This window comes from Poromitra crassiceps (genome assembly GCF_964638095.1).
Source record: "Poromitra crassiceps genome assembly, chromosome: 3".
Lineage (NCBI taxonomy): Eukaryota > Metazoa > Chordata > Actinopteri > Beryciformes > Melamphaidae > Poromitra > Poromitra crassiceps.
In genome coordinates this window covers 66,531,523-66,592,950 of record NC_139625.1, presented here as the reverse complement: position 1 = coordinate 66,592,950, position 61,428 = coordinate 66,531,523, and the positions used below count along the sequence as shown (strand labels likewise).

General features: G+C 42.6%; 4 protein-coding genes and 1 pseudogene across 6 annotated transcripts; all 5 read left to right on the top strand.

The window, feature by feature from the left end:
• The first annotated feature begins 1,453 nt into the window (after positions 1 to 1,453).
• zmpste24 (zinc metallopeptidase, STE24 homolog) lies at positions 1,454 to 10,280 on the top strand. The gene is made up of 9 exons (XM_083632822.1): positions 1,454 to 1,829; positions 2,724 to 2,870; positions 3,770 to 3,973; positions 4,235 to 4,387; positions 4,546 to 4,687; positions 4,859 to 5,034; positions 7,005 to 7,109; positions 7,916 to 8,059; positions 8,719 to 10,280. The coding sequence occupies exons 1-9, from the start codon at positions 1,725 to 1,727 to the stop codon at positions 8,941 to 8,943; spliced, it is 1,401 nt and encodes a 466-aa protein (XP_083488948.1). The 5' UTR covers positions 1,454 to 1,724; the 3' UTR covers positions 8,944 to 10,280.
• Positions 10,281 to 10,928: 648 nt separating this feature from the next.
• LOC310773484 (ATPase inhibitor B, mitochondrial-like) lies at positions 10,929 to 12,692 on the top strand. Its single transcript, XM_083633371.1, has 3 exons — positions 10,929 to 11,062; positions 11,741 to 11,853; positions 12,375 to 12,692. Exons 1-3 carry the CDS (start codon positions 10,964 to 10,966, stop codon positions 12,514 to 12,516), a joined length of 354 nt encoding a protein of 117 aa, XP_083489497.1. The 5' UTR covers positions 10,929 to 10,963; the 3' UTR covers positions 12,517 to 12,692.
• A 1,879-nt stretch (positions 12,693 to 14,571) lies between these two features.
• On the top strand, positions 14,572 to 19,950 carry rpl13a (ribosomal protein L13a). Its single transcript, XM_083633640.1, has 7 exons — positions 14,572 to 14,611; positions 15,324 to 15,396; positions 16,691 to 16,756; positions 16,977 to 17,078; positions 17,920 to 18,005; positions 18,236 to 18,295; positions 19,696 to 19,950. Exons 1-7 carry the CDS (start codon positions 14,591 to 14,593, stop codon positions 19,903 to 19,905), a joined length of 618 nt encoding a protein of 205 aa, XP_083489766.1. The 5' UTR covers positions 14,572 to 14,590; the 3' UTR covers positions 19,906 to 19,950.
• A 5,845-nt stretch (positions 19,951 to 25,795) lies between these two features.
• On the top strand, positions 25,796 to 27,884 carry LOC310774045 (large ribosomal subunit protein uL13-like; annotated as a pseudogene). The gene is made up of 5 exons (XR_014554031.1): positions 25,796 to 25,851; positions 26,106 to 26,207; positions 26,819 to 26,891; positions 27,123 to 27,182; positions 27,636 to 27,884. The product of XR_014554031.1 is annotated as a large ribosomal subunit protein uL13-like (transcript).
• A 1,731-nt stretch (positions 27,885 to 29,615) lies between these two features.
• Positions 29,616 to 59,063, top strand: mocs1 (molybdenum cofactor synthesis 1). 2 transcript variants are annotated; one of them, XM_083634395.1, is made up of 11 exons: positions 29,616 to 29,873; positions 36,900 to 37,038; positions 37,333 to 37,500; positions 41,631 to 41,795; positions 43,509 to 43,570; positions 45,505 to 45,616; positions 47,348 to 47,460; positions 55,883 to 55,993; positions 56,164 to 56,284; positions 56,629 to 56,676; positions 57,216 to 59,063. In XM_083634395.1, exons 1-11 carry the CDS (start codon positions 29,655 to 29,657, stop codon positions 58,331 to 58,333), a joined length of 2,376 nt encoding a protein of 791 aa, XP_083490521.1. In that variant the 5' UTR covers positions 29,616 to 29,654; the 3' UTR covers positions 58,334 to 59,063. The 2 variants fall into 2 exon arrangements, with proteins under 2 accessions (XP_083490521.1, XP_083490522.1); XM_083634396.1 differs by having other exon boundaries at positions 56,629 to 56,691; positions 57,216 to 57,356.
• Positions 59,064 to 61,428: the final 2,365 nt, after the last annotated feature.

Genomic DNA, 61,428 nt, shown 5'->3' with positions numbered 1-61,428 from the left:
CATATTACATTACATTACATTACGTCATTTGGCAGACGCTTTTATCCAAAGCGACTTACAATATCACAGTACAACATTCAATATTCTCTGGAAAGTGTCAGATTTCTGATGTAGGTCATAAGTCAGTTTTTCTAGAGGTAAGAATATTGAGACCTGTGACAGCAATATGTTTACAGAGGGTACTTGAGGAGTAGACCATAATAGTAATATGCATTTTTTTGCTAAATAAAATAAAACATTTAACAGAGACTCTGTATCTTTGTCAAAGTTCGTAACTGGGTCATAATTCAAAAGATACAAGACTGAACTCATAGTAAATTGTTTTCCTATAATGTTTTGAATAATAGAGTGGACATCTCTCCAGTAACTTTGGATCTTGTCACAAGACCAAAATAAACGAGTAAGAGTTCCTGTATGAGCTTTACATTTAAAACACAAATTGGAAGTGTCTGGGAACATTTTCTGGAGGCGATCAGGGGTGAGATAGATTCTATTAAAGAATTTATAATTTTGTTCAGATACACTAAGAGGAGTACATTTAGGAAAGATCTTATTGCAGATTGCTGACCAGCTCTCTCTACTGAACGTGGTCCCAAGATCATGTTCCCAGACAGACTTCAAAGCGTCAAATGAGGATGAGCTGGCCATGATAGAAGAGCATATAGCCTATATATGAAATTTTGCCTTTAGAGCCATCAGCTGAAATAAGACACTTCTCAATCTCTTGACAATTCCAGACGTAATTTTTCTTCCCTCAGGAGAGACTGTGTAAAGTGACTTATTTGTAAAAATTTATAAAGATCCCTATTGGGTAAATCAAAACCATTTCTAATCTGTTCAAACGATTTTATATTGTTCTGTGAAAAAAGACCAGAAAAATCAAAGAGGCCCTTTGAGAGCCAAGTCAAGAGGCCAATATTTCCAATTTGTGGGGGAATGTCAGGGTTGAAAGCAATAGGGGACCAAAGAGAAATACATTTAGAAATATTTAAGTATTTTCTCACATCCCTCCAAACTAAAAGTGTAATCCGAACATTCTATAAATAGTTACCCTACAAAAGAAAAGATCTGCTGCGGAACAAAAGTCTGCTGCGGAACAAAAGTCATTGCACTTGTTTCATTAACGGCAGATTTTAGTTGGTACCCTTCACGGACAAGCCAGATACCTTTAATATTAGAGACACCCCACCCCACTGTCCGACCACGTGATACTAGACTACCTCACTCCAGGCTCCGCCAATTGTAAGACATTTGATTTTTCCGGTCTCCTAAATGGACGTGGTTCTCGGCTTGTGATTGGCTGTCTGTCAATTGTACGAAACTTCATTGGCTGACCAGTCTCCTAAGGGGGCGTGACAGTGGCGAAATCTCCGCGGCACAGATACAGGAAGTGACTGGAAGTTGGGGTGTCTATCCATATTAAAGGTCTCTGGACAGACTCACAGCTCACAGAGTTCGCATGAATGGAGATGGAGTGAAAGCCCTGGGAATGGAAACTGGAAGCAGATGTTTCTGAGTTAGCATTTTAGCTAACGTTAGTATCTTGTAGTTTTAGAGTGGAAACAATTTCCCCTTCATTCAACTTAAAGTCTTGTCTGTTTGTTTGTGAGCAGAGCAGGAGCTAGTAGCTGCTAACGTTAGCGTCAAACTATCTTAGCTAGCGTTAGCTTGCCAAGCTAGTCAACGCAGCTTGAATAACATAGACCAAGAACAGAGAAAAGACGATGGAAACTATATTTGACCTCCCAGTTGAAAAACAGATATTTTATGCTGTGCTGGGATTTTCATGGGCCGTCTATCTGTGGGAGGCATACCTTGCTTACAGACAGGTAAGTTCACAATCAAACTTTGTAAATTAACGTTACTGCTTTGAAATGGGTTATCTTGAAGGGAAATAAACGCTAAACGAAATTAATTAAATGATCTTCGACAGTTTGATTAATATGATGGACAGTGGTCCCAAAGTTAAAAAGATACTAGTCTTGACAACGCTAAGGAGATTTTAACCAAACGAACCAAAAGGCTATTACCGTATTAAAATGTGTCATTATTTATCACTATCACACATACATACATACATACATACATACACATTATGTATGTAAATGTATATATATGTGTGTGTGTGTGTGTGTGTGTGTGTGTGTGTGTGTGTGTACACTAGATGCCTATGACATCAGTGCCTATGACATCATCAGTCATGTCATAAGATGGTTTTGGTCAAGAATGATGTCACACTGATGACGGGACAAAAATTGAAACAAACAGTGCCCACTTGTATTTCCTAGGTTCAGCTAATTCATAGGCTTGGCAGCTCGATCGCTGTGTGGGCTCACTTGCTCTTATGACACCACTGATGATGTCACAACTTTGCATCACTGATGACATCACAATTTATCAAAGACTGTGACATCATCAGTGATGTCATAAGATAAATTGTGATGTCATCAGTGATGCAAAGTCACAATGCACAATTGCACAAGTGACATCACTGATGACATCACTTCCAGTTGAGTGACATCACTTCCGGGACAGAAATCGCAGACAGAGCCCACATGCAATGCAAGATGTATGTATGCATGCCATACGCCAGCATACCAATTTCCCTGTTCTTGGTTTTTGACTAAATATATGGTATGCTCAACTCCCTGTTCTAGTGCTTTATTTGTCTATTGTAAATTAATTAAGATGTAACATTGTGCTGATCTCTCTCCACTATGCAGAGAAGGATATACAGGTCAACTACACATGTGCCACAGGAGCTAGGGAAGATCATGGATACTGAAACATTTGAGAAGTCGCGTCTTTATCAGCTGGATAAGAGCAACTTCAGCTTTTGGTCTGGACTCTACTCTGAGACTGAAGGGACGGTAAGACAACGAGACACTTGAAACACATAGATCATTTAGAAGTTGATATACCTCTTTCACACCGGTGTAATAGCAACCCAGCATGTACAGTAGGTGGGTTGCTCATCAGTGTAAAAGTGTCCAGCCAGCTAAGCCAACCCTGTAACACAGCCATGATTACAGACCAGAGCTGAGAACCAAGTCAAACTGTGCTCCATTACCCTGATGAAGACTCTTTGAGTCGAAACGCGTTGGTATCCCTGTAGAATAAAGGATTTTTAATATAACTCAGAGTGCCTCGGATGTCTTCTCTTTTTGCTGCCTTCAACACCTGAGGAACTCCCTGCAACCATATTGGACAGCTACCTCTCTTTTTTATCTTGTATCAAACTGTGCTCTACTGGTTTGATGGTTCAGGACTTAGGCCATGATGATCACACTTACTTGGTCAGTACGCCTGCTCTGCATTGCCATGGCACAAGCCAACAGAGTTTGTATGCTTTGTAGGTGCCCAAAACAAGATTGAGGACACTCATCTGCTACTTTTTCCTATTTAGGTAGAACATGCCGACAAAGAGCACTGTCTTCGCCTCAGGTCTCCTGCTTGCCAGATGCAGAACAGATGTGAAATTCCCTCCAGAGAGGCATATGTGGAGGGAAATTATTTGTATTAAGCATTGTAGTTGTAACTTTGTCATGACTAACAAAATATTCCAGTCAAACTTTAATACATTTTAAAATGAGCAAACTTGCATTGATGCATGATTGACTAAGTGTGAGCGAGTGTCTGGAGCATTGTATCATCATCTGTAGTGTTGAATGGACATAGTCAAAACATCTTCCTTTGATAATTGTGTTGTACGGCAACAGCCCATAGAACATCATCATGTATATACTTAAACCTTTTCTTGTCTTTGTAGCTGATCCTGCTCCTGGGTGGAATCCCCTTTCTGTGGAGCGTGGCTGGTTCTGTGACGGCTCGCTTTGGATTTGGTCCAGAGTATGAGATCTTGCAGGCCCTCGTGTTTCTGACCCTTGCCACTCTGTTCAGTGCCTTTACTGGCCTTCCCTGGAGTATTTACAACACATTTGTAATTGAGGAGAAGCACGGCTTTAATCAGCAGGTACGCTTGTCGGAACAGCTGTCATTTACATCTTAATGTACTTTTATCTTCTTGTTTTGATTGTTTGTCTATATCTGTCTGTTTGTAATTCTGCAACCTCTGTAAATGTTTTTTTTTTAATTGTGAGTGTGCTCTCAAGGGCCTTACCCCTGTATAAATAATTCAAGGTTAAATAAAAATAATGTAAAAACCCAAGGACACTGTTACTGCGTTACACATACAGCAAATACATACACATTACTGACCCTCTCTCCCACATAGACGCTGGGGTTCTTCCTTAAGGATGCTGTAAAGAAGTTTGTTGTGACCCAGTGTATCCTGCTGCCTGTGACCTCACTGCTGCTCTGCATCATCAAGATTGGTGGAGACTACTTCTTCATCTATGCCTGGCTCTTCACCCTGTGCGTTTCTCTGGTTAGTGCTACACTTACCTTACCTTTTTGATGTAGCTGTTCCAGTGAACACAGAGATAATGCTGGAATAGTATTATGTTGGTCACTCTATTTATACTCAAGCTTGTTGTTTGCTACTACAAATTAGTTATAATACAATGTATTCTCCTGTCCCCTCAGGTGCTTGTAACCATCTATGCTGACTATATTGCTCCCCTGTTTGACAAATTCACTCCATTACCAGAGGGAGAGTTGAAGACAGAGATTGAGACTATGGCCAAGTCTATTAGCTTCCCCCTCACCAAGGTTTATGTAGTAGAAGGTAAAGTATTAACAATAAACCCAGCATGTTAATAAATAGAGGTACATGCCTATAACTGATCATTAACATTTCATCTTATAGGTTGACATGTTGCCATTATTAGTTCAATGCCTACAGGTCGGCTTTTATCTAATCCAATATATTATGTCTTAAAATGTGTCATTTCCCCAGGTTCCAAGCGTTCGTCACACAGCAACGCCTACTTCTATGGGTTCTTCAAGAACAAGCGCATTGTGCTGTTTGACACTCTGCTGGAGGACTACTCTCCTCTCAATAAATCTGGAGAGCCACAGCCTGAGCAGGAAGATGCCGACGATACAGCCAGCGAGTCCACATCCAAGCCCAAGGTGAAACAATTTATAGCACATTGTTCAGGGCAGTCCTTATGGCAGTGCCTTCTCAGTTTGTTGATTTGAGAAAATTAAATCACGGTCTTAAAAGTTGTAGAAAATGAACGGATTGCCTTAAAAATACATGATAGCAACCAAATTCGTCAATATGCCTCGGCTTTCTGGACCTTTGTCCTAGGATCTACACTCCACGTCTTAAGGAAAACCTGATGGATATTTTCTTTGATGTAGCAGCAAAAAAATTAATTATTTTACTATGATTTCTTGACTTGAGGAGATCATGAGTAAAATAATGGCTCATTTCCACCACATGCGCGCATGCTGACGATAGGAGATAGAATGCCATCTTTGCCCCGCATTCTGCGCAGAAACGCCTGGTTTGGCATGTGGCAGGCCTACCCCATGCATGTCCAGTACAATTATAACAGGCATGGAGGTAATAGCGCGGCAGGGAGAATACAAATGCGCCCAATTTGCATTGCGAGCAGCGTTAAACGAGCGCAAACTCTAAATTACCGCTTTTGCGACGATAGGGCCCTTTGAGTCATTGAAATGTCGTTGACTTTGGTGTACAAAAGAGTGTGCGAATCCTGATACAGCAAACACTAAAACAAATATTCAGGGATGACATTTAACTCATCTGCCTTTCTTGAGGACCTCTAGCCTATGAGGTGGAGGCGGGTTATAGCAAAAAAAATTATTCACATCATTTGCATTTTGAGCATTTGGCAGATGCTCCTGTTCTGAGTGACTTGTATTGAGCAGGGAAGGCTTCAGTGTTCTGCTCAAGGACACTTGAGCAGGATGCATGGCAGATGCAGGGATCCTAGGACCTTGTTAAGGACACTTCAGCAGGATGCATGGATCGTAGGACCCACTGGGTCATCCTGCATCCTTCCTCAGCATCTCATATCACAGGATAGCAAGTAGTTCATATGAGTAGAGCTGTAACCATTAATCAATTATTCTATTAAAATCAAATTAATCAACTATTTTTCTAATCGTTTAGACACATTTTTAAGGAAAAAGCAAAAACTAAAATTATCTCATTCCGGCTTCTTAAATGTGAATGTTTTCTGGTTTCTTTAGTCTTCTATGACAGTAAACTGATTATCTTTGAGTTGTGGACCCTTAGTCAGACTGTTGGTTGTCCTGTTTTGTTCCATGTTTGACCGCCGGAGTTTAACATTTCCACTTCTGCTACGTTCATTTCAGCCTGAACCCCTGCACACGCCCCCCCCCCCCCCACACACACACACACACACACTTCTCTTTTAGTGATATAATATGTATTTCTCTTTCAGTTAAATTCAGTCTGCTTAATTAATATTGGCTGTCGGCTGAACAGTATTACTAAGATTACATACATCTGCATACAAACATCAATGATTACACTGTAGCATCGATATGTACAAGTCCATTCACCCAGCTGTGTGGACTATAGGCTACCGGAGATTTAAAAAAATATATATATATTTATTATTGCTCTTTAATAAAGCAAAAGTATTTATTATCCAATTAATCAATGGAATAATCTGTAGAATACTCGATTACTAAAATAATCGATAGCTGCAGCCCTATGCCTGACTGATATAACCTGATGTTGCCAGATGTTTGTTTCCACATAACCATCTGGGAACGAGTCGCTGGGAAACAGTTTCAAAGGGCAGGTACTTTCAAAAGATACCTGGCAGGTGATTGGATGAACCATCTGTCTATCACGGGCTCCCTCTCGTTGGCGTCACACCAAAGCCCGATCATAGCTGCCTTATAGGATGCTGATTGGTGCGAACCACTGGTGGTTTGGATTGAACCAAATAAATTGCAGTGTGGCCAGATGGATTTGTCGTGTGATCATGATCTCGCGCAAATCCAGCTGCCTTGTAAGGTTATGACTGAACTGATGTACTATACTTGTTTAGTTTGTGTTTTCTTCACCACTGATGTTCTCTCATGAATCTGTCCAGAACAAGAAGCAAGGCTGCAACAACCCAGAGATCCTGGCAGTTCTGGGTCATGAGCTCGGCCACTGGAAGCTTGGCCACACAGTCAAGAATATAGTCATCAGTCAGGTGGATTTTATGAATTTTCTCACTGTAGCCTCTTAATGCCTCCGTCGGCGATAGCCAGGCTGGAGGCATTATGGATTTGGGTTGTCTGTCCAATGTTCGTTAGCGCGATATCTGAGGAACGCCTTCATGGAATTTTATCAAATTTGCCTCAAACGTCGACTTGGACTCAAGGATGAACTGATTACATTTTGGTGGTCAAAGTTCAAGGTCACTGTGACCTCACGAACGCCATTCCCAAGTTCGTTAACGTGATATCTCAGGAATGCCTTCACGGAATTTCATCAAATTAGCTTCAAACGTCCACTTGGACTCAAGGATGAACTGATTACATTTTGGTGGTTAAAGGTCAAAGTTCAACATCACTGTGGCCTCATGAACCCCATTTCCAAGCTCGTTAACGCCATATCTCAGGAATGCCTGGACAGAATTTCTTCTAATTTGCCTCAAACGTCCACTTGGACTCAAGGATGAACTGCTTAGATTTTGGTGGTCATCTCAGTAACACCTTGATGAAATTTCTTCACATTTGGCTCAAACGTCAAAGTCTCGACAGACATGGATGTCGACTGCTCACTTGTTGACGGAGGCATATATCCACGGTGCGGTCGTTCTAGTTTTCTGTCTGTCCATTGTCTTGCTGATGATTTTTCTCATTTAACAATTGCACCAATTATTACCCATAATCAAATTGCAGCCAGCCACAAAGCATTAGTCAAAAGCAGTTATAACGCACACACTATATGTGTATACAAATGTGAGGTAATATTATGCTAATGAGGTGTGCATTTTCTCTGTTTTCTCTACAGATGAATTCCTTCCTGTGCTTCTTCCTCTTTGCTGTTCTGATTGGACGGAAGGAGCTGTTCCAAGCGTTTGGCTTCTATGACAGCCAGCCCACATTAATAGGCTTGATGATCATCTTCCAGTTCATCTTCTCCCCTTACAATGAGGTGACTATGGGATTCCATAGATATACATAGTAACCATATTTAGAGGATAATACAAGTCTTATTGAGTTGTTTGCCTATATTTTTCATTTTACTATTATTTCAGGCCTAGACTGTTGTTCAATGCATACAGTATGTTGTCCGGTGTGCAATTCAGTGTCACATAACCTTTAAAACCTGATGAAGGGCTAGTACCGAAACGTTGTTTCCCTATATATCTTCTAATAAAGAGTTTACCAGTAAGGTCAGTGTCATGCGGGATTTTCTCTACTTTTAGTTCATTTTCCATCCTACGCACCTGATTTAAAGTTTTTTTAGGTGTGCAACAGCTCTTTCACAGACATTATTGAGTTGTTTGCCTATATTTTTCATTTTACTATTATTTCAGGCCTAGACTGTTGTTCAATGCATACAGTATGTTGTCCGGTGTGCAATTCAGTGTCACATAACCTTCATTCCTTCCTTCCTCATCTAATCCCTATCAGTGTAAAACTCCAACAAATAGTCCATGTACACTGACAGCCAAAGTCATGAGCTAGCATCCATGATATTTGTGAAAATCCTTTCCTTTTTCCTTTCAAGCCATAACTGACAGTGAGTTCCTGTAACCTTGTTAAACATTTGTTAATTGTGTTCTTATTCTTCATACTTTCTCTTTGCAGCTCTTGTCCTTCTGTCTGACAGTCCTGAGTCGCAGGTTTGAGTTCCAGGCAGATGCCTTTGCACGAGGCATGGGCAAAGCCTCTGAGCTCTACTCCGCCCTCATCAAGCTCAACAAGGACAACTTGGGCTTCCCTGTGGCTGACTGGTTGTTCTCCATGTGGCACTACTCCCACCCTCCCCTCCTGGAGCGCCTCAGAGCACTGGGCAGCGTCAAGCAGGACTGACGGGGCCGGAAGGGGGAGTGGCGCCCGCTGCCTCCTCCCAAGGGCCTCCGCAGACCGCTCCTGGCCCTGTGACGCACACCATGGACCGCTCCTGGCCCTGTGACGCACACTCTGGTCTTTTTTCTACCTATCTGTTCCCCCTTCTTGTTTTATTATCTTCTTTTACTTGATCCTTCAGATGGCCATGCTTTCCATACGGTTCCCTTTTGCTTAGAACTTTGCTTCAAACAAAAAACCAAAACAGATCAGCACAAAGGCAGCCTCAAAATTCCTCCTGAGCCTGAAGTGAAGTCTCTGCTCTTTCTAATGCAAATACAGAGACGCCAAATATGCACTTGCTGAGAGCAGTACATCTGGTCAGTGTGTGTGTGTGTGTGTAAAGAAATGCTGTGGTCAGGGCACATTTTGCAAAGATTTAAAATGATAGTTATGTTTTTCGTGATGCTTTTATTTCTTAACTGGTTTTATTTGATTATGATTACTTCTTATATTTGATTCTAGAAAGGAAACATACCCATAACAATTTGTCACTTATAAAACCTAAATTATTATGCATACCTGAGTATACATGTTCTTGTGATGATCACAATTATGTGATTTCTTTTTTTAGGAACAGTGTGTAAGTGATTAATTTAAGCTATAGTATACTGTGGGTTTTATTGGTGGTCAAAACAAGACGTGCAAAGTAGTCGGCCCTTTTCTTATGCACTTGTGACAATGCTTTTGCAGGTACACAGGCTGGAATTTGTTGAGTTGGCCCAGAAGTGCAGCTTTTGCTTATTTGGCAGTGCCTCTCTAGGCAATATAGTAAATGTTGAATTCAAATCCAAGTCTGGCAGATGGAACAAAGTAGATGCTTGTGGTGTCAACATTTGAGTGCCTCTAACTATCTCTGACTTTGGCCAGATAGTGGACACTGTTCTTATGAAAACAGTGCAGAAATTATCATTTAAAATGAGATTAGATTTTGGATTTTCATTTTTTTACATGGGTTGGGGATGTCTTGTTTAACTTTTTCTAATGCACTTGCTTGTGAATAAGTGTCCAACCATACCTGTACATATGTAACTTTGATGAATAGCATATAGTGGCATATGAAGTGAATTGTGGTGGAAAATTGAAATTTTAAGTTGACAATGTGTTATTTAGTTTCTTCTCTTGGTTTTGGGCCTGTGTTAGCTCAAAGTTGACTGGCAAGCAAAGTATTTATGTGGTACTTGAGGCAGGGGGAGAGGGTCTGCGAAGTTCCTTTCACCTCACAAGTCAGTGTTTGGTTTAGAACATTGTTTAGAAGAGGGGAGCATCCCATTCTTTGCAGCATTGAATAAAAGACTTCAAAGCAGCTTTCTTACTATTTGGTAGTTTTATTTATGAAATCAGTGAAATGTTTGTTTTCATACATTTATTTGGGGAGAAGAATAGACAAACTATCTACATTGCAACACAGAGCATGGCTAAATAATATAAAATCGAAATGTAGGGTATAGAGGTTTAATTGTGTATTTCAATAATATAGCTACCTAGCCTACATGATTTGTATCTTTATGGCAGCCACAATGCAATATGTTATTTTCTTGTTCGGACTCATTCAAATAGCAAAATAATCTTCATGATCTTGAATTAGCCTGTCAGACCTCGAGACCTCAATAACTTTTTCAACATTATGGCAAATGTCCAAAATGTTCTCTATGCATCATGCACCACGTTCAACGTGGGGTCAGAAGTCTATACGTACTACGTAGAGCACGTTGTCCGTTTTTGAGACCATACCATTACGCAAATGTAGCCTACAGGATATTGACACTTATTTCATTGGGCTAATTACTTAATCTTCATCTCACATCAAATATTACATATAAAAACTCCGTTTGAAAACGCCATTGATAATACATTGTCATGTTTTGCTTGCTTGGTTCTTAATTAAACAAACGCGAAGCTCATCTGATTAGGGGAGGTCTCCCCTAATCGGATAATGGCGCGGTCCAGTGTGGTGTATTTTTGTGGACAAGGGCACCCTTCCATGTCAGTGTTGTTTTTCGATTTTGGGGTAAATATGGCGAGATTTTTGAGGCCTCACGTCAGGAGTTTTGTCACCTCACAGTTGAGAATGTCCGACCAGGTAACGTTAAAATAGATCGAAAATCCACGACACTTTACGGTTTCTCTAGTTGCCATTACTGTAAATTTAAACCATGGTGATTGTGCCTAATTGACAACCTGCTTTTAGGTCAGAGAAATGTGTAGTGAAGCTAAACTAACGTTAGTCGACGCAGCAGACAAATACATTCTTAATGAGGAATTAGCTGGGAAAAGTCACCTGCCAGGAAAATAATTTCAGCCCTACTATTGATAACAAATACGTGTAGGTTTCCCTCTCAGCAAGCGTTTGCATTGTTAGACAACTTCTAGTCTGTTCCAAACACCTGCTGGCACGTATGTAAACACAAAGACATCCTTTTTGCCTCTGTGAAATAAACTGATACTTGACCTTCAGAATAAACTTGACTTTTACAGGGTCCATTCCCTTTTTGCAATTGGCTCTATCTACTTTGACGTCAGATTGGCTGAACGTCACATGGCCAAGTCTTGATAACCAGGCCCAGTAAGAAAATGGACCAACGGGTTGATATGAAATTTGTAGTCTCCAGAATAAAGAATGTGATTCCCATGAGCAGGAGGATCTTATGTATTGCTTACAAACTTTTTTGTCCTCCTTTGTACTGACCCCCCCCCCCCCCCCCCCCCTGCCTCCCTTGCCTCCCTTGCCTCCCTTGCCTCCCTTGCCTCCCTGTCCCAGCTGGGGGAGCTGGGTAAAGGTGCAGGGAAAGGAGGTGGAGGTGGAGGCTCCATCAGAGAGGCAGGTGGAGCCATGGGAAAGAAGCAGGCTGCTGAGGAGGAGATGTACTTCAAGTATGTATTGTTGTTCTCTTTTGCACCAATGAATTGTGGATTCACAGCATTAACTGTCCAATCAGACAAACACTACAGTGTTTCTATGCAGGTTTGGAAAGTCTGGAAAAGCATTAAAAACGAATCTGATAATTTCCAGGTCTTGGAATAGTTTGGGAATTTGAAAAACATATCTGGAAAAGTATGGAAAATGTTGTGGTTCAGGTTTATGTTGTTGTAGACCCACTTTGAGTCCACAGTTGTTGATGTAAAGAATAATGTTCAGATAGAGGGATGCTCTTATTACCCAGCTGCTGTCAGTATGCATCATATCATACCAACCAAAATCAAGTCAAATCAACAACATATAGGGTCTGCGGAAATAGACCCTATGTGTGCTGGAACCCTGACTACAATGCCAACACTTGTGACACCATGGTTTCCTCCTGATCTTTCCATACAATCTTCTCCCTTCTCTCCTTGACCTTTTGCTCTTCCCTCTTTTTCTCATGGCCCATCCTCTCCTTTATCTTCAACTCCAGGCGTAAGGAGCAGGAGCAGCTGGCTGCACTCAAGCAGCACCACCAAGAGGAGATCGACCACCACAAGAAGGAGGTTGAGCGCCTGCAGCGCGAAATTGACCGCCACAAGGGAAAGATCAGAAAGCTGAAGCATGATGACTGAACAAAGCTTCCCAAAACGTTCCAGTGATTCTCATCGCCGTTGCCAAATATACCTTTTAGTAATCACTCCGATTGCTGCATGCACTACTGTCTCACCAGGCCAGCCATGGATGTGTGTACTGTAAATGCTTGAAAGTTATTAAAACATTTGTCATAAAATGATTAACGTTGTTGTTGCTCTTGCATGCTTAGTAACAGGCCCTACAGCTTTAGATTGTGTGTGGTAGGTGTACTGTATTTTGCAAGACTAATTTAGAGAAAAGAATGTTCATATGGTAAAAAATCAACTTCTCTTCTTGCACGATGCATAAATAAATGTGTCATGTCAGTGGCAATGATTGATGCTACCTGAAGTCTAGACTCAGTTCTCAGTCTCTGACTACCTGAAGTCATTACAGCAACATGAAGCTATAGGGCTGCTGCCGGATGATCATTCAATGTTATGGTTTATTGTCTTTCAGTGGGATTATATTGTGATGATATGGTGATTTGGGGATATCAAGATGCACAATTCTGCTGTCTGAACTGATGAGAACAAGCAAGTTGTATGTAGAAACTGACAAAATGATGTATGGTAGGAATATGGGAAAATTTCAGTTTAGTTTGACATCACACCAAACTACATTCAGTTCAAGATGGACATACATTTTATTAACTTCAACTTTATTATGTCCCTGAAGGGCAATAGTTTTGCAGCAAGAAACAATAGCCTACATACAAAGTACATAGACATACAGTACAATAAGGGGGAGGGAGGTGACCTGAATACAGTGGACTAGAAGGACAACAACTAGTCGTTGGTGACCAACCTTCACATAGTGCAAAGTCACAACAGCAATACTAAAGACATACAAAAGAGTACTGGAAAGTACTGGAAAATGTCCATAGTGCCAAGATAAAGTGCATACAGATCATCAAAGACACAAACCATCCCCACAACAGCCTGTTCTCCCTGTTACCCTCAGGGAGGAGATACAGGGTCCCAAAAGCACGCACAAATCGCTTGAGAGACAGTTTCTTCCCACAGGCCACGAGACTCCTTAACATACACAAATAGTGTAGTAGCTGTACTGTACCGCACTGTAGCTGCTACCATTATCTATGTCTAATGTTTAATTGTATGTTTAATTAGGTATTATGCTATTTGCACCTGTAAGTCAAATACGTCGAATTTAAAATGTTTAAGTAGCCTAGGTCTAAAGTATGCACATGACATGTGCACCTATGTGCAGTGAATATGCCACTGTCTCTTATCACTCTACTCCTGCCTTATTGCTTGTTGTGTCTCTTGTTGTTTTTGCACTCATATGCCCTGTTATATTTGTAGTAGGCTACTATGTTGTAAACGGAGTCCACAGCACAAGAATTTCACACGTGATACTTGTAGGCTACTACGAAGTGACAATAAAAATCTTGAATCTTGAATCTTGAATCATAGCCTACTCAACATTATATAGACACAATAACAAACATGATTAACATGATTTCACGTATGTGGGCCATATCGATATAGTGTGTGTGTGTGTGTGTGTGTGTGTGTCATTGTGATATTGATTTCAACCATATTGTCCAGCCCCCCAAAAAAATCCATGTAGGGGGGGGGGCTCTGACATGTCATAGCCTACACATAGAATATTAAATGAAGCATATGCAGCAGATTCCCATGTCCTTATAAATGTATCAGATAAAATTATAATTACAGTGTAGGCTACTCCCTCTAAACATACAACAGAAACTGACGAACACACTGTGGTGGGCTATATGCATATATAAAAACCATGGCAATGTTTTTATCCATCAACTTTTAATTAAATATATAGCCTATAGATAACACAATACAGGCAGGGTGAGAATGTGATAATTCACAATCCAGATACAGCAGGCTGGGTGTCTTTTTTGGGGGGGGGCGGGGGGTGCTGCTGAAGTATCCTTGAGCAACATTCTGGAGGCGCAGTCCAGTCAACGCTCTCCCCTTGTCTTTTTTTTCTCCACGTGCCCATCGGAGCTGTCGTCATTTCCGTCCAAACCCCTGCCTATTACACCGGGAAACCCCGTCTATCTTTCTTTTTGCTGTAATGGCGGACCGTTTCAATAAGGTGCGTTACACCGGGCGCTCACAATCTTCTTATTTTCTTCATAGTGAAAGCTAAACCTCATTTTTACTGCTAACCCGGTGACTATTATTATAGTACAACTTGGTGTCGTCGTTTTTTCTCTCTAAGTATCTCGTAAACGTATATTTTTAGTCCGGGATATCATCACGTTAGACAGCTAGCCTGAGCTTGGTAGACATGCCTTCATGGCAGCCTCCCTTGCGAGTCAACGTCTTTAGCTAGCTAGCGTTAGCTACAGGCCAAGTCATGTTTAAAGTTTTGTCTTCCTTTTTGATTTAACTAAGTTGTATGCGAAGATGATGCCAATATAGCCTCACCACGATCTGGCATCACAGTTGAATGCTATTCGCTCCACGTTAACACGTGTCGCCATGCCTCCCTGATAACGTAACTTATGCCGGACACTTGCCTCTGTACTGTCATAAAGCACAGAGGCTTAAGTGTGTATCGGTATAATGTAAGGTCAAATAAAATGGTTGTTCATTAGCAGTGATAGCAAGTATGAGTTTAAAGACAGAGAGCTACCAGTCAATTAACGCTAGCCCGTTTCAGAACTCTTCTATATTCAGCTGAATATACAAGCATTCTGAAAAGGGCTACCAGTCAATATATGAAGCTTATGTCAATGGAAAGCTAACGTTGGACTCATAATCATAATGTTAACGGTGCCTATGTTCTTCTCTGCTGCCTTCAGGTTCTGCTGCTTGATGGCAGGGGCCACCTACTTGGGAGGCTTGCTGCCATCGTGGCTAAACAGGTTCTGCTCGGTATGTATGCATTTATATCATATGGAAGCATAGAATGCAGAGGATGAATTTCCCCATGGGGATAAATAAAGAATAACTTAACTTGACTGTAAAATATGAAAGTCTTAATCATGCAAGATATAATGGCTGTGTATGACCTGTGGGGGGGGGGGGGGGGTTACAAAATGTTTGGGGCACTTTTTGATGTTGTGTGTTTACACTCCTGTCACTACGCTTGTTTAAAATATTTAAAAGATCAGTATTTGGAAGAAAACTCGTTTTATGCTAGGAGGCATCGCGTTGCAGAATCACACAAGTCTGAAGTGACTGCCCTGTGATGATTCACAAAGAAATATCCGCCTCGAGTTGCACTAACGTCAGTGCTTTGCTGAATGACCCATTTTCTGACAGTCACAGAATATTATGTGGACTTCACTTTGCAAACTCTGAATAGAGAACTGCAACTGTGTTCACTTTACCTCTAACGTTATGTTAGCTTGTAGCTAACGCTACATCCTGAACATCCATTCAGCAGATAAAGTTGGTCCACAAACTCAACGTAACGCCATCGGGCTGGTTTGTTTAATCATCCTTTGAAAACGGGTGTGATTTATCCAGACTCGATGAAGAAAACTTTTTGTAAATGAAAATATGCCCAAGTAATGAGATGCATTGCACCATTACTGAGTGTCGAGTTTCATTGACATGCACAATGTATTCTGGGTGTTGTAGTATGATTCCCTCTTAAGAGTGACATGGGGAAAACTACAGCTGTTTCTCTGGTCAAAGGGCTCTAATTAAAAATATATGTAATGGCTTATTTCTACCACACGTGGCCTAGGTTTAATAAATTATATTCACAGCGGTGAAATAAGCCTTCTCAGGAATTTAACTTGTAAGTAATAACAAAATAACTGTTGAATCTATTTCGCATCTTTTCACGTCATGTGTGTATTTTTTTGCACCAAATTATGGAGATTAGTATCGATAAGTATATCGATAACCAGCACCGGAACCGGTTTCGATAAAATCCAGACGATACCCCTCCCTAGTAGTACAGTGTTCTCAATAAAGCATGTCCAGTGCTCCTGCGAACATGAGTTTAGCTGTTTATATTGTGCAGTGTTTAAATCTGCAGTATTGCCTCAAACTGTCAATGATGATACATAACCTGCCTTGCTTGAGTTTAACGACCATGAGAAAACTCAACATGCACTACCATCTGAGACGGATTGCAGAACATCACAAGTATCAAGGTTTTGTTGTTGTCCACCCCAGGTCAAAATGCTGAGATTGTATAAATTTTTCTTCTCAGGCCACAAAGTCGTAGTGGTGAGATGTGAGGGCATCAATATCTCTGGAAACTTCTACCGCAACAAATGTGAGTCATCAATTTAGTGTACAGTGTCCTATGGCAGACATGCTTTGTGTCAGTGATGTTTATCCACAGTAAATCATTCGAGTTGAAGGACCATGAGAATACTTTACATGCACTACCATCTGAGACATGAGCATCATATGTTGAAGTAATGTTTTTGCCATGACCTGCTGTAGTGTTTAGTAGTAACATGCTTCAAATGGTCTTTGTATCATTTCAACAGTGAAGTACCTGGCTTTCCTGCGCAAGAGGATGAACACCAATCCGTCTCGTGGACCGTACCACTTCAGAGCTCCCAGCAGGATCTTCTGGAGGACCGTCAGAGGTGAGTTTGTAGAGTAATTGGACTCTAGAAATTGGATATCCTCCACTAACATTCAGTTGTAGCTGAAAGATATCACTTCCCTTAAAGAAATGCCTGTTTTATGGTACAGCTACTAGGTGGATTAAAAGGTGAAGCTTTTCCATTGACTGAGAAAATCACTATCACTCTTAATTCTAAGATTGTACCATTTAGGTTACTCAGTTGGTGTAGAACAAAATAAGGCTGCATGTTCACATTCACCATCACCATCACATTCACCATCAGATTGAACTTCATTGAGGAATGCTGTCTGTTTTGTAACATTATATAAGGCAGGGATACTCCACTTGCTTTGCTCGGGGGCCACTTATAAGTGCCTGGGCGGCAAGCTGGTGGCGATATTTGACAATTTAGCTGGAGTTCAGTCAAACTTTATTTAACGTCAAGTTTTTCATTGTGAATTAGATAATAGTCAGGGGGCCACTCTGCACCCTATCGCGGGCCACATCTGGCCCCCGGGCCGCAAGTTGAGTATCACTGATATATAAGGACTAACATTCTGAGTAAATGGGTTTTGGATGTCAAATTGGTCTCTGACTTTATTTGAATCATGAGTTTGAAAAAAATAAACAAGATGCCTGCCTTTCATTTGAGCGAGCACAAGTTGTTCCTTGCTTGACAATGATGAGCTCTTTATCCCGAAACTGATCATCTGTTGATGAGACAAACCTTACGGATCTGACTACTGAGTTGAGTCTGAACATACGGTTGTGCCTCAGCAAATGAACATTTGTGACAGTTGCAATATTTATGCTGTTGAATCAATGCTTGACCTTGAACTGACAATAACTCTGCAACCCAGGCATGCTCCCTCACAAAACAAAGAGAGGACAGGCTGCCCTGGATAGGCTGAAGGTGTTCGATGGTATCCCACCACCCTACGACAAGGTGAGTAGTAATCTCTCAACCCAAAAAGGACCAAGGGACATATTCATCATAATGCTAATTCTGTCCCTTAAATGTCCTCATAACCCCTTGTTGTCTGTGATGTAACAACTTAACTTACCTACCTTTTTTGAGTTTTGACGCTGAAAATAAACTCTATCTGAGACATGGTATCCTTTCCATAATGGGATCTGCTGTTTTCTTCTTGATCTTATTTTGGTTTCTGTTGACAGAGAAAGCGCATGGTTGTCCCAGCCGCCCTTAAGATTGTGCGTCTGAAGCCCACTCGCAAGGTGAGCCTATAGGAATTACAGCATGGAGGAAGCTTGGTTAAGTTTTGCTGTCAAACTAATGACTTGACTTGATACTTGCCTTTCACTGCACGAGGATAAACGTAACGTCTGCAGTGTCAAAATGCTTCACTTTTGTCACAACAGTTCTTCTTGACTGTGATGAGCTCTTTATCCTGAAGCTGATCATCTATTGATGAGACAAACCTTACGGATCTGACTACTGAGTTGAGTCAGGGACAAGTTGTGCCTTAAGATGAAGCTTTTAATTGAGTGAAGCCTCTCAAATAACTTACTGTAAATGTTAAATAGCCTTATCCAAAACATATCAACTTTTAATAGTCTAAAACCAGCCTGGACATATAGAGGCAAAGTGACCGCCTACTTCCTGCTTCAGCACTGTACCAGAGATTTTCATCCGCCATTTATTTTCCCATACATATTTTGTAAAATGCGTATAAAAATAGTTTTACTGGTTCAAACCAAACGGTACAGATATATCTAGAAACAGGAGAGATTGCATAACATTTCACTGGGACCAAAACGTAATTTTTTTTTTTTTTTTTTTTTTAATTTTGGTCAGAGTGAGATGTTATATGGTCTCTCCCGATTATATCGTTAGCTGAACCATTTGGTTTGACAAAGTAAAACTATTTTATAAGCATTTTAGGAAATGTCTATGGGAAAATAAATGGCGGATGAAAATCTCTGGTACAGTGCTGAAGCAGGAAGTGACGTTCCACTTTGCCTCTCTATAGACGGGTTTCTGTGCAACGTCATCACATAGATGCGCGCGCATCACCAGGGTAGAAAGCCGCTCCACACCTTAGACTGTATGCTCCACACACTCGTTTGAGTTGACTGCCGCCTCGCCTGGAAAGCAGACGAGAGCAGCCGAGCGCAGTCAGGTGAGGCGTCAACAAGTCACACTCCCGACGGAACACTCACTGCTGCTTTTCTTCTTGTACAGTTTTGTTTAACAGCGGTTTGTAAACAAATTAAAAGATGCATTAGCTCCACCCACACTCAACTGCTCAAATGACCCAGCCCTTCAGATTACTTATTTTATTGTTAATGTAGGCATTACAGGTGGTATTTATGTAAAATGTAGAGTGACAGCTTGGAATATATATAAAATTGAAGTTTCTACACTTCACTGTGGGTTTGTGATGCACCTGTGTTGAACCAATGGGCGATCAGCTCGATGCGTTTCTCATCATCCTCTGTCCCTGTGATGCGCGCGCACCCACTGTTTGTATACAAGAAACCTGTCTATTGGTACAACCATGTTTGTACCCTGACCAATCTAAGCTTGTTGCTGCATTGTGAAGCCCTTGTAAAGGATGGAACGTGCTTTATTGTTTTACTGAAACATTCTCACTTTGATTTCCTCTACTTCTCAGTTCGCCCTCCTTGGGCGCCTGGCACATGAGGTCGGCTGGAAGTATCAGGCTATCACAGCCACACTTGAGGAGAAGAGAAAAGAGAAGGCAAAGCTCCGCTACACCAAGAAGAAGACCCAGATCAAGCTGACCAAGCTGGCAGAAAAGAACGTGGAGGGCAAGATTGCCAAATACACAGACGTTCTGAAACAATACGGTGTTCTTGTTTGAGCTGGTTTCTCCTGGCCAATAAAGAAATGGAAATGTTTATAGAAAGTGTATTGGCCTTTTCATTCCTGATGCAGTTCCTGTTTCTCCTGGCCGATGAAGATAAAGAAATTATTATAGAAAGTGAATTGCTGGCTTTTTCATTCCTCTTCCCATGGTCATGGGAAACCTGGGAAAGTCATGGGATTCCAAAATCTTGTTTTCCAGGCCTAGAAAAGTTGTGGAAAATAGACAAATGTCCACAAATTCTCCTAAAGTTTAAGGATTTTATTAAATGTAATTTTCATGGATAACTTTCCATGTAACTAACATAACGGCCAACTTTGTTCTCTAGCTGTTGTAGTAAAGATGTCTGTTAATTCAGTTACTGTCTCACGCATTCTATTATGGATCCTTTAAAAGTCACAGAAGTTGAGAAATTTTCTCCATGAAAATGATTGGGACCTGCTGATGCTTGTGAATTGCATTTAATTAGAAATAAAGTTAAGTGTAATGGTATGCATGCATTAGCATGGCAAACAACCAGTGCTTTTGACAATGCAGACTGCAAACCAGATCTTGCCATGAAGATCATGTTTAATATTAGGTGACAGTAAGAACGCTTATAGTGCGTGTCTAAGCAGCTGCCGCCCATTGACTCACCCAAAACCATGTGCCCAGCCGCTTCTGTAAAAAATAAGTTGCTTTAAAGAGTGCACCACAAACTCATGCACTGTAATAATAAAAAATATATATACAAGCAGCAACACAACCTGTACAATAATCATGCTGATTTAAACGTGTGAGCAAAATTTTAGAGAGGTAAGCCTTTTGTGTGTAGCCATAGAAAAAGTCAAAACAAAAGTGTTTCGTTTATATTTTTGCCTTGTATCAGTGCAGGACACGGAAGACAGTTGCTGGTCATGGTAACCTCGCGTCACCAGGCTCTTCCAGAGGAGAGCAGCCATCGTCTTTGGAGCAGCTTGTGAAAAACTGCTCTTTCCGCCCTAGATACCGGAACATGTAAACCGGATGCATGTTCCACATTTATATCGTTCCCCGTGTAGTACAGGCGGCGATGCCATTTTGCATCAACATTTTGTTTTATGTACTACACATTAAAAAACGTTAAAAAGTTACATAGTAACTATGTACTATTAAACAGTTACATAGTAACTATGTAACTTTATGTGTCACCTCGTGTTATAAGAGTCTAGACTCTAGCTAACAGCTAGATCTAACGTGAGCTACACGGAAGATTTATTTGGCGCACATCATCCGGTAAACGGGTTCCGGTTCCTGCCATTGCGCACCATACCCAAACGGCTTCAGTCCAGTCATGTCTGGGCACCTTTCATCCCGCTTTTTGTCATGGGGCGTAAACCACGGAACCAGAATGAACACCGGAAAGCAGTGCGCCAAAAAACGTCTTTGTTGCCGTTAGCTTGACGTCTCTTGCCTCGATTAATTGTCTGATTCAAAGCTTCTGTATTGGCTTAAAAGATGTGAGATTGTGAATCCGCAATGTTTCTAAAATAACTTCTTCAAAAACTTCGTTCGGTACGTCCATCTTTTGTTTTGTTGTTTGCCGTTCTGATACTTGGGTCAAATTGTCAAGTTAACGTGAAAGTTGACGAGCTAGAAACGCTGCCCATCCGGTCTAGGGCGGGCTCTAGGCCGGAACCAGGTAGGGTGACAAAATCAATTGTGGGCGGGAGCCAGGCTCTTTCTAGTCATGTCCCAGCTGGTCGCACACACCAATCGTAATCCAGCACTGCAGTCTCATGACAAAGGCAGTCTATAAATAGACGCCTCCTCCAGACTTCTTTCTTTCTCGGTTGTTGCTGCCTTGGTAAAGCACTGCCAATGACACATCATAGGATAGTGTTTTTTTCCTTTATATAATCTTAATTAACGTATTATGTCACACATAAACTGAGAGACCATGTGAATGCGTCACTTGCTGTTGTAGTGACAAAGTGACATTGGCGGACCGTTCAATAAGGTGCGTGACAGAATCGCTATTTTATTCTTTTGTTTGCTACGTTATCGCTTACCTGGGGATTTGGTGTATCGTTAGTCGTTTCGCTTGGTGTAACGTTATCTCCTAACCCTGTATTTTAAGCAAGAGATATCAGAATGTTGGGCAGCTAGCCTGCTTTGTAGACATGCCTTCATCATGGCAGCCTCCCTCGCAAGTTAGCTCTAGCTAGCATTAGCTACAGGGCCGCCCAAGTGTGTACAATGTTTAGCTTACGGGCATGCAGAACTGCATTGAGATACCGAAGTGCACTATAGTATATGCGAAGAAGGTGGCAAGGTACATTGATCATAAAGTGGCGCCACACACTACACCGGTAACATTAATCGTTTCACGTCACCACGTGTCAACATTCTGCTCTGCCCACGTGCTGGCTGCATTGTTCATTAGCAGTGATGATAACCATATGAGTTTAAGTCAATGAGAACTAGCGTTACCAGTCAATATTAAGTCAACGTTAGCTACTATGTATGCCGATGGAAAGCTAGTTGGAGTATTGAAAATATATCCAGTGTCTCTTTGTCTCTCCTGCTGCCCTCTTCAGGTTCTGCTGCTTCCCACTGCTTGATGGCAGAGGCCATCTACTCAGGTGGCTTGCTTGGCCCGGTATGTAGTCTATACCCTCTGAATCCAAGTACCCCCCTTTACCCGACACAACATGTTGCTTAGAAAGCTGCAGATATGGCAGGGTTGCCAACTTTGGGTATCTGGCTGGAGTGAGATTTTGATATATGCCGGACCCCAGCCCCCCTAGGGGTGTCCGGGGGCATGCCCCCCAGGACAAAATTGTGTACATTTTAAAGTACTGTAAAAATGATAAATCTGGTGCACTTTGAGAGCAAAATGCAGAGGCTAGAGAATAAGAAACACTGACTACTTTAACTAAAATAATAAAGTGCATTAGTTAAAATAAAACACCACCTGAAGACCTTGGGGGGTGGGGGATAGGTGATGCTGTGTAACAGCTTTTGAGAATTGGAGATTTGTGCAATTTTGACAGTGTTGACGATTGGATGACCAGCACTATTTTCTGAAAATGTACCTGGACATCCCATAAAACATCCCATAAAATTTTATGTATCGACATTCTGGGTCTAGACTATAGAGTTTAACAAAGCTGTGATTATTCTAGAGCTCACAATAGGTCATTTTATACAGTATAAGGTCAAGTAAAAAACATTGTATTATCAGTTAATTGCCTTTACGAGTGTTTGTAATACATATTCTGAACTTGTTAACTCTTGCCTGGGACAAATGCCCCATATTATAAAAAGAGAGAAAATAATCCTCAAACTCAAAAAATGCACAGCGTCTGGGTAATGTATATTGTAGGTAAAAGCACTCTAGAGACCCAGCTTCAATTCCCGGCAGTGGTACTTCTGGCTTGGTCAGACATTTCAACAGACACAATTGGCTGTGTCTGCGGGTGGGAAGCTGGTGGGGTATGTGTCCTGGTCGCTGCACTAGAACCCACTCTGGTCGGTCAGGGGCCCTGTTAAGGTGGAGTGAGTAGCGGGGGGGGACTTGATCAAAAGATATAATTAATGCCACTCATATGCTCCAAATGCATGCAGGATATGCGAGGCAGCCATCATGCTCACACAAATGTGGTGTTAAAGCAAGTACATTTCTTGCCTAAAAGTTAAAATATATCCATACTCTACAGATTACACACATCATAAATACCCCCCTCATCCTTTTGTCAAAATGTTGACTTTGTCCATTTTTCTCCTCAGTCCACAAAGTGGTGAGATGTGAGGGCATCAACATCTCTGGAAACTTCTACTGCAACAAACGTGAGTCTCTCGTCACATTTAAGCTCTGTTCCCCTGTGCCCTCACGTTCTGTTCACTGTGCCCTATGGCAGGTGTGCTTTGTGTCAGTGATGTTTATCCACAGTAAATCATTCGAGTTGAACGACCATGAGAATACTTTACATGCACTACCATCTGAGACATGAGCATCATATGTTGAAGTAATGTTTTTGCCATGACCTGCTGTAGTGTTTAGTAGTAACATGCTTCAAATGGTCTTTGTATCATTTCAACAGTGAAGTACCTGGCTTTCCTGCGCAAAAGGATGAACCACCAATCCATCTCGTGGACCGTACCACTTCAGAGCTCCCAGCAGGATCTTCTGGAGGACCGTCAGAGGTGAGATTGTAGAATAATTTGGACTCACTAGAAATTGGATATTCTCCACTAACATTCAGTTGTAGCTGAAAGATATCGCTTCCCTGAAAGAAATTGCTATTTTCAGTTAGTTGGGTTATTTACCCGACTGAACGACAACAAAGTTCCGCCCTTCCTGGGCGAACGTGGTTTGTTATTGGAGGGATCATTAAAGCACGGGGCAGCATTATACTACAGTATGTGCAGACGTTTCTTTTCTTTGAGTCTTTTTTTTTTTTCTGGCTCCAACACCAGTGAAGAATTCTCAGGATGTGCGTATTCCACTTTTTCCTATTCATGTAAACATTCACCATCAGATTGAACTTCATTGAGGAATGCTGTCTGTTCTGTAACATTGTATATAAGGACTAAAATTCTGAGAAAATGGGTTTTGGATGTCTAATTGGTCTCTGGCTTTATTTGAATTATGAGTTTGAAGATCAAGATGCCTGCCTTTCATTTGACCGAGCACAAGTTGTTCCTTGCTTGACAGTGATGAGCTCTTTATCCCAAAACTGATCATCTGTTGATGAGACAAACCTTACGGATCTGACTACTGAGTTGAGTCTGAACATACGGTTGTGCCTCGGCAAATGAACATTTGTGACAGTTGCAATAGCTACGCTTTTGAATCAATGCTTGAACTGACAAGAACTTTGTCTGTGCAACCCAGGCATGCTCCCTCACAAAACTGAGGACAGGATAGGCTGAAGGTGTTCAATGGTATCTCACCACCCTACAGCAAGGTGAGTAGCAATCTCTCAACCCAAAAAGGACCATGGGCCATATTCATCATAATGCTAATTCTGTTTGGCCCTTACATGTTCTCATAACCCCTTGCTGTCTGTGATGTAACAACTTAACTTACCTACCTTTTTTGAGTTTTGACGCTGAAAATAAACTCTTATCTGAGACATGGTATCCTTTCCATAATGGGATCTGCTGTTTTCTTCTTGATCTTATTTTGGTTTCTGTTGACAGAGAAAGCGCATGGTTGTCCCAGCCGCCCTTAAGATTGTGCGTCTGAAGCCCACTCGCAAGGTGAGCCTATAGGAATTACAGCATGGAGGAAGCTTGGTCAAGTTTTGCTGTCAAACTAATGACTTGACTTGATGCTTGCCTTTCACTGCACGAGGATAAACATAACAACCTCGCAGTGTCAAGTTTATTTGTATCGCCCTAATTCTCAGAAGACTTCACAGAGAATATGTCTAGCTGACACAACAGTAACAATTAGAGTAGTAATAACAACATGATTGAACAATCATATGAACAAGGGGGATGGAGTGTGGGGGAGGAGAGAACAGGGGGAGGGGGTGGGGAGGGAACAGGGGGATGTGGGGGAGGGGAGAGCTGGGTGGGGGGAGCGAGGGAGTGGTGGAAAGTGGGGGAGGAGAGAGCAGGAAAAGGTAGGAGGTGGGGAGGGAACGGGGAATGTGGGGGAGGAGAGAGCAGAGTAAGGGAGGTGGGGAGGGAGCAGAGGAAGACAGAGCAGAATGGGTAGAATATACTGTGGCTGGGCGATAGTCACAAGGGACAGTGGGAACAGGGGAGTGTGGGGGAGGCAAATGTGGTGTTATAGCAAGTACATTTCCTGCCTAAAAGTTAAAATGTATCCATACTCTACAGATTACACACATCATAAATACCCCCCCATCCTTTTGTCTAAATGTTGACTTTGTCCATTTATCTCCTCAGTCCACAAAGTGGTGAGATGTGAGGGCATCAACATCTCTGGAAACTTCTACTGCAACAAACGTGAGTCTCTCGTCACATTTAAGCTCTGTTCCCCTGTGCCCTCACGTTCTGTTCACTGTGCCCTATGGCAGGTGTGCTTTGTGTCAGTGATGTTTATCCACAGTAAATCATTCGAGTTGAACGACCATGAGAATACTTTACATGCACTACCATCTGAGACATGAGCATCATATGTTGAAATAATGTTTTTGCCATGACCTGCTGTAGTGTTTAGTAGTAACATGCTTCAAATGGTCTTTGTATCATTTCAACAGTGAAGTACCTGGCTTTCCTGCGCAAGAGGATGAACACCAATCCGTCTCGTGGACCGTACCACTTCAGAGCTCCCAGCAGGATCTTCTGGAGGACCGTGAGAGGTGAGATTGTAGAATAATTTGGACTCACTAGAAATTGGATATTCTCCACTAACTTTCAGTTGTAGCTGAAAGATATCACTTCCCTGAAAGAAATTGGAGAGAGCAGGGAAAGGGAGGAGGGGATGTCGGGGAGCAGGGAAAGGGAGGAGGTGGGGAGCAGGGAATGTGGGGGAGGAGAGCAGGGAAAGGGAGCAGGTGCAGGGGGAAGAGCAGAACAGATAGAATATCCTGTGGCTAGGTGATGGTCATGAATAGTCACAGGGGACAGTAAAATTTAGCCATCAGGTTGGTATTTTACTTATCTGGCGAAAAGAGCCACTGAATAAGCAAGAAATTGACATTTATTACCCAGTGTAAAAATGCTTCACTTTTGCCACAACAGCAGTTGCCTGCCTTTCATTTGACCGAGCACAAGTTGTTCCTTGCTTGACAGTGATGAGCTCTTTATCCCGAAGCTGATCATCTATTGATGAGACAAACCTTACGGATCTGACTACCGAGTTGAGTCTGAACATACGGTTGTGCCTCGGCAAATTAACATTTGACAGTTGCAATAGCTACGCTTTTGAATCAATGCTTGAACTGACAAGAACTTTGTCTGTGCAACCCAGGCATGCTCCCTCACAAAACTGAGGACGGGATAGGTTGAAGGTGTTCAATGGTATCTCACCACCCTACGACAAGGTGAGTAGTAATCTCTCAACCCAAAAAGGACCAAGAAACATATTCATCGTAATGCTAATTCTGTTTGGCCCTTACATGTCCTCGTAACCCCTGTCTGTGATGTAACAACTTAACTTACCTACCTTTTTTGAGTTTTGACGCTGAAAATAAACTCTTATCTGAGACATGGTATCCTTTCCATAATGGGACCTGCTGTTTTCTTCTTGATCTTATTTTGGTTTCTGTTGACAGAGAAAGCGCATGGTTGTCCCAGCCGCCCTTAAGATTGTGCGTCTGAAGCCCACTCGCAAGGTGAGCCTATAGGAATTACAGCATGGAGGAAGCTTGGTTAAGTTTTACTGTCAAACTAATGACTTGACTTGATACTTGCCTTTCACTGCACGAGGATAAACGTAACGTCTGCAGTGTCAAAATGCTTCACTTTTGTCACAACAGTTCTTGCTTGACAGTGATGAGCTCTTTATCCCAAAGCTGATCATCTATTGATGAGACAAACCTTACGGATCTGACTACTGAGTTGAGTCAGGGACAAGTTGTGCCTTAAGATGAAGCTTTTAATTTAGTGAAGTCTCAAAATAATTTACTGTAAATGTTAAATATACTTGTGCAAAACTCAATCCATTTGTTTAAAATCAGTACAAACATAGTTGTGACATTATCATGTAAGCTTGTTGCTGCATTGTAATGGATGGAACATGTGCAGTATTGTTTTACTGAAACATTCTAATTTCCTTTCCCTCTCAGTTCGCCTTCCTTCCTTCACCTGGCACATGAGGTCAGCTGGAAGTATCAGGCTATCTCAGCCACCTTTTTGAGGAGGAAAAAAGAATGCAAAGCTCTGCTACACCAAGAAAGAGACCCAGATCAAGCTGGCAGGAAAGATGGTGGAGGGCAACATTGCAAAATAGAGATGTTCTCAAACAATAAAGAGTCCTTGTCTGAGCAGGTTTCTCCTGGCCAATAAAGATACAAAATAAATATTTATAGAACATGTATTGACTTTTTCATTTCTGATGGCTGCAGAATTGCGCTTGATTTGAGATTTGTAATTTGCATGCATTGTTTGGAGGTGGGAATTGAGTAACTCACTATTATAGCTTACTTGGACCTCGATAACTATCACAATACTGTGATAAGTGATACATTGCAAGAAATTTAATCTACGATGCATCACAATATGAGGAAAAATACCTGTAAAAAGGCAAAAGAATTATGTATTCACAGAATTGACTTGAAACTATCCATTGCAGTTCATACTGCGCATAGTGCCTCTAACACAGATGCCAACTTGTCCATGATTCATGCAAGTTAAAATGTTAAAGGAAGGGTACAAAATAATGCTTAAAAACTAATTTACACTTGTGGTCCTCTTGTGAAGATTATCGTACTGAACACGAAGTTGGCCGTTTCCTAAACTTAACCACAGACCTTATTTCAGGCATTCCCCATACAAAAATCCCATTGACGTTGAGACGAGGGAACCGCAAGTGCTAACATCTGTTTAAAGCAGATTTTAGGACTCATTCCTGTGGTACTCTATTGGGGAAATCCTCCATAGTATAATACCAGTTCCAGTATTTGTAACAAATGAGGAGTCAATACCAAAGTAAGAGTTAAACCAATTCATTAAAACTAAGGTAAAATAAGTAGACAACACAACACATTGATTTTTATAGTCTGGCAGGGGTGGGCAACATTTTCTTCCTGAGGGCCATACTGATTTACATCAAGTAAGCAAAGGGCCACACATTGGAGATGATACCTGCCAACACTGCTGATTTCTGCGGGAGTCTCCCTATTTTTAATCCTTTCTCCCCTTGTGATTGGTTATTTCTTGTTAATCTCCTAATATAATAGTGATACAAATCCAGTGGCTGTAGCAGATTAGATTTATTAACATAATTCTGCCTTTTATTGAGTTTTTGGGGTCTTCCTTTTTCTTTGAGTCCAGTCTAGAGCACACATGGGCAAAATGTGGCCCCAGGGCCGCAAGAAATGACTAGAACAGTCATGTCTTACACATGAGATTACTTTTAGCCTTTTAGTCATAGAGATTATTGAAAGATATAGCCTATTCCATATTCCAGACTGAAATCTTATAACAGAAGTAGAGTATTGGCCAGAATGACATGAACATTTGGACACTTGTTCAGACTAGGAGGCCAAATCTGATTTGTGAACTTTAGTGACCTATTAATGATTCTATCCAGATTGGTTTTATGAGTCTGGATGCTCCAAGTCTGATTTGTGTCACTTGTCCCAAACCACATATGGAGGTCTGGACACACAGATCCGACTTGAAAATCAGATTTGTGGCAGTGCGGACACACTCCCAAATCAGATTTTGGAAACCAATCAAGATAATGATGATTAATGACTTTATCAGCAAATCAGATTTGCCTGTAATGTGAACATGGCCGTATTCAGCGGGTATCTTGCGTGTTGCGTTCAGGTGCACTCCCCCCCCCCCCCCCCCCCCCCCCCCCAATTCCATCACGGGGCGCCCGGCGGGCCGTATTCTGAACCTATGATCTGAACACACGAAAAAAAACAATGGCGTAACTACACTACCCAGCATGCATCAGCACTTGATTATTTCCACATGATTGGCTGGTGTGGTCACGCCCCCTTGGAAGCCCCTCCCACTGTTCAGGATGGTGATGACGTTTCACTGCAGAGAGGGCAGAGCATGGGGCAGAGCCTTGTGAAGTGAAGAGCCCATAGTATTCACATCTACTGGCGCTTCCAGGACATTTTGATACCATGTCTGCTCACGGCAGCATCTGCTGCCGCTTGTTAGACCGACATAACGGCACCAGGGGGGCTTTGTCACATGTCGGTAAACTCTTCCTACAATGCGCAAATAGAAAAATGCTACGACGCTATTCCAGTGCTACGCACAAGGAAAATCAACTAGAACTTGGAGACTCGACTTCAGCCGCTCCCAACTTCGCCATACCCCTGAAAACCAGGTCGAAGCAGGTAATGATTAATTAATTCAAGAGAGTAAACGTAGCTTATATGCCTGGTAAAACTTTTCCAATTAGCCTATGTTTTAGCTGTCGGCGAGTATCTAAACTATTAAAGGTTACTGTAGTTATAATGCAATAAACCGTGACAGGTTTGCTGACGGCTTGTGGCTGTGGCCAGTTTGTCCTGACCAGGGCCAGTCTGGCTACCTCTGTTGAGGTGAGCTCAGGCTGTCAGGAGAAACCAGGGAGAAGGAAATTCAGATTTAAAAAAAATGCGTGTTTCACAAATCCGATCGTGGCAGTTCTTTGTATGTACATCAAACACATATTTGCTCATGTTTTTGTATCTGTTGGAGAACTATTTCCAACACATTTTCTGAGATTTATGGGGCTGGGGAACTGTCTGTCCGCGCTGACCAGACTGGCTGCAGAAACACAGTCCATAGGGGTTGAAAAAGCAGAGAACACAACATTTACACTCCATGCACTGCATGGGAAGGGTATCCCGCTAGTTATAATAAAGATGTGTTAAACAAAACATGATTAAGGGTGCTTCTTTCTCACTGGCGCCCAGGTACCGTTCCTGACATAGGCAGCGGAACGCATCTGAACTTGGGGGGGCCGGGGGGCGTGTCGCCCCCCCCCCCCCCCCCCCCCCCCACACACGTCTGTGAACCACCATCATTGATTATTATTATTATCATCATATAAAGATTTTGGTCGTTTGAAGCCAGATTCATATAGGAATATCTAATTTTAAATTAACATTAGGATTAGACGGTTGTGATGTCAGTATTCAGTCTTAACAATCATATTATAGACCCCTTATACAGCTGTCAACATTGGAGCTGCACGCGCATCGTGTAGGCAAAAAACCGTGAGCCCAGCATTGACAGACACAGAGAACTGTGTAAAAGCCCCGCTGTCAGGACTGCTCTGTGCCCATCTGCGACACACAGTTAGATTTTAGTTTTAAAATGCAGTTCTCGGCTTACTACCACAGCTTATCGCCTAGTGATAAGCAATGTTATGCATCTTTACTTTACTTTTACTTTATTGTATTTAGCAGACGCTTTTATCCAAAGCGACGTACAGAACATGATAAGAACATAGAATAAAAGAACATAGTCAATATAAAAGTGCATAACAGTATACAAAACACGGTGTGCAAACTGCATTAAAATTCAACTATCAAGCCGCACATTCAGCAACATCCAAACAATAACAATGTATAAAAGTCAGCATCAAGCCATTCATTCCACATCATACAGCAATAACATTCAACCAAAACTAATATAATTTCCATTCACATCCTTCTTAATCAATTTGATAGTGAACATAAAAGAGATGGGTCTTTAGTCTTTTTTTGAAGATGGGGAACGATTCTGCGGAACGGATGGAGTGGGGCAAATCGTTCCACCACCGAGGGACCACAGAGGAGAACAGACCGCTCCGTGACATGGGACTAGTTGGAGGGGGTAGTACCAGGAGTCTTTCATTAGCGGAGCGAAGTGAGCGGGATGGGGTGTAGAGATGGATGAGTGAGCTCAGGTAGGCAGGTGCTGTATTTGTTGCAATTTTGTAGACGAGTGACAAGGCTTTAAATTTGATGCGGGCAGCTACGGGGAGCCAGTGGAGGGAAATGAGCAGGGGTGTGATGTGTGCTCTTTTGGGTTGGTTGAAAACAGTTCGAGCTGCCGTATTTTGGATCAACTGAAGGGGTTTGAATGTACTTGCGGGGAGGCCAGCCAGAAGGGTGTTACAGTAGTCAATCCGAGAAAAAACCAGTGCCTGAACCAGAAGTTGACAGGTGTGAGTAGATAGATAAGGTCTAATTTTCCTGATATTGTAGAGGGTGAATCTGCATGATCGAGCGATTGAGGCGACATGAGTTTTATGGGAGAGTTGGTTATCGATTATGACACCTAGGTTTCTGGCAGAGTGTACAGGTACAAGTTGAGTTGGTCCGAGGTTGATGTTGAGTTGCTGATGTATGGAGTGATTGGCTGGGATGATGATGAGTTCTGTCTTAGCAAGGTTGAGTTGGAGATGGCGTTTACTCATCCAAGTGGAGATGTCAGCAAGGCAATCAGAGATACGTGATGAGGCTGTGGGGTCATTGGGTGGAAAGGATAGGAAGAGCTGGGTGTCGTCAGCATAGGAGTGGTAATGGAAACCATGGGAATGGATGATGGAGCTGAGGAAGATAGTGTAAACTGCAAACAGAGGAGGGCCGAGGACTGAGCCTTGAGGTACTCCTGTGTATAGGTCATGGAGTTTGGACATATCTCCCCTCCAGGAGACTCTAAAGGATCTCCCGGAGAGATATGACTCAAACCAGGAGAGAGCCGCTCCTGAGATGCCAAGCTCTGTCAGTGTGGAGATGAGGAGTTGGTGGTTGACCGTGTCAAATGCTGCCGACAGGTCAAGCAGCAGTAGTGCAGTAGTGCATCGAAATTAACGTTGGTTAACGGGATATGTCTTACAGACCCATACGCACTGGCGCTGTCAATTGGCCAAGCCTAGTGGCCAGCAATACATATCGTGCATTCCTTTATAACTGGGGATAGCGTAGATAATTATTCTGTAACTTGCAAAGATATATTGTTATGTTGATAATGCACACAACTCATTAATGACATTATGTAACGTTACTTGGTCGTTACCGAGCGATGTGGCTGAGCAGCCTACAGCTTCAGGCAGCTTACCTGATTATGAAATGAATACTACAAAGTCGGGCATTTTGAATGATGTCCTCGTTCCAATCAGTTCAACTCAATAATGACATTATTTAACGTTACTTGGTTGTTAACTAACCAAGCGATGTGGCTGTTAGTAGGCAGCCTACAGCTACAGCTTACCTGATATGAAATGAGCGAGCACTGCAAAGTCGGGCATTTTTAACGATTTCCTCTTTCGGCTTGCAACCAAAGACACCTACGGTTAGCATTAAAAGCAGTATGAGTTGACGGGATTCGGTAAAACTTTAGTCCTTGCTTTGTTGATAGTGTAACAGACTGTTCAGTGTTGTGTTGTGTTCTATTGCGTGTGTGCGAGGCTGTGTATGTTCCCTCGAGTTGCCTAGAACAGGATATGTGGGGAGAAGCTTGTTATAATGTTATAGCCTGGCTCTATCGTTTATTATTTTATTAACCAAGTGTGAATAGGCGGACCCGAATACTCTGCTACAATAGCTTTCCGATTCTGGCATCGCACTGCACAATACGAAGACATGTCTTGCTCGAATAGTTTCACAGCCACTGGAAAACTACTTGACAGGGCTGCGCGGAGTCTGTCTTTCTGCCTCCGTCTTGCACATCGACGCTGCGTGATGTCAGTGTGACGTAGTCGTATAAGGGGTCTATATTTGCTCCTTTTCTCACTCACTCCTATGTCACCACCTGCTCTCCCTGCAGGGTTTGAGATTAAACTTTGTTTTTATCACCAGCCAATATGGCTGCTAGATTTTAAAGTTACGAGCCAATTAATTTCAACTAGCCAAAATGTTTTTCTTGAAATAAACCAGAATATGAGTGCCACTGGGTTAATATATGCATATGTATCAGTACAAATAAGTTATAGCCTAATGAATCTATAAATTACAGCAGGGCTATTCAACTAAATTGTTCAGGGGGCCACATTGTCAGAAACCTAAGGGACCGGGGGCCGGACCGTTCCCCGAGCCAGTACACTTGACACAATGCGCCGCCACATTTTCACAGCCGCGCTGGAACTATTATTAAGTAGGGGGTGCTGTAAGGAATGGAATCTCGGCAGCGTCTAAGAAAATTTTATGTTTTTTGGACCTTTATCCATATTTAGAAGAATATTTAATTTTAAATTAACATTAGGATTATACTGTTGTGATGTCATTATTCAGTATCTTCTCCTTTTCTATTATTAGTATTAGTATTAGTATTAAATACTGAGTATCTCATGAAAAACTGTTAATATTGCATCTTTTGTGTTTAGCTCCGTCTCACAGCATTGTAACATTGTAGTGCAGCAAGAAAGGAAAACTACTGTAAACATTTGAACCATATTTCTTGTTTAGAACCTATAGCTAGCAACATCGCCATCTCCTGAAAAACATTAATATTGCACCTTTCTTGTGGCTACATCACAGCATCTACTGAAAAACATTTATAGTGGATCTGACTTGTTTAGTTCACTTTAGATTCAATCACATCTGAAAAACAACCAGTTGAGTGTAATAAGTAAATGAGGTTTAATTGTAATATATATATATATATATATATATATATGTTGTTGTTTTTTTTGGGGGTGGGGGGGGGACTCAAATGTACCCGGGCCCGTGTGGCCCGGGCGGTTCCGCGACCTATGGTTCCTGAGCACACTTGTCCCCGTTCCGCGCCCGGGCACGCAACAGTGAACCGTGACAGGATCCACTTGAAAAGGGGGTCTGGGGTTACCCCGCTAGCCGGGCGCTTCTCGCTCATACTGAGCATTAGCGCCCGGCGAACGTCAATGCATTTCCCATCAAACAATCGTGCCGCTCTCACGTCTAGGTATAAAAACCAACCCTTACCTGAGCCAAAAACGTGAAGTGAAGACGCTATCCGATGGCCAACATCCTCTTCTTTTAAATACATATAGGTGCCTCTTCCAAATTGTTGCATAAAATCCACCTTTCTGTCTTTGAAAAACCGAAAATGTAGGTGCAATACCATTCCGGAAGTGTGGGGGGCATTAGTGAGTATACACGTTGTCCGGGTTGCTCCAGATGAGTGATTTTCGGTTTTTCACGGGTCGGCCCGTGCATGTGCACCCCTTCCTATCTAGGATGCATCCCTAGTCATCTTGTTCTGGAACCGGCCCTGAGAGTGGATAAAAAAATGAAATGCCCGAGTGGAGCATATAACAATAATACTAATAATGGCAATAATAATGGGGGTGGCCACAGCTGTCTGTATGTTCTCTGAGGGGAGGCCCACCCTCCCACACTTTGAAAACCACTGTGTTAGAGCAACTAGCCAGAGCCCTAATTGTGTTAAAGCAACTAGCCAGAGCCATTGTGTTAGAGGCGAGCAACTAGCCAGAGCCATTGTGTTAGAGCAACTAGCCAGATCCATTGTTTTAGAGCAACTAGCCAGAGCCATTGTACAACAGTAAAGTAACTCTGCTGACTACAGTACATGTTAGACAGGAGCTAGCATACATACTGCCCAGCAAAATGTGGAAAATTTTCTGTGTAATTTACTTCATTAATGTTAGAAATTAGCCCAACTAGAGAATGTTTAAGGTTGGCTATTCTTTCTTAGGTTCACTTTCTCCAATATTATGAGCCTTCTTACAGTATAGACACCACAAACGTGATTGCTAACGTTACTAAATCAACACATTGGCAGATGGGTTAATCAGAGCCGTATAATAGAAGAGTTCCGACATCTCCATTCACTCCAATGGACCAGTTTTTTTACTCTCAAGAGTTCCAGGAAGTAAGGTCCTGGATTAAGCAGCACTGTCGAGTTGCAGCAAAATAGACAGTTTGTGTTGTACTCTGAAAGGGTTTTTTCCCCCTTGAATCAAATTGTACATTATCAGCTTGATTTTAGCATGCAAAAGTAGCGCAAGACCCATTCCTGGCTGTTCATTGGCTAATGAGTCTCGCATTTTGGTCCTCCGCTGATGCCACTCTCTCTCTAGAGGACACTAGGGTTAATGTGTGTCTATTGGAATGAAAACATTTGTAAACCCTTGACCTAAAACATGAAAGATTAATGGAGAGATGACTTGATTCTTTTCTTCAAGGGTCTTTCTCAGATGTTTTATTATGCCTCCGCCGGCGATAGCCAGGCCGGAGGCATTATGGATTTGGGTTGTCCATATGGACGTCCGTCCGTCCGTCCGATGTTCGTTAACCCGATAATTGAGGAACGCCTTGACTTGGACTCAAGGATGAACTGATTAGATTTTGGTGGTCAAAGGACAAAGGTTAAGGTCACTGTGACCTCACGAACGCAATTTTCAAGATTGTTAATGCGATATCTCAAGAACACCTTCACGGGATTTGCCTAATCCAATTTGCCTAATCCACATCCACTTGGACTCAAGGATGAACTGATTACATTTTGGTGATCAAAGGTCAAGGTCACTGTGACCTCATGAACACCATTTTCAAGCTCGGTAACGTCATATCTCAGTAACACCTTGACCAAATGTCTTCACATTTGACTCAAACGTCAAAGTCTGGACATACATGCATGTCGACTGCTCACTTGATGGTGGAGGCATATATCCACAGTGCGGTCATTCTAGTTAAAGGAAGATGACCCTTTAGGCTAGTTATATGTACTGACCAGTGGATTAAAACCATTGTCATCAGATAGTTACTAGGTCTGGGCACAGAGTTAACTTCATATAGCATTAAACAGGGCTTCAGTAACTGGAACCTGTGATTAACTAACTGCGTCTAACCTACTGGTGAGGGATGTCCTTGCTTTTGTACTTACAACCTTTGACATAACAGCAGTCTATTATTGACATCCAAAGTTCACAAGCCATTTACAACACATGCAACTCCCTCAGTATGGTTGACTGAAGCCCTTTGATGTGTCACAAGTCACTAGCGTAAAATGTGGCCATATTATCACATGTTGCATTTGGCATCACATGCTGCATTTGAGCCAGCCAGCAGCACGCAGCATCGCCAGGTCTTCTTACCCAGAAAAAGCAATTACAGGAAATGTCATTTACAGTCAAACTTTAGTTTGACACACCTTAGTTTTAACTGTGTTCAGTGGCACAGATTCAGCCTCAAATCTAGGTAACAATGGCTGTCATTGTATTGTGCTAAGTGGTTTGAAATGAATGTATTTCTATTACATAAATTAACAGAAGAACACTGCTGTTTATGGATGCCACAAACAATTGCAAAAGTCTACTTGTCAGTCTGAGGTTTTGGTGATGCTACTATCGTCTTACTACCATCTATTTCTATTCTGTGGACCAGTTCCTAGAATGGCTGTGCAAGCTTTTTTTTTTTACATGTTTCTTGTTGGCTTTTGTTACGCAGGAGCTGGCGCCCTCCTCTGGGAGTCGGAGGCAGAAGTTGAATAACGACAACCTCCCCTTTTCAGCGTTCTTGACGGACAGCTTTGGCCGGAGGCACAGCTACCTGCGCATCTCCCTGACTGAGAAATGTAACCTGCGATGTAAGTAGGCCTATTCCTGCCATGCCAAGACCCTTCAAGGTGCTCAAGGGCACTTCAGTAGGGGGGATGCTTGCTGACATGGGACTTGAACCTGTGTGTCATCTGATTGAAGACTTTCCATATATTACGGGACCCTATGTCACCCTAAAAGAGAGAGAACAGCAGCATAATAAGGAAACTGATATTTTGAATGACATGTTATTTATGACTCAATTTCCCCTTGGGGATCAATAAAACTTTTTGATTCTAATATTTATCACGGTACCATTTGAACCCCCTCCCCTGCTCTCTCAGGTCAGTACTGCATGCCAGAGGAGGGGGTGAAGCTCACGGCGCGGCCCCAGCTGCTGTCCACCTCGGAAGTGCTGACGCTGGCCCGCCTCTTCGTCCAGGAGGGAGTGGACAAGATACGCCTCACCGGAGGAGAGCCCCTCATCAGACCTGATGTGCTGGACATCATTGGTAAGGAGCCGGTAAAGATGGAGAGAATGGGGATGCTGAGGACGTGGAGGAAGTGCCTTGGCATCAATGTACAAACATGGCGGTTGCTTTGCTCTATTTCCCAAGATTATATTTTCATCTTTCTATCACAGAAGCAGAATGTCGAAAGCTGTTTTGACTCTGTTTCGAGTCGGTGTGACACTTGTGACCAACTTGTGTTGTGCCAAATACAAATAGTTTCCTACAGTTCACAGCATGACTAAGTAGATGTAGTGACAGACAGCCTTTTCAGAGGAATGTTTCAACGTTTGGGATCCAAAGCTACAGTATCTATGGTTCATCAGGTTCATTCCACCCATTGACTCGAGCTTTTGTAAGTGACACGAGGAGAGGTACAGCCTGTTATGTGTGGTATGTATGGGCAGGGAAATGGATTTGCTACACCACGGCTGTGTGTTAGGTCCTGTCATGTGTTATCTATTAGGGATGCACCGATCCACATTTTTTCACAGGTACCGATTCCGATACCTGAATTTGGATATCTGCCGATACCGATATTATGCCGATACCAATATTTTTCTTGAATATACAGTATAGGCAAAGATTTGGCCAATTAAAGATTTTTTTTTTAAATATACCTTGCAAAAAGCAGACAAAATTAAGAAAATATACAAGGCAAAGAAGGATACTATTATACATGGGCAAATTACGGCCAGCGCTGGAATTGCAAAACGTTATTATTATTATTTTATTCCGATCCAATCCGATTCGTGAATTAGTGCCAATATCGGCACCCGATACCGATATTGGATCGGATCGGCCCCATCCCTATTATCTATTATATCTTCATTTATGGCCTGGTCTGTAGATCAACCGTGCCAATCTGGGCCACAGAGGATCACAATCTGAGGAATGTGTCTATTGTATCTGTCATGGCTGAATGAACTAGTATGCGATGGTAATGATGTGGTCAAAAGATGGTCAATGTGTCCTGTCACCATCTACGGCAAGTCGTTTTAAAGCCACAATCAGTAACTTTTTCACCTTAACACATTGACTGCCAGCCGTTTTTTTTTTGCTGTAGGTAGCTTTTGCCAAGCCGTTTTTTTGAGGATTCTGGCTCATTTTACAAGAGCCGAGGATTCTTTTCTGCTTGGAGTTTGTCAACACAAAGTTCACAAAAGTACTAATAGAATGTGTGCTTTCTCTGTCTAAAAGAGTTAGTTTGTAGAGTTAGTAGTTATGTAGATATTAGCCGTTGAGTACAGCATGGTTTTAGCGTGTGAGACAGGAAGCTGAGATAATCGCAGTTTTGTGAAATTCAATCAAACACGCAGAACAGTCACTTTAACCATTTATTTTTGGCATCAGTGAGAGATCAGACATCCAAACAATATAGTTCCGAACGCCCTCTCCTTCAACTCCTCCCTCCGTGGGCGTGTCTAGTGGCTTTCAGCCTGCGTTTGTCACAAGTGAGTGCTCTGCTGCTGGGAGCCTGGCAGGGAGTTTGAGCAGCCTGCCTCCCTGGCAGCGAGTGTGGATACTGTAGGTCTCACTCGTCTCTTGGGTTTGAGAGCCCCGATGAAGCCCCGTGCGACTCTAGGCTTTATGCTGCCCACCATGGACAGTAGCCACACAGTCCATTTCAGGAAACCCCCACCGCAGCAGCGCGAAACCGTCCCCGCCTACAGTATGAGAATGAGGCTCGTTCGTTTCTGACTGTAAAATCGCCAAGCCATTTCCTTGATTTCCTTCCTTGGAGGAAGCAGCCGCGGGAGGCGGCTGCTTTTGGTTGACTTTATATCTGTCGGGAGAGGACCGTCGCCACCTAGCTGGTCGGTAAAATAGATTATACACATTCAATACTTCCAATATCTCCATAGGAGACGCGGGGGGCATTGATCCACGTAGCACCGTCAAAAAAATATATATATTTTTTTTGACGACTCAACTCGTCGGTGGCAGTGAACAGCTGGATTGTGTTTGACGACTCAACTCGTTGTTGGCAATTAACGTGTTAATATAACCGCTTTTTAGTCATTGAGGATGGTAGAGTGACTTGTAACAGGGAGAATGTCACCTCTATTGGTCACACACCGCCCTCCAAAGGCCTCTCCTGGGACTAAGCAGTTTCCTGCCTGCGTCCCGGAGGCAAGATGTGCGCATGCGCTCTACAGCGGGAGCCTTGTGTTCCCGGAAACAAGGAAGTAACTCGATTCGGATTTGCTACGAAAATGACGTTTCATGGAACTATGGATTATTACCGGTATGTCATCACGTGGTGAGTACCCGATGTCACAACATGTACATAGAGCTTTCTGGCGCTGTGTTTTGTTGACTTTGAACGGCGATATCGATATCGATACTATTGCACGCAGAGGGCACATTTCTCCAATAGCAAAACTTGGAAAAGTTACTGATTGTGGCTTTAACATTTAATAGCTAGATATGGATATGTATTGCAGAAATCCGTAATTCACTTCTTCAAAGTCAAAATGTCACTTTGCCATTCATGTGTATGGGGTTTCTCATTACAGATATCTACAATTCAGTTGCATATCTCCATTGTGAATTGCAGATGAACATATATGAGTGACTAGTTGTAATTCCAATTCAAGATATATTTAATTCCCATCAATTCAAGATATCTACATTGTCATTTTTAGTTATCATGAATTACGTTTTGACTAGTCACGTCAGAATGGGTATGACCAATATATGGTCGCAGCTATTGCGAATTCACACTTTTTTCTTCTAGTTTTTCTCCCATTTTCTCCTAAATTATTCTTGGCCAATTCCCCCTGCTGTCCCTCCCACCTTGCTCCACTCCCTCTGCCGATCTGGGGAGAGCCGTAGACTAGCACATGCTTCCTCCAATACATGTGCAGTTGCCAGGCTAGCATACAGTTCTTGGTTGTTGGGTCCACCTAGTTCATTGTCTCAGGGCTACCCGTAAGGGCGCTTGGGAGGTCACACCGCCGTCCCCGCTCACCGACTGAATGGTCTTGTCGGCAAACACCTCCTTGGAAATCGTCGCCTTCACCTTGGCGGCCGCCCCGCCATGAGTAGGCACCTCTATGAGAACCTTTCTAACACAAACTTCCTTCAATTAGAGTTTTGACTCGGCAAAATGCTGTTGCAGATATCTGTAATTATGTCAGACGCTACACAAAGTGGGACGTGGCAGCAGCTTACTATTCAAACTTACTATCACACTGTAACACTACATTTTGAGCTAACATTAGTGTGTCAGTGTTCTGAGACCATTCCAGACTTCTTCGTAGTTCCACAAGTGTCTGGAGACAATATTCAGTACGCTGTACATTTCTACTCTAGTGCAGTGGTTCTCAAATGAGGGTCCGGGGACCCCCAGGGGTCCGTGGCCCTTTGCCAGGGGGTCCACGAAAAGTTTTCAGGAAAATAAAAATAAACCCTTTTTTGTTGTTGCAAAAGCTTCATAGTTCAAGGAAAACATTTTATGCTTTAAATCTAAAATGATTCATGGATTACATTCTAATCTAACAAATCTTATCAATTTAAAAGTCAAGCACGTTACCGTGGAAACAATTAAGCTTAGCCCAAAATCACAAATCAGAATGAGGGGGTCCCCGGTATATTTTGTATCTTGTAAGGGGTCCTTGGCTGAAAAGCATTTGAGAACCTCTGCTCTAGTGAACAAAGCTCTCGTTCACCACAAATTCCTTGATGATAATGTATTTAGATTTCATGCAATTTTCTAACTATCTTATCCACAACAGCAACCACCATTTCTTCTACTAACACTGTTCAAATTCTTTGCTGGACCAATAAACAATGGGAAGCATTGCATTAGCACCGTCATGCAGAACAATTGGGACTAGTCATAATGTTCATTCTGCCTCGTCAAAACGGGACTAGTCATAATGTTCATTCTGCTTAGTCAAAACAGAAGTGTCCTTTTCATTGATATCACTGCTGATATCTAGTCAAAACTCTATTGAACCTTACCTGTATGCAGTAAATGAAGAAGGTAGAGCTGGTTTCTCCAACTATTCTCTCTCTCTCTCTCTCTCTCTCTCTCTCTCTCTCTCTCTCTCTCTCTCTCTCTCTCTCTCTCTCTCTCTCTCTCTCTCTCTCTCTCTCTCTCTCTCTCTCTCTCTCTCTCTGCATAGCGGAGCTGAGGAAGTTGGAGGGCCTCAAAAACATTGCGGTAACGACCAACGGCATGAACCTGGCCAGGCTGCTGCCCAAGCTGAAGGAAGCGGGCCTGGACCTGCTAAACATCAGCCTGGATTCACTGGTCCCCGGCAAGTTTGAGTTCATCGTGAGACGGAAAGGTACAGGAGAGTGACTGCTAACAGACAGAAAGGCTTTGACCTATAATGTCAGCAGCAAGGCATATAGGAGACATTGAAGGTAGAAATTTACATCAGATGTGATGCTACAAAGGAGAGGTAGAAGTACAAGAACAGAGAGTGTTTAGCGACACACAAGTTGAGCTCCCAGTGTTTCCCACAGGATTTAGTGATACTTCAGTGACTGGACCTCGGATCCTCTAGGGGGGTCCAGGGGCATGGTACCCTGAAATAAAATGTTGTACATTTTAAAGTTAAATGTTTCAATCTGGTGCACCTTGAGAGTCAAATGAACAAATTATACTATGGTGAGCCTGGGCCACCATAGTCTAGGTAATTAATGGGAAACACTGGCTCCTAATTCAATATAAGTCTTGTGAACAGTGAAAATTTGTGTGATACTTTTGCTAAAATATGTCATTTTCAGATGCAGCAATTGTCTTGTTAGTGTTGAATCTATTTAACACACCACCGATTGTAAATCCATGTGTCAAGTTAGATATTACTCTTGCTGCACTCTCATATCTCTAAACATTATACATTTATCACACTGCAAGGCAACTTGCTAGGCTAAAGTTAGACAGTGACACTGTTCAGTGAGGCATCGTTTGGGTGGGGCTGATCACTAGAGCGAAATATAGCGAGATGATCTAACATCGCTCAACCATTGCTGTCCTCTCTCCAACATCACCAACTCTTTGGACAGCCTAAATCCATACTCTAACTGCACATTGGGGAAAGTGGCAGCATGTGGCGTGGGTGGGGTGACAAAGGACCAGAGCTCTGGATGGTTGGCGTTTGCTAGTCAGAGACAGATGGACTGACTGAGATTAGCGTGCAAGAGAGCGATAGTGGTACTGGCACACAAAGGAAAGCCAAACCTGAGCCAATCCTCTTCCACAGTAACAGCTTTTCAGTGAAAGGTTGACATTGGGGGTCAGGCCAAGGAGAGATCATCAACAGACTAGCTTTTGTGTAAAAATTAATTATAATTGCACTGGACATGTTTAGGATTAACCCATTGATACCTGATGCAGCATTTGTGTGTGTATCCCTTTAAGACCGTGTGACGTGGTTCGCAGGCCTTAAAGGGATACACACACAAATGAGGTATATACACGCAAATGCTGCATCAGGTATCAATGGGTTAAGTAAGTAAAACGTGCCTTTTAGCCTTAACTCTAGTGTGTAGTGTGTTATGGATTTGAATTACAACACATGTGCAAATTGATATCTATTAGTGAAAAAGGAGCAACATAGGCCTAGGAACCTACCAGATTCTCCCTAGATTTGTGGATTTTGTGTGGATAAAAGCACAGCTAGAGAGTCTGACCTTTTAAGTTTGCTGGTAAATACCGGTAGCTGTTTGTATAATAGGGGTTTGTGGCAATTCATAGACTCAGTCCAAGGTGAAAATGTGGTGAACAGAGAAAGTGTATGTAAAAGCCTGTAAACGAGGAAGCAGTTCCAGGGACACTGAGGTCAGCTCTTATCTCAAGATAGGCTGTTGCTAGTTTTATGGCTCGGTACATTTTCACCAACCTTTCCAACAGTTGCACTCTTATCTTTACTAAGAGGTCTGTTACTGTATGTATCCACTATTTAAAAAAATACTCTACATAATTTGTTTACTTTATTATTTTATTGATCTTCACCCTTGGTTACCCTTACTTAACTCTTCCGTCTTTTTCCCAGGGTTCCACAAGGTCATGGAGGGCATTGATAAGGCCATTGAGATGGGCTACAACCCTGTCAAGGTAGCATTATACAAGCTTACTTCATGTTTTATTTAAATTCCACACATATTTGCCATTGCTAATAAACAAAAATGTATTATTTAGTTTTTACATTACCACCTTGTTTACTGGAACCTCAGACATCCAAACACATGAATCTGCATAATATCATAATGTGATAATGAGAAAGAAAAAAATGCAATATTGGGATTTATAACCCTGAGAAGGTGGATTTGAATCTAATTGTATTTTCTCCAGATGTCACAGTTAAGTATCTTTATAGCCATTCACCAAGGTTTGAAAGAGCAGAGCAGTCATTTACTGGATATAAACACTGTTTCTGAAGAGGTAACTAGCTGAAGCTGAAGTCTCTTTAGCTCTACATCATGCTGGGGCAGGCATTCATTCATTCATTAATTCATTTATTTATTTTATTTTTATTTATTCGTTTATTTGTCGAATAAAGCGCCGTCCTACGGGCAGGGGGCCCCGTCGGCTGACGGGGGCTGCTCGAAAATGTGACTTCACGGCGACGATACGTGCGTGACGTCAGCTGCAGGAGAGTTGTGATTGGCCGTTGCCCTGGCTCATCGTCGTAAAGTCGCCTTTCAAAGCATGATGTTAGATTATAACGAACTAGTTGTGTGGCTTATGCCTGGTTCAGACTACACGAATTCAGCCCGATATTAGACCGATTTGGTCGTGCGCGACAGATTTTCAGCGTCGGGCCCGAATATGACCGTCGGGGACGACGATCGGCCGTCTTCACCTCTTGTAGTGTGACATAATCAAAGACCAGCGTCGGGACCAGTCGGGACGTCTAGGACGCCTCACGACGCCCTGACGAAAAGACTGGCATGTCAGTCTTTTGGACATGGTTTCGCCTAGTGTGACACCCCGGAAGACAGGTATCAGGTCCTGGGGAGACTGCTCCCCGCTCGATACAGATTTCACCCGCTCGCACTCACCGCTCCGCTCCGCTCAAAAGAATAAAAGAGATAAAAAGGCCAGGGTGTTTTAATTTGCGTTTAAACGCCTGGGCAATGGGCATTGCTCACTACAAATAACATGAGCTCAGCAGAGTCGGCTGCATGTTCGTTTCTCTTCCTTCTCGTCTCGCAGCAGCTGGCAAGAAAATAGTGGGCGTGCACATGAAGTAAGTTGGAGGCTGGAGCGGACATCACTCGCTGACGACAGCAGACGACGTGATGACGGTGGCATACGATGCTCTGTCGGTGTTAAGCGAGAATACACTTGTAGTGTGGCCAGTGTCCCGACCAAGACATGTCACGAATTTATGGCAGTTTGATGGCCTCGTCTGACATGGTGACATCGTGAACGACAAAAAATATCGTGTAGTCTGATCCTGGCATAGCCTTCCCAAATGTTGAGGGTCGTTTTTTAGAATTTAATACATAGAATTGAGAATGTTACATTCAATTTCATTCAGACTGCCTGGAACACAATCTCCACCATTTTCTCACGGAGCTTCCACAGGAGGAGGGAGGGTGGGAGGAGGGAGGGCGTAGTGGCGTCCGAGCATGTAGGGCTCGCTGGCGCCACCAGACGGCGAGACGGCTCCAATTCGAGGCAGACGGACGACCATGTTTAGGCCTTAAGGGCCTTGCTCTGCTTGCCCCTCCCATTGGATTTGTAGTTTTATAAATCCAGATTCCCTTATTTGGGTGAATGAAACTGTTACATGTCAAATGTAAAAAACCTCTGATGCTTATATGAGTGTGAAAAAAACTTCTAGTAGTGATTTAATGATGCCAGTTACATGTTAACGTAGTAAGCACTCTGGCTTTCATTATAAATAATCTGGCTTATGTTCTGTTTTGGGGAATGGGGTGTATTTATAAGTTATGTTTCAACTCTAGGCTATGTCAGCCAATTAACTGCAGATTCCTTGGTGGATGTTAAAATGCATACTTGTGGTGTGCTGCCCTTTCTAGGTTAACTGTGTGGTCATGCGGGGACTCAATGAGGACGAGCTGCTGGACTTTGTGGCCCTGACAGAGAAGAAGCCTCTGGAGGTTCGTTTCATCGAATACATGCCCTTCGATGGTGAGTTTTTGCTTCCTACTAAAAGCTTTCTACATAGAGTACTGCAGGAATGAGTCCAGATGTAGCACTTCAGCTCGTCAGGGGAAAGTGAATGGGCTTTTAGAATGGGGATTTCACTTAAATGCATGAAATAAGGTATGTGGTTAACAAAAGTTTATGGGAGTGGTAATTTTTGTTCAGCAGGATAATCTTCACAAACGTGGAACACTTTTGAAGCATAAATGATTTTCAGAAAACGTCATAAAAGTGGTCCTCGTTTGTGAAGATTATACTGCTGAACACAAATTTCCACTCCCATAAACATTTGTTTACCACAGACCTTATTTCATGCATTTAAGCGAAATCCCCATTCTAAAACCCAATAGACTTTTCCCCTGACGACCCAACATGGTGGCGATTTTTGGTTAAACCTACAAAAATATGTCATCTCTGCGGTACTCTATTCACCTTATGTAGCCACGCCCATTTGACCCGGTTCTGTGGCCGCCCTACGACTTCCGGCTAAAAATAATAATAAAATAAAATAAAAATGGCTGCGCTGCTCCAATATCATCTAACTCTGAATTAACTAATAATTTAGCCAATTGTATGTAACATACCAAATAAAAGCAAACGGCAATGTCTAAGAATGCAACGCCATGTAACTGGCTCGTTAAGTCTCACATTCCAGGGAATTACGTTAACGTCTGCGGGTCTTTATTGACGTTAGTGGCTCGCTCGCGCTGCCTCGGAGGAGAGAAAACTATCCGAAGCTTTCTTTGTTGGAGTCCAGGTATGTTTTACAAGAAAGTGCTCGTCATTGTCGACGATAATGTTATCTGACCTGGCTAACAGTGGATACTTGCTTGCTTGCTGTGTACCGGCTCAAAGTAGTAGGCTACGTTATTTATTTTACCCCTTCACTGTCTGCTCCAAAAACAACTCTTTTATTTTGCGCCGTGACCGCCGGAAGTGTTAGGTGGACCCGGAAGAATTTGGTCCACTGTAAGGTCTGAACATAAGGTGAATAGGTTTAGAAAGTCCGGAGAATGGATGTGATCATATCCATGTCTAGAAAGGTTTGGAGATTATACAAAAAATCTCAAGAAACATGGAATTGATGTTCAATTAACATGCTGTACATATGACTGAATGCATAGAACAGTATTGATAGCAGAGGTAGAGGTTTTCTGGTTGAGAAAAGCAAGAGTTACGGCCCCTACTCAAAACATGTCTTGTGCTGTGGCTGCATCTCATTCAGGCCTATTGAGGCTACCATCAGTGGAAAAATGATCTCGATTGCAGAAGCTCTGTCTCTGAGTTTACATCAAGATGCAATTGTTTGCAATCTTCTGGAAAACAAGCTGAGCTCAGCAGGATTTTTATGTGAGGTATGGCAAAGTGCAGGCTTTCAAGATGTTTAAGGTATGGCAAAGTGCAGGCTTTCAAGATGCTTAAGGTATGGCAAAGTGCAGGCTTTCAAGATGTTTATGGGAAATTTTCAGCTGCACCGGAAGCCTGTGGGAGTGATGGCTCTGCATAAAATTGCGACACCACGTTTCCATGATAAAAAAACCACAACATGCAGTTGATTCCAATCAAGGGAAGAATGACTGATGTGCTTTTGTACAGTGTGTGTACAGTGTGGTTGATTTCTTTGGCACGAATCACAGGTTGTTTTGAGTGATAAGTTGAAAGATACTGTAACTTTTGAATCGTCTCACCTTGTGATGCCTCTCGCCCTCTTTGCAGGCAACAAGTGGAACTTCAAGAAGATGGTGAGCTACCAGGAAATGCTGGACCACATACGGCAGCAGTGGCCTGCCCTGGAAATGCTTCCCACTGGACACTCAGAAACAGCCAAGGTCAGTTCCATCCTGACAGACTAAGCCCTCGTTCACACCATACGCCAATCGCACACTGAAGCTACGCAGCGCTATGGCAGTTTCATTTCGGCGTCCTTGTTAACAGGCGAGACCGTTCACACCAGCCGCACGGCACACTGAAGCTATGCTGCAGCGATAGTTTCGGCTTCTGTTCTATTTTTCAAGCGTGGAGCGCGCCGCACCCGAGCTACCAGGCATTAAGTCAATGCAAGTTGTGAGCGGGGTGTTACGCCCCAAGTCTAGGGTTTAGGGCAATAACATGAAATTCAGACGGAAAACAAGATCAAATGTAAGAAAATATTTTACTTTGTAATTTCAGAGCATGAATACAAAGTTGTCTTTCTTTCTTTTTGTGAACAGTTGCAAATAACAAACATGAACACAACATACATTACAGTTACCTTAACTTAACCCACACATACAACAAGGAAAACTAAACATGGGGGTTGTTGGATGAGCAAACACGGATGAGAGTGGAGCCCCTGTCGCCTCCACTCTGTCTCCATGTTGTCTGACTTCTGCATTTGCAGACAGCAGTGACTTGACTCCAATCAGCTACAATCAGCAACAGCCACGTTCAATCAATTGTCTCCCAGCAGACCAATCCAGACTAGAGTTGAGTCTATGAATGAGAGCATGTTACCAGAGAGTCTAACATGACAAGAGAAGGATCGCCATTGTGGAAGTACTGTGAAGAAGCGTTGTCCAGCAAATAAACCAGATTCGTAACAGAAAACTACCGGTACTCAATTAAATAACTAAACGACACCAGTCGTAACAGGGGGGAGGGCAGCTCCGAGCAAGGCGCTGAGGAAAAGAGAGTGTTTCTGGTGTGACTGGTTTAGCGTGGCACTCAGCTTCTGTTAAGCGCTGCTTCTGAATAGCGCCTGGTGTGAAGGGTAAATCTCTGAATTATTATCTTGCTCCTGTCAAGTACTGGAATAGTTGTCCAAATGAAATATTATACTGACTACCCCTTAAAAACAAATTAGGATGACATACCATCCATTCATGTTAATCCACATGCATTAAGTACAATTCCTGTTCACCGTATTATTTGCCCATATAAGGACGCTTCTGCATGAGGTCAATTTGTAATCGTCTTTCCGTTTTAGAAGTAGATTACGCCTCCCGTAATCCAGAAAAGTCCAGAAAAGTGTTGGGAATTATTCTTTACGTTCACAAAATCTGCTCCTGTTGCCTGTTCCCAATGTTCGTACAGAAATGGGAAAGAGAGCTTTTAGGTATTCTGCTCCATCTGCTTGGAACATGCTACAGAATGACCTGAAACCAGTGGGCAACAGAATTAGGGAATGTATGAGGCCAGTCCTGAAATTCCATCAATTCGAAAGTCCGCAGGGGGGCGCACGTCAGGTCCGGAAGTGACGACACGTACATTGGCTCCAATGTAAAAATGAGCCGACTTCTCTCTCGTTCTGTGTCTTAAATAAACATTTTCCGAATGAGCTTATGGTCTGAATAAACAATTTCAAGTCTTTTTCATGCTCTCCTGGGCTCCGTTTTCTAAATTATGGTCCCATTTCGAGTAAAAGAGCCGATAAAAATTGTAACTTTGGGGGCGGGATTTTCCTTGATTGACACCAGCCACAGGAAACCAGATGATCCCAACCAGTTGCCAAGGCAGGCTAGCTAGGTAGCTAGCAACGTAGCGAGAGATTAAAAGTAAAATACCAATAAGAGCGTTACCTTTATGATCTTTTAATGATTTTAGTAGACACACGTAACAGTATAGATCCCCGTTATGAGGTCTGTTGATCAAAAGAACACCTAAACGCTATATCGAAATCGGGTTTTAGTGGACGGGCAGCGACCATACAAGTTGGGGCTTCAGAGCTGATCTGCGGCTAACTAGCTAGCAACGTAGCCAGAGATTAAAAGTAAAGGTCTGTTGATCAAAAGAACACCTAACGCTATATCGTTATGTAATGTGACTTGTGACATTATCACATTTCAATAAATATAACGTTTTTGCACATTTGAATGCTGCTGGTCGTTTGTTTAATGCTGTATATATTGGACATTTAAAGCTGATACACAATTGTGTTGAGGTAATTCCGCAAAGCTCAGTTAAAAATATAACGTGTAACACCAATGGGTAGCATTAGCTAACGTCATCCAGGCTATAAACGTAAGGCTATTATAAAGTTATGAAACGCTGATTCAGACGTTACAATAATATGACATAATATGAGCCAGTTATCCTAGCTAGAGAGAGTAATTTCAGACCACCAGATATCACCATATTTCATTTCAATAAATATAAAGCATTCGTTGATTGAAGCAGACTCAGACTGCTGGTCGGTTAAGTTTCTCCGTCGTCCTGTCCTCTGGTCCAATCTTCGGTTCATAGTTTGTGTTCACTCGACATCAACAATCTTATACATGATAATATACAAGAAGGCTATCTTTGTTGACAATGTTTATTGACAAAAGCATTAAAACAAGCAAATATAACAATATTCTCCGGTCACTGGCAGATACTAGCTACAATTGTTCAAAGCAAATCTCTCATGTCAGCATTTGGCTTGTGTGTTATTGCAATTTCCTATGTTGAAACAACTGATCAGCAGTAACGTGTAGTTTAGCGTTAATCTCAGGAGAACAGAATATTATAGCTTTGATCTTCACAAATCATGATCCTCTGTTGTGTAGTTTAGCGTTAATCTCAGGAGAACAGAATATTATAGCTTTGATCTTCACAAATCATGATCCTCTGTTGTGTAGTTTAGCGTTAATCTCAGGAGAACAGAATATTATAGCTTTGATCTTCACAAATCATGATCCTCTGTTGTGTAGTTTAGCGTTAATCTCAGGAGAACAGAATATTATAGCTTTGATCTTCACAAATCATGATCCTCTGTTGTGTAGTTTAGCGTTAATCTCAGGAGAACAGAATATTATAGCTTTGATCTTCACAAATCATGATCCTCTGTTGTGTAGTTTAGCGTTAATCTCAGGAGAACAGAATATTATAGCTTTGATCTTCACAAATCATGATCCTCTGTTGTGCGTGTCCCATCTGGTACTGGACGGCGGCTACCCCTGGAAGAAACGAATTAGACACTGTTAATCACTGTATAACGTTAACGTTTGCTTACCCAACACTACGTGCGATTGGTAAATACTGTAAATGCAGAGGTGGATAAACTATCCAGAGGAGTTGAACCCTTGTTCCCCCTCATCTAACGTTAGCTAGATATATAACGCTATAGCTGGTAGATCATATGAGTATGCTTTGAGTCTGCCTCATCTCAAAGAGGTAACCTAGGTAAACAGAACTGCGTTTGTTTTCAGTCTACGTCCGAATCTGTGCAGCATGCAATACTGTTACGTTGTATAACGTTAACTTATGCTACTCTAGTCTAACGTCCTCCTGTAATGACAAATGGACATGTAGCTAGCGTTAATGTCATGCTATGCAATTAGCGTTACGTTAGAAAATAAGATTACCTCGATTTTGTGGAAGATGCAAGCGGCAGGCTGGTGACGCCGCGTGAGGTCTGGAGGAAATAATACTCTGGTTTTTCTTCGGGCTACTGTATTCACTGTGAGAGCAATGGAGCAAGGCTAGCAATAGCAACTAACGTTAGCAACATTTGTTAGCCAAGCTAACGGCTAGCAGGGAAAATAACATGAACAAGATGGATGCCGTGGCGGAGGAAACCCTCCCCCGAGTCCCGTCCACGCTCACGCCCTTTCCTGTTTTCCCGGCTCCAGGTTTGAACAGATTTACCACAATGCAACAGGAAAATCCATTCATCCAATCAAACGAAATCAAACAATATCGGGAAATGAGCTTCATTTTGCCGTGTCAAAAACATATAGCTAAGGTGGTCCATTATATTTACTGTCAATGGCTGAAACTTACAGAGTTTGTATCGCTGAATGTTTTTAAATGCCTCATGAAGGGACTAGAGGTTGACTCAATGGTCTGCTGATGTTTTGATTCGCCCTAATAGTCTTATCTCTTATCGATGCTCTGGCTTGCCCTGCTAGGTTGCCTTCTGGCTCTTATACTGCTTGTCTAGTGTAATTTGTGTTATATGTTGTTGTTTTTTATTGTTTTATATGCAACTTTTGGATTCCTTTGTGCTGCTGCCTGTCTTGGCCAGGTCTCTCTTGAAAAAGAGATTTTTAATCTCAATGTGACTTTCCGTCACATTAAATAAAGGTTCAATAAAAATAATAATTTTTAGACTTGCCAAAAAGCTGTTTTCAAGCAAAAAAACAAACTGTTTTAAAGTTTTTATATTTTTTCGGGTGAGAACGTAACATTCCAAATATGTGACCAGTTTATCAGAATAACGCCTATTTGGAAATATTTAACGAGCAGCGAGGACTGAGAGCGCTGGCTGTGTGACCAGTCGGACTAGCTAGTATCTGTCAACCCCTACTACTGGCAGTGAGAAAACACTGTCGACGTGCTTTTGTAACTAACGTTAAATGCCGGCCGGGACCAGCCATCGGCTCCTCGCAGCAGTAACGAGTAACTATGAGCATATCTGAAGTTGGCCGCAGTGTAGCTTCTGAATGTTGCCAAACTTCATTCATAGTGACGTTTTGTTTTGAAATTGGCCACCAACTAGCGCTGAACCGGAAGAACAAGGTTGGCAGTGTCATCATGAGTTCCCTCTGGAACATTAGGCTCGTTTGAGATGAGCAAGTTCTGCGCAGATTCGACCAGCGCCTTGCTTGCCCCGTTGCATGATGGTTAGAAAAGTTGTCCGACTTGCTCCGCCTGCCTGACTGTGAGCCACGGGACTCTCGTGAGAGCGAGGCAGGCGCAGATTTGGAGCGAGGTGCCACAGTTGCTCCCCACCAACTGCGCCCAACTGCGGATGACAGAGGATGACGAGAAACGCATCAAGCTGAGCGCCCATTGGTTCAACACAGGTGCATCACAAACCCACAGTGAAGTGTAGAAACATCAATTTTATATATATTCCAAGCTGTCACTCCATATTTTACATAAATACCACCTGTAATGCCTACATTAAAATTAAAATAAGTAATCTGAAGGGCTGGGTCATTTGAGCAGTGAGTGTGGGTGGCGCTAATGCATCTTTTAATTTGTTTACAAACCACTGTTAAACAAAACTGTAGAAGAAGAAAGCAGCAGTGAGTGTGCAGTCGGGTTGTAGGTTGTAGGTTGCAAAATGCGAGGCGCAATGCCCTGCCTTCTGTTGTTGAAGACTACAGTTTAAAAAAAGAGCAGCTTTCAGCACTTTTTGGGAGGAGAAATAAAAAGCGATGAGAATATCACCTTAGCTGAGCAGCTGCTACCTCACCAATACCCGACCCCTTTCACACCGATATTGGCTCTATCGGCTTTGATCGGAGTTCTCAAAATGGCCGACCAAAGGGGGCCAATCAGATTCACGTGAGACAATTAACTATGCACACCTATATTACTTCACTCCTCTCTCCATCAGCGTAGACACACACACAAAGATCTATCATGAATATAACGTTAATATTAAATTTTAAGCTTCATTTTTCATGAGGCACATTATTAGCCGACTATGCATCAAGGAAAGGACCCAAAAGGACCACGGCAGTGGTAAACAAAACATCCATGTGGTAAAGGATGCCTTCCCACACTTACTTCTAGGCTGGATTACTGCAATTCTGTATTATCAGGTTTCCCCAAAAAGTCCCTAAATACTCCAGCTGATTCAGGATGCTGCTGCACATGTTCTGACAAGAACTAGGAAAAGAGATCATATTTATCCCATACTAGCCTCTGTGCACTGGCTCCCAGTAAAATCCAGAATATTATTTAAAATCCTTCTACTAACCTATAAGGCACTAAATGGTCAGGCACCATCATATCTTAAGGAGCTCATAGTACCTTATTACCCTACTAGAGCACTGTGCTCCCAGAATGCAGGTCTACTCATGGTTCCTAGAATTTCAAAAAGTAGAATGGGAGGCAGAGCTTTCATCTATCAGGCTCCTCTTCTTTGGAACCATCTTCCAGTCTCGGTCCGGGAGGCAGACACCCTCTTCACATTTTAAAACTCTTTGATAAAGCTTATAGTTAGGCCTAGTTATGCTGCTATAGGCTTAGACTGCTGGGGGGTTTTCTTCCCGTTAAAGCGAAGACACACTAAGCCATATCTGTTTCACATTCATGTCCCATTCATGTATCTTACTAACTTGACTTCATCCCGGAGTCTTTGTGTCTCCCTATTTCCTGCAGGACCTATGTGCATGAGAAGAGACCTACCACTACTACTATTATTAGTTCTGTTCTTATTACAGCTGCTACCGTTACTACTGTCGTAACTGTGCAGTACTATTACTACTTATAGTTGTGAATGGTATCATTATTATTATTATTAATAATTATATTATTACCAAGTGCTGCTCTTGTTGGGTAATTGTTTCAATTGCCACATGACCTCGCAGTAAAATCACCAGTGCATGTGAGAATTGTTTCCATTATTGGGTCTAAAATAAAGAGCCTGGTCTCCTACCTGCTCTATTTGTAAAGCAGAGCCTGGTCTTCTACCTGCTCTATTTGTAAAGCAGAGCCTGGTCTTCTACCTGCTCTATTTGTAAAGCAGAGCCTGGTCTTTACCTGCTCTATTTGTAAAGCAGAGCCTGGTCTTCTACCTGCTCTATTTGTAAAGCAGAGCCTGGTCTTCTACCTGCTCTATTTGTAAAACAGAGCCTGGTCTTCTACCTGCTCTATTTGTAAAGTAGAGCCTGGTCTTCTACCTGCTCTATTTGTAAAGCAGAGCCTGGTCTTCTACCTGCTCTATTTGTAAAGCAGAGCCTGGTCTTCTACCTGCTCTATTTGTAAAGCAGAGCCTGGTCTTCTACCTGCTCTATTTGTAAAGTAGAGCCTAGTCTTCTACCTGCTCTATTCGTAAAGCAGAGCCTAGTCTTCTACCTGCTCTATTTGTAAAGCAGAGCCTAGTCTTCTACCTGCTCTATTTGTAAAGCAGAGCCTAGTCTTCTACCTGCTCTATTTGTAAAGCAGAGCCTGGTCTTCTACCTGCTCTATTTGTAAAGCAGAGCCTGGTCTTCTACCTGCTCTATTTGTAAAACAGAGCCTGGTCTTCTACCTGCTCTATTTGTAAAGCAGAGCCTAGTCTTCTACCTGCTCTATTTGTAAAGCAGAGCCTAGTCTTCTACCTGCTCTATTTGTAAAGCAGAGCCTGGTCTTCTACCTGCTCTATTTGTAAAGCGCCTTGGGATAACTCTTATCATTTGGCGCTATATAAATACAAATTTGATCGATTGATTGAAGGGATGTGGGTGGGCCAACTCTCAAACCAAGAATGAAATGAGAGAATTTTTAAAGGGCAGTGGTGAAGGTGAGGCAATTAGTCCTGATTGTGTGCAGGTGAGTGCTGAGGTGCAGGTGTGTGCTTGAGATGATGAGGTGAAGTGGGGCAACGTTCAGTGGGAAGTGTGGAGGATTGTTTGATATTGAGTCCAGAAAGTAACTCTTTTGAACCCAGGTTGGCGACCCACCTCGAGAGGTGGGTTGGACCAGGGTTAATTTCAATGTGAATGGCACCACCCAGGTTGCTAATAGCCTATGCTAATTGTTATGCCTCTCTCCCAGGTTGTGACCCAGGTCATATCTGAATTGTCTTGACCAGGAATTAACCTGTGTTGATTGGTGTGAATGGACAAAAGAAGGGTTGAACATGGGTCAAGTAACCCTGGTCCAACCCTGGTTGTTAGTATGAAAGTGGTATAACGAGCTGGTTAGAACTTCCAGCAGACAGTAGCCTACAGTGTTGTTCAACAAGCGAAGACTTACCAGATATTTCCAATACATGTCTGTCCTGTATAATCCCTACAGTATGGATGCTGCCTTTAAGATCGCTGTTGCGGTAACGGAAATTCACTTATTACAACATCAAATTTCTCCACTGGCACTTTCCCTTTCTCCATATTTGTTGTTGCTCTGTGATGCATTTGGTCAGCTGGAAAAATGGAACACAACACAACTTTTCTGTAACATGGGGCACTTTTCTGCTCTGAGTTTAACTTCTTTCAACTAGAGGACGTGTTGAGGGCGCTCCTGCAAAACAGGTGCATAGAGTGGGGAAATGTGTTGCGCTCAGCAAGGCAAAAGCAGTGAGCAAATTGTTTAACTCTCATTGAAAATAATTACAAAAGGCTGCTAAAAAGCACTTACAGGCAATGTACAATGTGTGTCCCTTCGCCCTTACTCTGTTCTATGTGTTCTATCTGTTCTCTGTCATTGAGTCATAATTGGATTTAGGAATATAGTGACTTATGCCCAGACACAGATTTTCTAGTACTAATAATGATTGAAAGGTGTCAACCGCTGAAGTTTTGACAATGTAGTTCTCCCAGGGGCAGTTTTTTGAACCCCTTCTCTTCTCTACACCAGACATATAAAGTACCAGGCTTCAAGGGCCAGGTGGGCTTCATCACCTCCATGTCTGACCATTTCTGTGGATCCTGCAACCGCCTGCGCCTCACAGCAGATGGCAACCTCAAGGTAAAGTCACAGCGTTACTTTGTTGGACCTCATGGAACTGCGAGTATCTGTTTTTGTGTTTATGCAGTACAGATGTGGCACATCTCTTGCCCTGGTTTTTGGGACCATCCATGGAATTATTTTGTTTATGTTTGACTGTTTCATACTCAACTCTGTCTGTCTTCCCCCAGGTGTGTTTGTTCGGTAACTCTGAGGTGTCCCTCAGAGATGTCCTGCGCTCCGGGGCGTCTGACCAAGAGCTGCTGCAAATCATTGGTGCCGCTGTGGGCCGGAAGAAGAAACAACATGCAGGTAGACATGTCACTATATTGCATTTGTGAGCAATCCAATGATACCAATTTAATCTGTCTGATCTTTTCTGTGCCAAAAAATACTAAGTAGAAATACTAAGTAGAATATTTTTTTCACCTATTTTGTGCTGTTTTGTTGTTTTTTTGCAGGAGGAAGTGTAACAATAATGAATCTATTTATTTTATGCTAGTATTCAGTTTCATCATATACTACGATGTATCACTCTTCCACTTCTCTTTCTCACACAAACACACACACTCACTCACTCACTCACTCTCTCTCTCTGTCTCATACACTCCAATGTCTTATGATGGTAAAATAACATCTCTTATTTCTCTCTTCAGGCATGTTCAATATCTCCAAGATGAAGAACAGGCCTATGATCCTCATTGGTGGGTGAAGTGGCTGTACGTACAGTTCTCACACACTGACATGCTCTTGTCACTCCTCAGGCTATGTACAATTCTCACACACTGACATGCTCTTGTCACTCCTCAGGCTTGACTGCATGCAGGAACACAACTGACAATCATGAACCTTTGTTGCTTTTTAAACTGTCAGCAAAATATAATGCAGCAACTTATGTATCCTCATCTGATTATGAATTTGTTAGGGCTCCCACGGCACGGGTACTTGAAATTCTTGAAAGTTAGTGTATTTGGGGGGGGGGGGAATCAAGGCCTTGAAAGTTTTTTTTAAATCGACATAATGGGTCATTGAAAGTTCTTCTCAGTGTTGTAACAGTAATTAAACATTGATCTGTGTCTCAAACTGTTGTGTTGGGTCCTTGAATTTGAGAGAATTGGGCCTGCAAAGTCCTTGAAATGTAAATTAATTTGATGTTTTAAGAAGGTGTGGGAACCCTGTGTTGGTTATACTCTTTCATTGCTTAGTAGTTGTCTCCCTGATTAATATTCTGCTTGTCCATCAGGCGCCACGTCCCAAAGGCCTCTGTCTCTGCCAGAGTCACAAGACAGTCAGAGGGTTTCCCCCCTTGTGTCCCAGCTTACAGACCCCACATCCCTCACTCAAAGCACAGCTCCTCAGCTGTGCCACTCCTGCAGGACGCTCCTGGATAGAGGGGATGCTTTGTGCCTTCCAGGCTGCACTGTTTTAACAGCCCATGGACGCCTCCTGGGAACTCTCATGAGTGGGGGTACCAATCTGAGGTCGCATATCAACAGAGGAAAACGTTACAGCACTGACAACCTCCACAATGTAGCACCCCTCCGTTCTCCTAAGTCCAGTAATACTCTCCCGTTCTCCCGTTGTCAAACTAAGAGCATGGATTCTACTATGCGCACAAAAGTACTGAGCCACATTGATGCAGACTGCCTCAGGTACGCACAAGCCATGGATCCTAATGCATTTAAGAGCCATGCCTTCAGGAGCCCAGGAATTCCCTCTTTTTGCACACGACTCAAGAATGCCAAAACACGTCCCAATGCACAGCACAGCATTAGACTATGCCACAAACAGACTTCCAGTGAAGACCCCCAACTCAAACAAGGTGCGAGTGATCAGAAGTCGGGCACATATCTCTCCAGCGCCCACGGACCGGATGATCCCACCGCGGCCCGGCTGACGCACACAGATACCCACGGCCGTGCCGTCATGGTGGATGTTGGCGGAAAAGCGGCCTCGCGGCGAACCGCCACGGCCCGCGCCACCGTCAACCTGGGTCCCTCCGCTTTCCGGCTGCTGCGGGACAACCAGCTGGCTAAGGGTGATGCGTTAGCCGCGGCACAGCTAGCCGGCATCATGGCTTCCAAGCAGACCGCCACCCTCATCCCACTATGCCACCCGCTCCCCTTAGACCACGCCTCCGTCACCGTCCACCTCGATGAGCCGCACAATGCCGCCGTGATCACAGCCACCTGCTGCTCCACGGGCAGGACGGGAGTTGAGATGGAGGCCCTGACCGCCGTCACCGTGGCAGCGCTGACCCTCTATGACATGTGCAAGGCGGTGAGCCATGACATCAGCATTACAGACGTACAGCTGGTCAGCAAGACGGGCGGGAAGAGGGACTTTCACCGTCGACCCTGACCTACCACCCTGGCTTTTCTTTATTCAGTTTTCTTCTGTTATCTCAAATCTGTTCAGGTTTTATTCAATTTAGTAATGTTCTACAGATGGGATGGATTTAATTTCACCGCCATGCATCAGATTGTTTTTTGTTGTTTGTTTTTGTCAAAATGATATATTTGAGTTTGAGCAGTTTATAAGTGAAGCAGGCAAGATCAGTGGTTCAAAACTGGTGGGGGGCCATTTTGAGCGGGTCGTGGTCTGGGATGTGTGCATAGATTAAAAAAAAGTTCTGGGGAAAACTCTGAGACTATCTGGTGTTGCGCTTTTATTTTGAAGGACATACCATGAAGCAGTTGTGTATTACTGCACTTTTTTGTGAAATACATTTTTGAGTGGTTAAAATTTTTGACAAATCTAGGTCGCAACTTAATGACTAAGGAAAAAGAATAGGGGTCGTGAGGCTAGACCAGTTGAGAACCACTGGGCTATACAGTTGCATCTCTAGGGGGCACTCAAGTCATTCGCAGGTTTTCAGCTTCCCTTCAAGTCTAGCATTGAACTGAAGACAGCCTACTTATGGATGCTGCTGAATGTTTTCAATGTGTAGGTTATCAGTCCTCTTTTTAGCCTTTATTTAACCAGGTTTGTCCCATTGAGATCAAAGGTCTCTTTTACACAAACCCATACATGTGAATAACAGATCAGATAAAACATTTGCACACAGATTTCACAGTAGATTTCACTGCTGGGTGGGTTGGGTTTAGTAGGGCACCTCAGAGGGGTCCATGCGCACCCCCCTTTTTTTTTCTAGTCTGGATTTAACTAAATTTAACTGGACTAAAATAAAGATTTTGATGATCCCAAGAAAAAAACCTGTCCAAAATGTGTTTTCTTACCCCTATGACACCCGCGGGATTGCCGGCAGAAACGCCGGTGAGACTGTGTGTCTTTCAGAGACTGTGGCGCGCTCAGATTTTGAGCGAGGGCAAAGGTAAGGATACCATTTGAAAGTAGACAACCTAAGGTTTACAATTGGCCCAAGCAGGTCATGCTAGCTTGTCAGCAAGGGAGCTAAATAACTAATGATTTAAAGTTAAAGTGAATTTTGGCGAGGGAAAAATGGCCATCAACATTTTCCAAATGGTCCCTTGACCTGTCACCTCAATATATCTGAATGGAAGTGGGATATATGGGTACCCACAAGCCTCCCCTGTACAGACATGCCACATTTCTTTCTAATCTCATGCAGTTTTGGGCAAGAACCACCGTTTTTTACATGCAGTAAGCCTGGAAAAGTGTAATTTCCGCCTATTGCAAAAATGGTGTATTTGACCATTTCTGTGTGCTGGAGTCCCTAAAGAGTCTTGGAATTTCATAAATTGGGTATGATTGGACAGCTGAGACTCTTATAGATTCAATAAGCCCAATTGGTGGCTATTTATGTCTGAGCTTAGTCCCCAGAGTAGCCATGTCATTGTAGTGAGACACTTTTTTGAAACTAGACCTCACTGTATGAAAAGCAATGACCTATGGCTACCTCTAGGACAGGGTTTTTCAAAGTCTGAGACTGTGGGCCTCCCCCCAGACAAAACTTGGAAAAAGGAGCCCCCCTCACTCAACTCCTGGATGCTTATGGTATCAAGATTTTATTATTTGATCCCCATAGACACTCAACAATCAATCCACGATAGCTTGATATTGCTGTTTGACATACTTCAGACACACCAAATACATAAAAAGTTCTGTCTGAACTGAAGGCATTTATTTGCTTCTGACTGGGAAAGTCAGATTCCCCAAACTACTGCATCTCTGAACTATCTCTTTAACCAAATCACACACATTTAGGCTATTCTATGAGATCTCCTTTTAATAACTAATATAATATTTTTTCACTTTACAATTTGACTGAGCCTCCCCTGAAACTGCTTGGAGCCCCCCTGGGAAGGCCCTTTGAAAACTCCTGCTCTAGGATATCCATAGCATCATGAACCTTTGCAACCACGAACTAGAGACCTGGGTCATTCAGACAATGCATGACTTTATTGTTTCTGAGCAATTTCCAAAACAGAAGTGCTCTATTAGAGGAAGCTTTAGTTCTGATCTCATCTTGCTCTTCTTCCTCTTTTTCTTCATCCTCTTCTCTATCAGTCTCCTTAGCAAGTATGTCAACCAGAGATGGGGGCATGATGGGCCTGGCGGGCAATGGGCTCGAGTACTCCCTCTTCATTCATATGGCTTGGCCCGCTCAAAGATAGGTGTAGCTGCATGCCTATACCCTGCCACTCTATTGTTGCAGCAATCAAGATGGGGTGAGAGACAGCACTGCGGTGGTGGGAGACGTCCAAGGTCCACGTTTGACTTAGCCGAGTGGGACTGATCCTCTCCAACCATCTTGCAGATCATCTTCACACGCAGTACTGCATAAGCTCTCTTCGGTAACGCTTGAGAATACAGCCCGCAAATAAGCATGTAGTTATAGTATAACGGGGTACCAGGAGTGTAGTTATAGTATAACTACGGGGTATAAGGAGTGAATTAATACTTTAACTAGAGGGTAACAAGTTCTGTACTTATAGTATAACTACGGGTACCAGGAGTGTAGTTATAGTATAACTACGGGGTATAAGGAGTGTAGTTAATAGTATAACTACGGGGTTTAAGGAATGTAGTTATAGTATAACTACAGGGTTTAAGGAGTGTAGTTATAGTATAACTACAGGGTTTAAGGAGTGTAGTTATAGTATAACTACGGGGTACAAGGACTGTAGTTATAGTATAACTACGGGGTTTAAGGAGTGAAAAAATATTTTAACTAGAGGGTAACAAGATCTGTACTTATAGTCTAACTACGGGGTCGTGGGCTGTATTATGAAGCAGGGGACCAATTCTGTACTTATAGGCTAATTACGGGGTACCACACTACTTACAGGGTAACTACGGGGTTTAAGGAGTGTAGTTATAGTATAACTATGGGGTTTAAGGAGTGTAGTTATAGTATAACTACGGGGTACAAGGAGGTAAATTCCGGACTATAAGCCGCACCTTTTTTCCCGTTTTTTGGGCTTTTTTGGCCCCTGCGGCTTATATAACGGTGCGGCTTATCTATGGATTTT

Coding starts and splice junctions, on each gene's coding strand:
- zmpste24 (XM_083632822.1), top strand. CDS start 1,725: ATGGAAACTATATTTGACCTCCCAGTTGAAAAACAGATATTTTATGCT. Junction 3,974..4,234: donor AGCACGGCTTTAATCAGCAG/GTACGCTTGTCG, acceptor TCTCCCACATAG/ACGCTGGGGTTCTTCCTTAA. Junction 5,035..7,004: donor AGTCCACATCCAAGCCCAAG/GTGAAACAATTT, acceptor GAATCTGTCCAG/AACAAGAAGCAAGGCTGCAA.
- LOC310773484 (XM_083633371.1), top strand. CDS start 10,964: ATGTCAGTGTTGTTTTTCGATTTTGGGGTAAATATGGCGAGATTTTTG. Junction 11,063..11,740: donor AGTTGAGAATGTCCGACCAG/GTAACGTTAAAA, acceptor TCCCTGTCCCAG/CTGGGGGAGCTGGGTAAAGG. Junction 11,854..12,374: donor GAGGAGGAGATGTACTTCAA/GTATGTATTGTT, acceptor CTTCAACTCCAG/GCGTAAGGAGCAGGAGCAGC.
- rpl13a (XM_083633640.1), top strand. CDS start 14,591: ATGGCGGACCGTTTCAATAAG. Junction 15,397..16,690: donor GGCTAAACAGGTTCTGCTCG/GTATGTATGCAT, acceptor TTTTCTTCTCAG/GCCACAAAGTCGTAGTGGTG. Junction 18,006..18,235: donor TCCCACCACCCTACGACAAG/GTGAGTAGTAAT, acceptor TTCTGTTGACAG/AGAAAGCGCATGGTTGTCCC.
- mocs1 (XM_083634395.1), top strand. CDS start 29,655: ATGTCTGCTCACGGCAGCATCTGCTGCCGCTTGTTAGACCGACATAAC. Junction 37,039..37,332: donor TGAGAAATGTAACCTGCGAT/GTAAGTAGGCCT, acceptor CTGCTCTCTCAG/GTCAGTACTGCATGCCAGAG. Junction 56,285..56,628: donor GAAGAAGAAACAACATGCAG/GTAGACATGTCA, acceptor TTCTCTCTTCAG/GCATGTTCAATATCTCCAAG.